Raw genomic sequence first — 72,089 nt, 5'->3', positions numbered from 1 at the left:
GAAGGCAAAGTCTTTTCATCCATATGGTTTTATTTGTGTTCTGCTGGCACCATTATAGTCATACAGTAACCAACATAAATTTTTAGTTTTATTATCACCTCTAAAAAGAGACAGAAATGTGAAAATTGAAGCCAGAAGGTTTGTATCACAGGATTAATTAGGCAGGGCCAAGTGGAGTCACACTCCTCCTGGCAGTGAGTGCCTCAAGAAGGTGCCTGCCTTCAATTATGGAGCACACAAAGCAATTAAAAACCCTGTTTCTTTTTCCTGAGGTGTTACTTGTTACTTGATAAATCTCTCTTTTTCTTTTCTTTTTTCTTTTTCTTTTCTTTAAATTCTCTGGAGATCTGAACTGGCTTGAGGTGTAATCTACTAGGGTAGATATTCATGAAAAATTGATTTAGCTGGAGCCTAAGTGCAATAGGTTTAAAATAAACCTGAAAGGAATGAACAGTGTATTTCTCAACTGACATTTTATTGGCTAGTTTTTTAATACACACACACACACACACACACACACACGACCAGATAATTAAGAACCCAGACATTATGGATCTCCAGGAAAGAATTTTGTCACTGGGATATATGAATCAAATCAGTCAGCCACTTTATGCATTTCCTTAAGCTGCACAGCACTCTTGATTAACCTGTGCTCTGCATGGAAGTTTTTGAATGGCAGAGTTGCATGTACACGCCAGTTTTAAACATACGTTTCAGACAGCTGTCCTCCCTGGCCCATTGGAAATTAGTACTGTGTTTCACCTATCTCTAGTTTATAGGATATGATAGCCTTCCTCTGGATTTATGAGCCTCTATCCTATCCTGGTATTACCAAGAGCCCTATCACCATCCCTGACTTTGACTCTTTGCACCAGGACTTGACATCTGATTTTGTGCAGCTGGACCCGCACGTTAATGCTTTTGCCACATTCATTTCAAGCACCGAGCTAACTCCTTCCTCTCCTGTTATTTCCCATGACAGATAAATAATTCAAAATATGATATAAAGTATGGTGTATATCTGGTTTGAATAGTGCTCTATCAAGAAGCGTTTGAGCTATAGCAATGACCTCATACTTCCTGTTGAGGAGGGAGAAGTAAAAGGGTATTTAAATCAATAGAGTAAGGGAACCATAGCTGTGGATAGTGCAGTGTGTGAGAGATTTCTTCACAGGTATGATGTGAAAAAACACACACACATACCATTTGACATTATAAGCATGTAAATAACGACCATTGCTTTATTATTGTTTCTAGTAGTGGAATGTCTATATTCCCAAGCTTCCTCATTAATGCTGCCTAAGAAGTAATTATGTTTTTGAAGAAAAGTAATAGAGAATGGAGATTTCTTTTCCTCCCATTGTGCACTTTATTTTATTATTCCCTAGGTTAAATATAACCCACAGAAGAATGAGATTTTTTTTTTTTCCTCCCCATAAAGGTCATTAAATAAATGCTGCTGGAACAAATCTTTAAACAGGATCATCACTGAAATGGGAAGTTATGCATATGGAACACTTTTACTTGTACTAGAGATTAAACAGTTGGCAAAATAAAGCTTTAGCTTGCCAGACATTATGTGTCACCAGAAATCAATTCTGACAGATTTTATTGAGCCTTTTACCCATATTATTGCTGCTATATACTTTTTTTTTTGTTCAGTTTAAAAAAAAAAAGTGGTGGGGGGAAGAGAATTGACTTTTCCATTGCAGGTCAGCCCACTTGGCAAAGACCCTCCTGTCACACGGCACGCTTTCACACAGATTTTAATTTAATGTGCATAGCATGTTTATCAGAGGTGGATGTCAAGATGACAATAGTTTCACAGTTCTGAGCCATTGCCTGAAGAACTCTTTGACACATTGTTTTATAATTATTTCAGGACATTAAAAAAGTTTCAGCAATTCCACTGTACACATAAACCAAAGTAAGGCAAAGCCATTTCTTCCCCCCCCCCCCCCACTTTCTTTTGGCATGAACCTTCACCAATTATTTCTTAAATTTAACTGGCAAGTGGGGTATATGTTCTTTCCCTCTATCTAGTATCTTGTCATGATACTAAAACCATTCAGTGTCAGTGGATTTTGGAGTTAGCCTCCCATATTATCTATATATTACCTTTTTTATAGCATCCTATGTATCGAGTTTTCACCGGTTAGGGGGTCATTGATCCAATTTGCTTATGTGGGTATATTTTTAAGGACAGCCACTGGAGTAGTATATAAAATAAAACACTGTATTCAGATTGCATATCTTATTCTGGTATTTAATGAACTAGTTAGAATTCAGTTACAGTGCAACACTTCTATAAATAATTAGGAAGGGTTATTATGATTTAGTGCATAGCTACCTTGGACCCTGCTACAAGATGTGTCTGAGGCCAGAAGATTTGTGGTCTACAGAAAGAGAGTAATACTGCTAGGAAAAATACTTATAATTGACTTGGGGGGGGGCGGGGGGGTAAGCCAGAAAGGATCAACAGCTTTACAAGTGTTTCAGGGTGTTCACCAGCAATAACAAGCTGGAAAATAGGCTGTGGAGCCTCTGGCAGTAATTTCATTCAGAACTGCAGCTGGGTCAAGACTGAGCTGAGTATGGTGTGATTTCCCCACTAGCACTGAATCTTGAGTTTAAAAAGAGTCCCAGCACTTAGAACTGCCACATAGTTTTGTGAAAATGATGTGTCCTTCTGCCTTTAGAAAATAAATTCCGTATTTTTTAGGCATCTTACTCACTTTTAACCCTCTCCCTAGGTTTTCTTAAGCTGGTTTTCAAGAATAAAGTTTAAAAAAGGCTCATTTGGTTAGGATAGGAATCACAAAGTTGTTAAATTCTGGTTTTGCTTGGTTTTTCTGGTGCCAGCACAGGGCTGAAGTCTTGAGTAACCAAATATCTTGCCAAACTTCTGTGATGCCTCATACTAAAGCGTTATTTGATTTACGTACCTAATAATATTTCATCTAAGAAACAGTTGAGTCTTTTGGAACTCAGTTCACATTTTCATGCTTATTTCTCATGATATGTCTGGATATTCAGATTATGAGAGTGCTGTTGCTGAGACTACAGACTACAGGAGCAATCAGACTGAAGACCTTGCTATGCTGGCTCAAGGGATCAACTTAAGACCTGCTGCAGCCAAACTCCTCTGTGAGAACCTTGAACAGGAGCAGAGGATGGATGCAGAGCTCAAGCCTTCCTGAGAGGCCATTACTATAAGACAGCAGAGGTATCCACTGTGACCCCAAAATAGAGGCCACCACTAGCAGATAAAGTGATCACATAGAACCACTTAGGGTAAATGCACCTTCTGCAGAATGTGAATACCTTCATTTTCCCTGTACTGCAGGAGAAATTGTGTCCTCACCACCACATACCTACCAACAGTAATAGTTGTTAGTTCTTCCTTTTGTGCCTAATTGTACAGTATTGCACTTCAGAAATATGCTCACCTATCAGTCTGAAGGGAAAGAGTTTGGGGTTTTTTTGAGCAACGTTCACAGAATTAGGCTTCCTGTAGTAATCTGTCCTATTTGCAAGCAGATGAACGCCATAGAGGTGTAATGTGAGACCAAATTTACTTTAAATTTGCTGGTTTTTTTTTTTTTTTCCCCTTAGGTAATGACAATGATGTTATCAGAGTTAGCAGCTGATATGTTATAAGAAGATGCTCTATGTGCATTTATGGGTAAGAAAGGGCTACAAAGAACAGAAAGAGGTTAGACATGCAAGACTGCTCACTGGGAGATCTTCCCAGGCTCCCTTATTCCAAATATATTGATAAGCTTTAACTGAACAATAGAGCCTTAATAAAAGAAAGATGCAAGCCTTGGGAACACAGAGCTAGAGATCGGTAGAGACTTACAGCAGGAAAAACTGCAAGGCATTCTGCTTTTAGTATTTTTGTGACCCTGGTCATTTTAGGAGCTCCTGTAGCATAAAAGCAGTTTTTTAGTTGTTTTACATTTTTTAAACTTTCTTATTCTTTCTAAATTTCAGTAGATAATTCTCATTATAATTGGTTTTTTGAGGATAAAACTCATTCTTGACTTGAGTGTCTGTCATCTGATTTAAAGGACATTATGAGTCATAATTACTTCCAGAAATATTTTTCAGGACTTCACTTGCTTAATAGCCCTTTCCCCCCACATTTGGTAAGAAAGCAGCACCTCAGCAGCAAAAAAGGCAGTTTTTAGACTGCACCTGTGTTTACACTAAGCTACAGAGTGACCTAACAAGGGATTTAATAAATTATACACCAGATAAAGAGCAGATTAGAGAATTTATTTCAAATAATTGGGGTATTTCAGTAAGTGCTGTTGTGTTTCAGAAATGTTTGTATCAAATCCATAAGGCATGACAGTTCTGTCTATCGGAAAAGTAGAGGAAGCTACACTCCATGGGCTTTAAGGACTTTCTCATCCATTTTACTGGGCTGGCCAGGAAGTTCTAGTAACAAATGTGCCAAAGCATAATGACTTTCACACTGTTGATTTGGACAATAATAGTTGCACATAAGTGCTGCCTTGTGCTAGCTCGTTCGCCGCTCTTAATATTAGTTGATTAATTAAAGAGGCTGGAGTAACACAGCTAATCGTGGAGGTTTTGGTACACATAATTATGTTTTAAGAGGTTCATTGAACTGTTGAACAAAATATCCAGAAAGCTAAATTCTGCATTACCTGGGTGGGAAAGCCAGCTATTGCCTTTATCAGACTCATAGACAGAACGTTTCAATTAGTGACAGTGTTTAATAGTGGTTTTAGCTACAAGACCTTAAACATATCTACTACATACTATAAATCTTATCCATTTGGCCTCCTTGTGAAGCTGTTTACATGTTCTTAGCTCTTTCTAAGGACAAAACTAGGCTTAGTCTGACCAGATTTTGAATCATCCTAAACCAGTCAATAGGATTCAAGGTAAATACAAGGATTATGCAGTTCGCTGATGGATGGGCCAAATATGTCTCAGGTTTTTCTGCTTTTCCTTTGCAAATAATGGAGTGAAATCAAGTTACTTGTTTAACATCCACCACTATGATATCTTACCACTTTAACGTGAATGCAAAATGTAGACATATCTTAATATCTGTAGAGACCAATCATTTCTTTCATCATCTACTCCAATGATCATTTAACAGTGCACTCAGAGGTGTTCACCTACTTCAGCCATAGCTCATGATGTTAAGTGGTGACTAATGTCCATTATCTGTTACCACCACTTTAAATTCTGGGAAAAGTTGCCTTATAGATGAGCATCCTTCCTTGGCTTTTATATAAAATACTACAGCTCTAATAAAAACCAAGTCCATCTTCTTTAATAAATTAAACAGGACCCCCATGCTCCTGTAATAGCAAGAAAGGAAGTCCAAACCTTATTCTTAAGCCCTTATAGTTAGGGGAACACTAAAGTAGATGCAGATTCTCAAACATAAGAGTGTTTCTGGTCAGCTACATAGAAAATTTTGCTAAAAGGCTGATATAGGAGACCACAGTTTCTCACTAGATTCAGATAGGTCAGCACGAGCTAATAAATTCTGATTGACTGATTGTTCTTTGGTGGGGAATGAACAAAGTGGAGGGCCATGAAAAAGACACATAAAATAAACTAACCCTGAATGGTTTATTCTCACGTAGTGACTACATGATGGATTAAAAAATAATAACAGCTTTCTTCAAGCTTCTCATCAGAAAAAATCAATTTGTTTGAGACACAAGGGGGTTTTATTACTATTTTTAAGCAGGAATTTGCTTTGTAGGAAGATAGCTTATAAAATTATATTCCACAAAATAAATATCACAACGTTAAGGTGAGTCTTTCATTACCTACACTTCTTAAAAAGCAATTACATGGTCAAGTCATGACATACCAAAAAAAAAAAGGCCAAGTGTTCTGGTTTCCAGAAATAAAATTTTGTTAAGAGACAATTTTTGAAGAGCCTAAATAATAATGATAATAAAAAAACCCCAACCAACCCCAAACAAACTACCAAAAAACTCATCTGATGCATAGCTCTCTGGGTTTTTGTGTTTTAAAAACCAGAAGAGACTTATGCAGAAAACCCTCACCACAGAACACAGAAGCTACAAGTTTTGGTTATCTTGTATGGCAGTGCCACATTTTCCAGTGGACACTAAATGTGTTCTGCATTGAAGACTAATTGAGTTATATATTTTCTTGTAGTTAGGAAAGTATGCTTATTATGAAGCCATTGCTAAATAATTATTGAGAGAAAAGAAATAGCCTTAGAAATTCTTTCCACAAGTTGACTTAGTTGGAGAAATGTAGCGTGTTTATCATTCTGAGGGTAAAATCATTACTTTAATGACATAGATAAAAGTATTACTACTGATTTGAAAAGAACAGAACATTGAAATAATATTCTATGAAATAAAGCAACTGTACACTTTACCAAAGAACATGAAAATGGAGAGAGAGAACAGAAATACATTTAGAGGAGTTTCAAAGGCAAAGCCCTGCTTCAACAGCACAGTGATTCCTTCCCTTTCCCATTACTGAGGATAATGATTTATAAAGCTAAATTTGACACCTTGAAAATCCATGTAATTAGAGCAAAATTACTCAGCAGATATCTACAACCTGACTATATAAACCCCTATGTTTTACCTCTTTGTTATCTATGTTATCTGCAATTGCAATAGTGTGATGGAGACGTCGAAAGCTGTGCTCATGAAGGCTTGCATCTTGCTGTCTGATGCCATTTTCTCTGACAATGCAACTGCAGTTGAAAGTATTAGGGATTTCTGTCTTACTCGATGTGGAGCAGCAAGGACTTGTTATAGAGTTTTGTTTCTTGTTCTTCAGCTGACTCTTGTCAGGGCTGAGCAATCTGCCTGGAGAAGTCTCAGCTTCAGTAAATTTTTCCCTCACTGGCAATATTTGCATTATCCTTTGAGCACACTTGAATGCCGGTGCCCTTTCTACCCGGCTACCTGGAAAGGCACTAGCTGTGCTGCAGGAAAAGATCACAGGGCAGGGGGCATGAGCCAGCTCTAACCCTTTCTCTTTTGACAACTGTACCCTCACTTCCAATGTGAATTGGGTGGTCTTTGATGATTCTGCCCAGCAAACTCCTCTCCTGACTTGTGGCAGCGTTTTGCAGATGTGAGGAAGACAAAAGAATCAGGATCCCTTTTACAGGGCTGTATAGCACAGGAATTACAGGGAAAGGAGCAACAGGTGCCTGTGCTGCTGCAGTAGTGACATACTCGACTTTAAGCACAGGCATAATGTCAGTTATTTGCAAATAAGTGAATAATAGGACATTAGTGTTGTTTACGGGCAACAGAGAAGGAGTTATTTTGTGTGTGTTGTGAAATAGTTCTGTTTTATTTCAGGATTTCTTTTTTTTTTTTCTCCATGACATTACATCACTTCTCATTTCCCTCAAAATTAGATTGTAAACTAAATTGTTCATTCTTTATTCCAGTCTCACAGAAAAGAAAGAGAAAAAAAAGCTAACCACCAACAAAAAAACCACACAAACCAACCCACCCCTGCAAAGTAAATATTGATAGTATCTGCATAATACATAGACTTCAATGTAGAGTTTATGCTTTTTAGTGCATAGTTATGATATATTGGTAGAAGTAAAGCCAGTAATGTTGACAAGAGAACAAAAATATTGTTTAATATGCAATCAGATAAAGCTGGGGATGAAGTTTCAATATTTTTTTCCCAGACAAAAATAGATTATCTCCTTAAGTTTAACTCAAATTGGGGAAAATATAGAAATAAAAAGTAGTGGAAGATGAAACATAAGCTTATGAATTGCTGAAATGATTTCATGCATGGATGTCTAGATGCTAATTGAGCCTAAGTTCCTAGTTTAACTACAAACACATTCCCAAACTTCTACTTGCTTCTCATATTTCTTTGCTTTTAAAGACAAGCCTATCCGTACACCTTAAGCCATTTCACACGTTATTGTGTTGTGTGACAAAGACATCACTGAAGGCTTCCAAAATGTTTGAAATTACTTCTGCTCTATAGACAATGGACAAGAAGTCTTTCTTAATCTCTGTGATAGTTACAGAACTGCTGAACTTTTGAGTAGCAGAAAAACATAAACCTTCATTTTATGTGAGCATATGTAAGCATTTTATCATGATGTTCTCAGCTAAGAACATTTTTTGCCCTCCTTTTAAGCTGCAAAGTTCCTCTTAGAATGACATAATGTCAATGCTTGTGTAGCAGAAGACCAGAATAAATGGCAAGATTCACTAGTAAATCACAGATAACCCCCCCAAAGAAATCAAAAAGTTAAAGTTATCAACATATGTAAATCCATATTTCTGAATGTTTTCTATTTTAAATATCACTAACCCCTGGAATATAATTGAAATTTATCTTAATTTGCCATATCAGTATCAGAAATGTCAGCCACAACTCGAGGAAAGTGACAGCAAAGGGACAGGAATATCGAGATGCAAAAAGAATGACACACACACACATACCTATATATATGCACATACATATATAAATAAGTTAAAAAATCCCTCTCATTTAGTTGTAGTCCAAACTAATTGTGATACTATCTGAACTCATTAACCCTGCCTTAGCTTTTTGTAGACTGTAAATACTAGAGGAATGTTAGAGTCAAAAGGCTATCTTACAACATGGATATTTAAAGAGAAATAGTAACATAATTTTTAGCTGAGAAAGCTCTCTTCTAGAGTGCTCTGCTGATTAACAAAGCTGTCTGTGAAATTCATGATGCCACCACAAGATCAGATCAGAAGAAGATAAAATGTCCATTTGGAGATCAGAAAATTTACTTTGCTGGCTAGAGGAATGCTTTCCTTTACTGAATAAATGTACTGTGAAATATATTAGAACTGAGTTATATTCTGCAGGCACAGTCTTTTTTTCTTCTTCTTTTTAAATATTAATTAGTATTTCATTTTAATTGCATGCTAGTATAACTCTTAGAGATTCTATATGAGTAGGCTTATGAGAAGTTGAAAGAGATACTGAAGACCACCACTTCTCTAGCAGACAGTGTTGTTCTTATTCAGGTGTTTTTTTATAACAGGGTCATACAAAAGGTCCCAACCAGCTTGGAGAGTATTAAGAGGAGCTGTCCTTTCTTCGCCAGTTACTGTGGCTGAGACAGTTATTAGAGATGGACAAAATGTTTCTTCTACTTATAATATGAATCACTTGGTAGTGACAGTTTTGCTCCCCTGGCTCACTTACTTCTCCATCATATCATCTCCTTGGCAGACTGTTGGAAAATTCTGGAGGTAAAACCTTGCCACAGGTTCACCAAAGCTAGATTGGAAAAGACCTTTAAGATCATCAAGTCCAATCACTAACCTAACCCTGACAAGTCCTCTGCTAAACCATATCTCCATTCCATATCTCTAGCCAGCATCAGTGAAGATTGACCATGAATAAACCTTGTAGATCAAAAAGCCACTCAGTAATCATATCTAGCACATATCTGTCTGTTACCTCTCTTCCTTGCAAGAAGCCAGCAAACTGTTTATGTGGAAACTCACTCCACAAGTTGGGCAAAGTTTAGGATCCACATAAGTTTTTAACCAGAAAAATAGCTACAGGTAGTCAACAGTCTGCTAAGAGTTATAGCTGAAATCACAACTTGTTTTATTAGGCCCTAATTAGTGTACTGCCTGAGATTAGAAAAAGATATTATTCAGTAAGGGTCCTTGTCATAACAGGTCTTGAAATGGGGCTGGAAAATCTAGAAACAGTACAGTGGAGATGGTACATGCAGATGTATGGTATTAATTCTGACACCATTTCGCATTATACAGTCAAACCTAGTCTGCCATGAGCAGGGGCCTGCATCACAGACCAGCTGTAACTCCGCGAGTCAAAACATGCCTCACCCCAGACCTCAGATGGGTGAGACTTATCTTTTGCTCCTTCCCTATTTAGCACAAGAAGAAACAAACTGTTGACAGAAAGCTGGTGACAGAGTGCTGATGAGGAGCAAGGATACTAGGCAGTCCTATGGCTCTGAAAATTAGTGCACCTGCTTTTTTTGTGATAAATGTTATTTCAATAACAGCAGCCAAACTACAAAGCTGCCTAAGCCTGTGTCTTCTCTGGCACTGTACTATGCTGCGTGCTTTTACAGTTTTTGGAGCCAATTATTTGTGATACTTTCCAAGTGACACTGACAAAACCTCTTTTTTTTTTTTTTTGCCACATAGTGGATGTTATAGAAGGCTCTCAATCCTCAAAAAGTGTCCTCATATAAATTAGGTATGTTACTGCCTTTGACAAAAGCCTTAAGAGAGGCCACTTTCTAACCATACAATCTAATTTCAGTTTGAAATACCACAGCATTTTGAATAGAGGCTCCTAGACAGGAAAATGGTGGAAGCTTGGACATAAATTTAAAGCTGCTGCTGCTGAGAGACCTGACTGATTTTGGCTGAACAGGAGTCAACTCGAGTATTTTTTGATTTGCTGCTTTTAGAGAAGAATAACTGCTCAGGGGTTAGTCAAAAATCCTTAACCAAGCTCAGGATAAGAGAAATTTGATCTAGCATGATCATAAGAAAGTACAGGTGACCCAGTACCCTTAAGGTTTGTTTGGAGTGCTTTTTTTTTCCTGGGCTAGTGGCACAACAATAATCTATTTTCTCTTAGAAAATGTATAAAATAATGAACACAAACTCTACAATATGCTGTAAAGCTCAAGAAAAATCTTAGAAGCAAACATAAAAAAGTAAAGCATTATTACTACCAAAGAAATAAATATATTTATCTGTGGCCTCTAAGAACTCTGCATAATAAACTAGCATTAAAATGAACTAGCTGTCAAACCCAATGGCTGATTCTTGGTTACACACATGCTGAGTTTTATGTAAATAAATCTGCAAGAATTTTAATGACAGTGTCTGTTCTGGAGAGTAGGGTTTTTTCAATTTGATTTGATCAATGTTGGGGAGCATAAAATGTCAGAACTATTATTTTCTATTAACTGTATCTGGCATTGTCATAAACAGTCAACTTTGCCAAACAATCAAGCGGGTAAAGAAGTAAGAAAAAGAGAAGAAAGCGTTCATCGAACTTAGTAAAAACTTCATAATCGTTGTGCAAAATAGCTCAGCTGCTTGCACTTTTTTGTTTAAAATGATTTTATAAAGCCCAAATCCTTTTGATACTGTTCATCTAAAAAAAAAAAAGAAAAAAAAAAGTAATAAAATCTCACACATGTAAGATTTTGAATGTCTGGCTCATCACAATTTTAATTGTAAATCCCAGGAAATGCAGAATATGAAAATTAAATTAGGAAGTGCTCAATGGATTGCAGAGTAGTAAATTTTATTAAATTTCTTTACAAAATAACATTTGGAAAATAATTTAATAAAAAGCTGTATGTGCCTTACTAAGAAACAATGAAAAAGGTTCAAGCAGGTTTTAGTATATCTGGAGTATTTTTACAATCTCTAAAGGCTTAAGCAAAATGCAGATCAAGTGAATGCGGATTGATCAGGATCTCTGTAGCTTTAATCTAATACATAATTGATGTATTGATTACTGAAAGTACAATCTATGACAGATAACAACATGATTCTTGAAAGCTATTTTACATGAAGAACCTTTATGGTAAGAGTGGCAATCGGCCGTTTGCCATGGACAACACATTCAATTTCAATTTCAAACAAAATCTGTAGTGTTCTGAAACTTGTATAGTGTACCCAACAGAAGTCAAAGCCTAGAAATCCACATTTCAAGAAATTAGCAGAATATAAGGTGCTAACATGCTGGGGTTTTACACTGAGATACATGGCTCTCTACATGAATGCTTATTTTTCAATAGTTTCCCTTTGGAAAGACAATTTGGAATCTTTTATTTCTGCTTCTGTAGTTGTACTATAAACTAGATATGAAAAAAAAGCTAGGAAAACACACATTCTTTATGTACCTTAGAATAACTTTACAATGTTAGATCTTGTTGCTGAGATATTCAGGACTTGTGCTATTTGGATATGTAAGATGAAGATGTCTGGTTTGAAGGGAAGGTAATATGAAACCTGAATTTATTCATGCAGGTTAAATCAATATTGCAGTATTGCCTTTCCTATTGTAGGTTAATGAAAGACACAACAATGACACCAATATGTCAATCTTCCTTTCAGGACAGCTACTATCCTCTAGGGCAGTTGCAATGCCCTCAGAGATAGATCTCCAAATCCTCCAATCCCCAAATCTCTTCCACTAGCAATCCGTGGCCATATTTTTCTAAGACACCTTGTTGTGTGAGCCTACTAAGCCAACAGCATGACTGCTTTTGACGAGAGTTAAAAATACACAAGATCTTTCCATCAAGTGAAAAGAAAATTCCAAAGTTAAATAGCAAAACCTCAGCTGTTGTCCACGAAACAGATGGAACACTGTTTAGTTTGATCTACTTCATTACTTTAATTAGCATGCCTAATAATATAGACAGAGAATTGACCAATACTTATTTGTAACATTGTCAATGTATACATCCACTTCATGAAATATTTATGAGAGGATAGGAGGGGGAAGAGAAAAACAAGGGAAAAAAAAGGGAAAGGTGGAAAAGGAGAAGGGGAAAGAAAGAAGAAAGGAAAAAGAGAAGAAAAATGATAAAAAAAACACGAAAAAAAAGCGCTTTCTTAATTCTTGTAAACCCTCTTACATTGACAAGAAGAAACACATCACAAGAGATGTCTTGTAGATATCACCATGAACTCGAGGGGAGTTCTGAGGACATTGATGTCATCAGCTCAAAAGAGTGTGTCACACAGAGGGCTCAGTACACACTGTCCTAGTGCCTTACTTAATGCCTGGATGCTTCTCTTTAATACAGCGAGTTGCCTTACATTCCTGAGGATCAGCAGAGAGTGCAGGAAAGCTTTTATTTCATGCCTCATTTCTTCCAATATCCTTGGAATGACTTACCTCACTCACTTTCTCTCTTGGCAGTTGTGGAAAAAGAGGAGAGGTGCAGATGAATTGCTATCTCCTGTAAGTGAGTGTATAGGTGTAAAAATCACAGCTCCTGGGATACAGCAGAGCTTTCTAACAACAAAATATCCCAGTGATGATTATGGCTGTCTTAGCTAATTAACAGGCATGTGGCTATCCCACTCAAGTGGACTGAGGGCTGGTAGAGGAGTAGTCAGTATTGATGTGCTTCAAAGAAAAATACTATTGATTTAATTAAGGTTAATTGATGGGTCATCAAGGAGTAAGGCTGCCTCTATTCTATGTCCCAGAGAGGCCAACTACAGGGACTTGTCTGAGACAGCACTGAATTGCTGATGTGTCACTCAGTCAATATCTATATGGCATTTAACATCCAAGTGTCAAGATGTTTAGAATGTAAGGTCTCCTCTCTCAAATGAGAAAAGGGAGCAAATGAGCCAATCACATTTGCATCATGGACCTGTCAAAATCAGTACTTTTTAATGAAAGCTAGAGAGGTTTTACAAGAGGATCACTTGTCAGCCAGTGCTTCTCCTTATATACTCACATACTAAGTCCTAATCATCTGGAATTGGATTTTGTTCTGTTTTCAGGATTTATTTTGGGATTTGTACCTGGAAAGCACCGCCACTGTCCATAATACAGGTAGACAGTAAAAAAGAAACCACACAAAAATCAATAAATTAAATCACTCTGTATCTCTTTAATAAAAAGTGTAGCATCGATCAGTCAGTAGGTATGAATAATACAGGCGCTGAAGAGTTCCAAATTGAGATTAAATTTAGTAACTCACAACTTGTAATTTCAAATAACTTTCAGCCATAGTTTATTCTTCCTTCTAGCAGTCCACCCCAGCTTTTCATAACAAATAATAGGCTGTTGGGATCCCAGATCACATCTTTTGCATAGTAAACATTCCTCCATTGCCAAAACTCCCCAATTGTTGAAGGGTTGCAGGTTCCACTGGAAAGCAACACTCCTGACAAGAGTTCTCTTCAACCCTTCTCAGTCCAAAAAGTGAAATATGTGGCACAAAAGAGCCAAAAGCTTTTATGTCTATCTAGTGCTGTTACCATCCCTAGGACAGGTAAGAGACTGGATACGGTAACTGCCTGTTGCCTCTTTTTGGGCAGATGTAAGCTCACTAAATACACACAAAGGTGAGCAGATGGGTAGCAGTTCTGTACACAAACCCATAAAGGTACAATTCATGTGAGGTTGCTTTTACACTGCACATTAAACTTGAACAGTTATATTACAGCAGTGTTAAATCCACAGGAATGGTGATAAACAAGGGAGATAGACCAAAATACATTTTCCCAGAACAGCATTGAGTGACACACATAAAGTTAACTATGGTGAGGAAACTCAACCTGTAGCTTTGACTTCAGATTCACAAATGCTGGAGAAGAACTTTTAAGGAAAGAAGATTTAAAAGCAAGCAGACAAAAAGACAAACAAAATGTAAACCAGAACCACCTCTGTTTTGTATCTTCTTCAACCTTCCACATCCTTTTGTATTCTGGGTTGAAATTAGAATCATCTATGCAGTATTTATAGTGATGTTACTCTGCTGATAAAGTATTACAGAGGCTGTGGCAACAATCTAGGGCTCAGCAGGGAAGCCGTAAGACAGCTATTTTTGCAATGTTTAAAATTATACTAAATTAATAAAAATAAAATCTCCTGCTGGGCTTCCAGTTTTAAATAGCACATTGTGGTGTAAATGATCAGAGCATCAGGGTTCTGCTTAAATGAGTACATATTATAACAGTGAAGACATTAAAAGATCATAGCATTTTTCATTTTAAAAACAACGCTGTGTGAACTGGCTGAATAATTTCAATAGTTTATGCTAGGAATTGCTAATATATGCTCAATGGGACAGAGGAAAATGGGAAACCTGCATATGATAACTTTTAGAGGTTTGAAAGTATAATTGTTTAGGACTCTGTCAGGAAGGACTCTGTTCCCCAGATTGCAACAGTCTAACTTACTAAATTACCACCTCCTAAAATTAGAACAGTACTTAAAAAATAATAACTATATTTAATCTTTTATTAAAGCAAGATGAAATATTTCCTAATAAAGAAAAAATATTTGATTGCTTTAGAATTAGGAACTTCCATCGTCTCATACCTGTCTGGAAAGCTTCAGCAAAGTGGCTTTAAAAACCCTACATGCCCCACTTATATATTAAAATAGATAGTCACTGTGAACATGGCTTTTAGAGTCAGGCAGAAAGCACCCACTAACTTAACTTATACAGTAGCAACGAGTTGAAAGCACTTAGTCAGATGTTGGACTGCATGAAGTGCTAACGTGTGTGTAAAACCAAGACCTAAGCAGAGTAAGAGAGGCAGTTGATGACATGATTTCATGTAAAGGATGATAAAATTGCAAATATTCACTTGACAACAAAACTATATACTGGTTCCTTAGATATTTTCTCCCTAATATTTGAAACCTCTACTTTCACTGTGACCATTCATCCCAGGTTTAAAAAAGGGATCAAAATAACAGCAGGCAAAATGTTCCACTGGCAATCAAACATCTGACAAGGCTAGACAGGTGGATAACAGTACTTGCTTTGCCACCACCCTTGGGTAGAATTATGCCCAGAATGATGACAACGGGACATTTATAGGGAAAAGGCAAACAAGATAATGTACACTGAGACATTTCTTCCTCATTCCAGTTGTTCTCACTCTGTTTTTAAAATGCCAGAAGCTGTGCTTGAAAGCGTGGAAGAGTTACGACTGTTTCTGCTAGCATTTGTGTTTTCTCATGCCAGACTACTTCTTTTCAAATGTACTGCTTGTTAAGTAAATAAATGACAATATAATTTTGGTAATTATTATGTTTACAGGGAGTTGGAGAAGGTGAAAGTCACTGGCAGTCTTGTTGAGCTAGCTGATATAATGTGATCTGAAATAACGTGTTACACTGAGACCATGTAATTCTTGTGAAGGAAGCAATATTCGTACTGCTCTGTGGCAGGCTATGTGTGTACCCTAAAATACTGAACAAGCAAATAGAAGCAATACAACTGCAACTTCTTGGGATGCATTTTAGACAGCACTTCATCAAAATGAACACTCCAAGCAGCCCTGAGTCTGGAATAAACACTTTACAAGCCTGATCAAGCACTTCTTTGTTGTCTGACTTGAGTTTTGATAAAGGGTAAGCTGATTTACCGCCCCATCAAATTCAATAAAAATAAGAACATTTAAATTAAGATTGCTGTGATACAGAAAACTGACCAAGGTCTTTACAACAATTTTAATGTATTGTTTTTACACCAGGAACTGCCACTTTTTCCAAGCTAGAATTTAAAATATAAATCTAATGTTCACATCAAAGCTTGGCTAATAGGGACTAATTAGCAGCAGATTCATATCCCCCCTATCTATGATCCTTGTAACGTCTTAGAGGCCTACTTAACACCTGGAAGAGCAGCAACTGAGATTTTGGTCTAAGAATTTGAATCTGGGTTTTCAATACGTCTGGATCATGATCATGAGCTACAACGGATCCAGAAACTGAGTGTGAATGCCACTGGATTGAAAATTACTGCAAATAAGACATGCTTCTGTGAGCATGAAGAAGGACAAGGTTGTGTGTTATTTTTTTAACCACAGATGCTCAAATAATTCCCAGTTCTAGCTGTGGAATTGCACAAATACATGGAGGAGGGAATGCATACTTTACCTCACACACTGGAATAACCTGTGTGATGATACATTTTTCTCTCTGTGAAATCCAGCACAGTCCTTGAAAGGCCTTTTGCTCAGATGTGTCCCCCAAAGCTTTGTGTTGGAGGCTTTTGTCCTTCTCACAGGCTGGTCATCTCAGTCTTCACTATTATTCTGAAGCACATTTTATTCTCTTTTCCAGCCCCTTTCCTTTGTGCTGGCATGCACTCATATGGATTTTTTTTTAAGCTGTTATTAATTACAGATGATGTTTCTTCTTCACACTTGACCGCAAAAACAGACTGAAATGGACATTTATTGAATAAAGATGCAATGCACTGCACTCCCAGTTCATGTGCTGCTCAGGCAAATTCTGTGGCCTTCCTTCCACTTCTACTATGCCCGTTTCCCCATGTCCATAATTTATTAAGCTCAGCAGCTCTGTCAAAGACCTGAAACTATAGCTCAGCAGCACTAATTGCCACTTCCATCATTAAAGCTGATCCACACTCCCTTGATGCAATGTAACCATGGAGCAGCAAGACAGACAAAGCAACATTACGCTCCCTCAGACAAATATCTACCGCTTCTACCAAGCTAACTCATTCAAAAGGTAAATAAACATGGAAACAACAGCAGAGCGCATTGGCATACCCTGGGGCAGGGAGACTACTTGTTTATTCAAAGGATGATAGAAATGCTGGGAGGAATACCAAAGCGGCCACAATTTACCTTTTAGAGAAGAGTATTTATTTGAGACAACAGTTTTGTTGCAAGGAGTCTGAGATCAGATGAGAGATGATAAGAAAACATACAGGAGTCTGGAGAAGCCCTTGTTCTGGAGAACAGCACGAGTAAGGTTACAAGTGAATCTTCAGATGTTTTGTAGGACTATGATCTCCATGGAGGCAGAATACATAGAATACATAGAATACATAGAATAAACCAGGTTGGAAGAGACCTTCAAGATCATCGCGTCCAACCCATCAACCAATCCAACTCCGCCCAAGCAACTAACCCACAGCACCAAGTACCCCGTCAAGTCTTCTCCTAAAAACCTCCAGTGATGGCGACTCCACCACCTCCCCAGGCAGCCCATTCCAATGTGCAATCACTCTTTCTGTATAGAACTTTTTTCTAACATCCAGCCTGTATCTCCCCTGGCGCAGCCTGAGACTGTGTCCTCTTGTTCTGGTACTGCTTGCCTGGGAGAAGAGACCAACATCTGTCTGTCTACAACCTCCCTTCAGGTAGTTGTAGAGAGTAATAAGGTCACCCCTCAGTCTCCTCTTCTCCAGGCTAAGCAACCCCAGCTCCCTCAGCCTCTCCTCGTAGGGCTTATGTTCCAAACCCCTCACCAACTTTGTTGCTCTTCTCTGGACTCGTTCCAGCAAGTCAACATCCTTCCTAAACTGAGGGGCCCAGAACTGGACACAGTACTCGAGGTGCGGCCTAACCAGTGCAGTGTACAGGGGCAGAATGACCTCCCTGCTCCTGCTGGCCACACTGTTCCTGATGCAGGCCAGGATGCCATTGGCCCTCTTAGCTGCCTGGGCACACTGCAGGCTCATGTTCAGTCTACCGTCGACCAGCACCCCCAGGTCCCTCTCAGCCTGACTGCTTTCCAGCCACTCTGACCCCAGCCTGTAGCTCTGCATGGGGTTGCTGTGGCCAATGTGCAGAACCCGGCACTTGGATGTGTTAAATCTCATGCCATTGGACTCTGCCCATCTGCCCAGCCTGTCGAGGTCCCTCTGCAGAGCCTCTCTACCCTCCAGCAGATCAACTCCTGCCCCCAGCTTGGTGTCGTCAGCAAATTTACTGATGATGGACTCGATGCCCTCGTCCAGATCATCAATAAAGATGTTAAAGAGCAAGGGGCCCAGTACTGATCCCTGGGGCACACCACTGGTGACTGGCTGCCAGCTGGATGTGGCACCATTCACTACCACTCTCTGGGCTCGGCCCTCCAGCCAGTTCCTAACCCATCTCAGTGTGCTCCCATCCAAGCCATGGGCTGACAGCTTGGCCAGGAGTTTGCTATGGGGAACGGTGTCAAAGGCCTTGCTGAGGTCCAGGTAGACTACATCCACAGGCCTCCCCACATCCACCAGGCGGGTCACCTGATCATAGAAGGAGATCAGGTTGGTCAGGCAGGACCTGCCCTTCCTAAACCCATGCTGGCTGGGCCTGATCCCTTGGCCATCCTCTAAGTGTTGCGTGATTGCACTCAGGATGACCTGCTCCATAATCTTTCCTGGCACTGAGGTCAGGCTGACAGGCCTGTAATTCCCTGGCTCATCCAACCGGCCCTTCTTGTGGATGGGTACCACGTTGGCCAGCTTCCAGTCAGCTGGGATCTCTCCAGTGAGCCAGGACTGATGAAAAATAATGGAGAGTGGCTTGGCCAGCTCATCTGCCAGCTCTCTCAGCACCTTAGGATGGATCCCATCTGGTCCCATGGACTTGTGGGGGTCCAAGCTGCTGAGGAGAGCTCCTATCACTTGCTCATGGAACACAGGGAAACCATGCAGCTCCCTGGCTCCCTCTGCCAGTTCTGCAGGCCAGCTGTCTGGTAGACGTTCTTTCCAGCTAGTAAAAACTGAGGTAAAGAAGGTGTTAAGTACCTCTGCCTTTTCCTCATCCTGTGTTACAACATTTCCTTCCATGTCAACCAAGGAGTGGAGGTTGTCCCTGCCCTTCCTCTTGCTATTAATATATTTATAGAAGGACTTTTTGTTGTCCTTCACATCAGAGGCCAGTTTAAGTTCCAAATATGCTTTTGCCTCCCTAATTTTCCTCCTACATGCCCTAGCAACCTCTTTAAACATTCCATGGGTTGCCTCACCTTTCTTCCAAAGATTATACACCCTCTTTTTTTCCCTTAGTTCAATTAAAAGTTCATTACACAGCCAGGCTGGCCGTCTGCCCCGGCGGCTCCTCTTCCGGCACATTGGCACAGCCTGCTCCTGAGCCTTCATCAGCTCTTTCTTGAAGCAGGTCCAGCCCTCCTGGACCCCTTTATTTTTAAGGGCTTTCTCCCAAGGAACCCTCTGAATTATTTCCTTGAGCAACCTGAAGTCCGCCCTCCGGAAGTCCAGAGTGGAGGTCTTCTTGCTGGCCCTCTTAGCTTGACTGAATACTGAAAATTCTATTATTTCATGGTCACTGGCCCCTAAACAGCCTCCGACCACCACATCACCCACCAGCCCTTCCCTGTTGGTGAAGAGGAGGTCAAGCATAGCCTTGCCCCTGGTAGGCTCACGCAGCACCTGGGATAAGAAGCTGTCCTCTATTCACACGAGATATTTTTGTGCATGAAAACAAAGCACAGCAAAACATTGTTTCCTTTGTTAAGTGAATATGAGACAGCTCAAGAACAAATATAGGGCTCATACAGGATTATTGCTGTTGATGAAATTAGAAGACCAAAACTTCAAGATAGAGCACAGGTAGTAAAATACTGTGGAAATCTGACCCAGACCAGGTACTGTGTGCTATCTTTAGAACCCGTTTCCAAATGATGGTGCATGTGTAGAGTTCTTACCAAGTCCCAGATGATCCCAAAACCCTTGGGTCATGGTGATAAAAATGAGCACTTGCTTTCTATATAGGCCTATATACAGGAGGGAAAATGTCCTATTCTCCAATGAGCTTTCAAAAACCAGGAAAAGAGCATGAAACAAATGTAGAAATACAAGGCTGCTTTTCACATTAGAGAGAGGTCATGTCTATAATTCCACAAAGATCTATTCAGTTCAAAATACTCACAGGTAGCACAATGAATGGAGACAAGACCATGTGTATTGGTAATGCAAAGCTATTATTACTACAAAAAAAGAGTGTATGAAGAATTGAGGAAGGACCTCATGACAGTAAATGATAGAAAGAAAGGATGACTTTCAGTGAAGATAAAGGTCCAACAAATAAGAGAGAACAGGAAAAATAAAACCTGTCAGTCATAGCTGGCTGGAAAATGAAGCAGTGCTTCTGACAATGCTCTTCCACAGCTCCTGTTGCCTCTTCTCAGCCCCAGAAGCAGCAGCAAGACCATGGCTTCAGTATGCTTCCCTTCAGCACAGGCCTCCACAGTTCCTTTCCTGTTCCAGACTCCAACTTCTGCTCCACAAGCAACAAAACACCATCTTGCTTATGTTAGGCAGCTTAGTTGCACTGTCAGTTTTGCATTCTTGGGTTGTGTTTCAGCCTGGATATTGCAATGTAAGAGTGTCATGGGAAGTCCACTCTCAGTGATGCTAATAATCTGAAAGGTCCTGAGTTTCATAAATGAAACTGAAGTTAAAATAGCAGATGACATAGTTGTGGTAGTACAATAATAGCCTATCTTTCTAAGGTGGCCAGTGACTGGGCTAAGCTAGCTTGCTTTTCCCAGCTGAGTTAACCCTTTCAGTAATTGAGGACTATGCAAATTGTAGAGATGAGTGGGATTTAACTGTCTGAGGCTTTGAAAGCCACAGTGGTCTTGTACTGTGATTCAGAGATAAAACACACACACATACGAAAAATATTAAAGAAGTTGAAATCAGAATTTGATGTAACAAAACTCTAGGATGTAGATATGAACTTGAGTGGGGCGACACACTTTTGACTTCTGACCATGGAGCTTTAAATCTACAAGAGCAAAAGTTGGAAGTGCAAGCATTGCAGAAGCAGGAATGATATTCCTGTGACTAGGTTATAAAAACAATAAATTGCAATACTCTCTTCACAGCATACACTCACGAAACAAATGCTTTGAAGTATCAGCTTTTCCCATGTGTTAGAAATGCATACACCCAAACAAAACCCTAAGTGTGTAACATGGATAAGACAGTAAAGTAAGATAATCTCATAGAATATCTTATGACATTCATAACCATTTCTCTGTTCAGCACAAGAGAAGAAACAGTATTCTTCTGGGAGAAAGGAATGTTAGGTAAACTAGCATAGTTACCTCAGTGTTATGAACAAAAAGTCAGTATCCTGGCAGGTAGGACAGTAGCTAGCTGGGGTGAAATGCTATTCCTTTTAATCTAATGACAAAGATAAAGTTTAGGGGACCAAATGTACACTGTTTGTTCTTCACAGAAAGAAGAAAAGATATTCATTACTTTGTAGGATGAATCATGTGATGGTAACCACATAGTGATTGCAGAAAGCTGAATATATAAATAACAAAAGAGAAAAACAAAAGGCATAGAAACAACTATAACATAAAATCCAAATGATTTTATTTCTTCATGAGGTATGGCCATTGTATTGGAGTTAGAGATAGAACTCTTTGAGTTGGAGCTGGGGACTTTTCCCTTATGGTGAGATCCCTAGAGAAGACCAGAAATGTGTTCAACTTATATATGTTTTCTGTTATCCAGATTTAAAAAAAAATAAAAATATTTAGATCTTGTCTTAATACAAGGGAGAAAACTTTTTCTGTGTGTGTGGTCAATATTATTTAAGTAATGGAAAACTCAAGCTGACTAGGAGATGCAGAAATAGCAAAAGTTTTAGAAATAAATCTCTGCCAAAATCTCTTCTTGATTATTTAATCCCTACATGGAAAGTCCTTTGCAGCTTGGCTTCTGTTTGCTTGGTGGCTTTTTGATTTTCAGCAAACTGCACAGCAGGCTATGATCCCTGGGAACTTATTGTTTCTGCCATCTCTGAAGCCAGAGCTATTTCTTCATTGCTTCTTTTAGCAGTCTCCAACTCGCTCCTCGAGATGCAAAGCCTGCCTCTGTGCTGTGACTCTCTTTTTTCTGCCACGTCCTTTAACCCAGAAATTTCTATCCTGAGCAGAGTCAGTACTCCTGAAGACAAGAAGATCTCTTCACCTAACAGATCATGGTTTGTCTTTCACCCCTATGACTTGCTCCTAATCAGTTTGCTTTTCTTTTCCCAGAGACCAGTCTCTGATGATGCCCTGGATCTGCCTTAGCTATCTGCCTCTTTAAGAACTTCCTGCTGAGTTTGACTGAGAGGTGCTGGACCTATAAACACAGCTGCATAAAGCTCAGGGAAGCTTCCAGACACTGGAGGTTGTGAAATTCCTGTGCAGGAAAAGGGTAATTGTGCCTTCAGAACACTAAGATAGAGACAAGGCTAGATAAATGGCTAGAAAATGAAAAAGGCAAGCCAAAATCATAGCTGTTTCAGTGGAGACACTAGTGAACACCCAAGTATTTACAAAAGTGCAAGAAAAGCAGTTTCATTAACTATGAATCATGGAGAGGAAAACAAAGTACATCAGATTTTGAAGTGTTAGACTTGGCTTTGAATAGTGCACAGTTCAGAACAAGCAGATGTAATTTTTGTTCAGCCAGTCCACAGTTGCCCTCTTAAGTAAGCAAGATTCTCACCACCTCCACTTACAGTTTTCCCTCATAAAACATGGAAGGAGCTTTATGTTCTCCTACTAAAATTTCCACAGAGGGTCCTTGGAATGGTTATCAGCATTAAAGTTCAAATAATGTAATATAACTAGACCAAATAAGGCTTAGGTAACAGATGCATATCCATCCAAAATGTTATGCAGTCACAAGTCATCTGAGACCACACAGAATGTCCTGCAGGTTACCCTTTTCTAGAAGCAAATTTCACACTGCAGTTTGCATTCTTTCCCTCTGCACCAGACTTGATGACCTCTGAGAGAATGCAAATATATGAAGATGAGCCATATTTGCACCAAAAGGATAATTAAAGAGAGGAAGGAAATTAAGTAAAGAAAAATACACTGCAAATTTCAGAAAATCTACCTAATAGTGGAATAAGTGGATTGAGGGATAAATGGTCTCCCAAGAGACACAACAGAAAGGCTATCTGCTTGGATTTGTACTAAACTGAATGAATAAAACACTAGAAATTACATTGCAAGGAACAATTTTGCACTGACAGGGGGAATGGTCAAGATAATCTAATAGTATTGTTCATCTCTAACCATAAAAACTACAGAAGAAAGTATCTTGAACACTTCTTCTCTGTCACTTTGGCACTCCTCTGTACTCAAAACTTCTTTTTATCCTGCCAAAAGCTCCTTATGATGTGATGTGAAGCTGGGTCCAGCACATAAGTGAAATATTTTGGGAGGAGCAAACGTTTACCATCCTTGGGGTATTTGGCAGATCTAGTATTTCAGCAGGTATGTCTTCTAGCAGGGTGGCTCTCTTTTCCTTCTTTGCTGTTCAATATCTTGAAGGGGTATTGGGGTGGGCTACAAAGCCTTTGGTGTTTTGAGGCAGCTGTTGTGGTTGCTCACCAACAGCTAGTCTTAGAGAATGTGCTGACAAAGAGAATGTAGGAGGCTCACATTAGTGGGTTTTGTTTCTGTTTTTCAAGGGAGCACGCCCCTTGGGAAACAGCTTTGTGACAGCAGGCCAGAGGGGTGACATACGTGTGAACATATGTCACTGCCCCCTGTGGTAACGCACATGCAAACATATGGCACTGCCCTCCTGGCGCACATTAGTTGTCAACAGACACAGGAAGGACCTTGCCCTGGTTATGTTTTTTATCATCCATATGGTTTTCTATTGCTCCTGATAGCAGATAAATTACAACTATTCCAATAGTTGTCTAATAATAGTTTCTGTTTATTCCAAATATAGATGCTTACTCTTTCCCTTTGGTACTTCCACAGAATTCATTGAGAACCAAGCAAGATCTTTTCATTGCACTGCAGGACTCTGATGAATTAAAAACAGAGGAAGGAAAAAAAGGAGTCAGCAAACAAGTTGCCAAGGAAGTATACACACTTCAACATGCACAGCAAAACCACACCCCAACCTGGAAGGGGCTCAGCCTTATGAGAAAGAAAGGCCTCACTTCTACATCACTGTGGCAAACAGAGGAAAACAAGGCAGTGACACAGTTTAGGGAGACAGTGTTTCCCTAAGGAGTTGTACAAAATGACATGATATATCAAAAGCTGACTTACAAGATAACAAAATGGATTCAGTCAACATAGGACTCCTCTTTTTCCAATTGAGAAAGTAATCTACTAGATATTATAGTGAAGGCTCTACTGACAACAGTGCAGACCATCTCTAGATGATGCTGAGGTTTGTATTTTCAAAGATTAATTACGTGAACTGTGCAGATAAGGAATCTGAGGAGCTGCTAGGAGTAGTTCTACATTTATTTACTACCTTGCTGTCTCATCTCAGAGGTAACACCAAACCTGTAGCCAGCCAGTTCAATTAGTCCAATAATCAGATTCCAAGTATATGGAATCAGTGTTTGTTTGAAAGCACTATTGTAACTGACATCCCAAAGTCTGAGATACAGGAATATCACCCAGCTATTGTGTCCCCATAACATCAACCTTCCTGTCTCTTCCCTATCACATCTTATGTTGTGGTTTAAACCTATTCAATAAAACAACCATGTAGCTCACTCACTCGTCTTCCACTCCAGTGGGATGCGGGGTGGGAACAATGAAAAGCTCAAGGTCCAAGACAAAACTCAGAGAGGGACTTATTCCTCTTTCTTCCTCACTGACTTCAGTATCCACATGGTTGTCTCTGTCAGATCCCACTCCTCTCCCAGACAAAGAAACCTCCAAAACAATCTAACTCACACAAAAGGTTTTTCCCCTCTGGCTCAGCCTTGCCCAGAGGAGGGTCTGGCTTGGAGTTGGGGAGCTTCTTGAAGCTTCTTACAGGACCAACTCCAGTAGCCTTGCCCTCTGCTACCAAAACCCCACCAGACACAAACTCAGCACACCCTAATAACTCAGCCACACTGCAGGAGCACAGGGAGCTTCCATTTATTAACAGCTTGCTTGATTCAGTGTTTCTGCTAAAAAAAATGAGAAGGCAACAGATGTATTGCACTGAACCAAGAAGCAACGTTATTCTTGAAATGCAAGACCTAGCATGTTGGCATACACAGAGATCTGATCCCCTCTTTGCCATTTAACAGAACACTTGTATGGTGGTGATGCAGATCAAGATGGCACAAATACAAAAGGACAAGCCAAATAAATCACACCACCACACATAACCCTCCCCCCAACTAAAACCAAACAACCCTCAAAAAACAAACAAAAAACCCAAACAACAAAGTAACCCAGTGGCTATGGGCTTAGACTACTTCACTTCAACTTAGTTGATCTTGTGGCAATGAGAAAAGCCTTTCAAATTCATGTCAGTGAAATTCCTATGCAGAAACTCTCAGAACAGTTTTTGATGGAGTGTTCACAATATGACTGCCACCAAATGACTCATCCTAACAAAACAGAGATGGGTCCTTAGGATGATTTGACAAGGACTCAGAATTAATTATTGTTAGCTGGATTTGGTACAGTAAATAAGAATGGGCAAAAGCTAAGTGGCAAATGCTACATGGACATACAGAATTTTCACTCGCTGCTGTGAGGGAGGTGAGTTGGCAAAGGCATGCTCAGTGACTGTTCTGACCTAACTAGATTTTTATATAGTTTAGCAACACTATTAAAGTTAACAAACAGCAAAAACTTTGGACTCACTGATGGGATCATCTTTTTCTTTCAGGTGGACATAACTTTATGACAGGAAACAATGATAGGCTAATGTAGACAACATATTTTGCCTACCTTTGTATTTCAATACAGTAGTTCAATACAACCACATTTCTCCAAAGACTCGTATTCTGTTATTGAAAGGTAATGGTGGGAACCAACTTAAGAACATGTAAAATGCAAGATTTTTTAATCAATGAGAAGCTATTAATTTAACCAAGCCTTCCTGTAATAATATTGAGACAGACTGTCTGCCTGTTTTTGCATTATAGCTAGCTTTGCAATCTGTATGGAATCTAATGAGGTGTGTACTTTTGTGAATTTATTGACTGAGAGTAGTCCTTAGGAGTGTAATGCTGCCAAAACCTTAGTGTTTCTCCCAATTCTTTAGGAGTTGTTTGCTTTCAGGGACTAAGTTCCTGTTTTAGTAAGAGCCATTGACTCTTGCCACTACACCTGGAAATCATTTAGCTGATCTTGCCTTGATCATGTTAAGCTCGGGCCTTATGAAGCTCAGACCTGACATGACCCAGTGCATCAATGATCTGGCTGACACCCATGTAAAACCACACTGGTGCATCACTTGATAGGACCATTAAAGCCATGCTGCACATGTGTGGCCCAGCAGCAGCACAATCCCTCAAGTAACCACAGTGATATTCTAAGAAGTTCTTGACCCTGTGTACTTGGAGTTGACTGAAAAGTCAAAGCAAAAAGTTGGGGTAGACAATGTATTTTTAAGACACACAAACCCCCAATAGATTTTCCTAATCTAAAAATATGATTTCGTTTAAGCATCTCTATCCCACCTGAATCACTGCTGACTTTGGTAGAATAGTCCACAGCTGAAATCCAACACAGAATTATGGTATTTTGCCAACTGTGGATTTATTACAGACAGATTCTATTAAAGATTGTCATTAGCTTAGGGAAATTTAACATGCATATGAAAGAAAATCTGTAGCTAAATATACTGAAATTACTGAAAAATTAAGAAGCTTTTTCCTTGTTGATTTCTTTAACTTAGTTTTATAATTATTTGATGCAATTTTCATTTGCACTGACTTTTTGGTGTCATATCTGAATATTTTCCATTAAGGCATGAAGTAATATGACTAATGTCTGAAATATGCTACATACTCTGGAAAAATTTTGCTTTGTGTATGGAAAAACAAAACAAATGTACTGGCATGTGGAAAAAAATAGAATCAGTGATACATCCCTCAGTGCTGAATAGAGCTGGCTGGAAAATGAGTATTCTGTTTTGTGAAAATGTCAGGGTTTTACAACTTGTGTTCATCCTGCATTAGAACAAGGCTAAAATATAAACAAAATCCACCTTGTAAGATAATTTTGCTTATTCTGTTGGAATTGGGAGGCACAGATGAAAGGATGTCCCTGCTCTCGGGGGTGGGGGGCATAGACTACATGATCTTTAAATGTCCCCTCCAACCCAAACCATTCTATGATTCTATGAAAATACTGCATGTTAACTACTAAAAGCACTTGATTTCTTGGTTGGGAAGAATATACGTGCTCATCCCATTAGTTTGCTGTTGCTTAAATTCCAGTCTGAGAAATGGGCTCTGGGAAAGTATAATGGAACTGGAACAACCTGTCCTGGGGCTGAGTCTGCTCCAGAGAAGCTCAGCTCCCTCCCCACATGGCAAGACAAACAGAGCTAGGAAGGAGCTGAGTCCTCAGTGTATATTTAGAAAGGTCAAGTGTTATACAGTTTAAAGACAGATTACATGTTAAATATCTGAATATATCATTACTAGGGGCACTTGGTTTTGCGGATTGTCTGGTCCATTTCTGTGTTCTACACATCAGCTAGCTAACTGAAGTATAGTACCTAAGAACTACAGTCTGATATTTAAATTCTCTGATGAAAATGTCAGTTATAAAGCAGTTCCTATTCTTAGAACATTTTTATTTCTAGTGAAAAACAAATTGTTCCTAAAAATATTGTGCTATTCCACATCAACAGTGAAGCTAATGTTAACATGAAATTATCTGAAAGTTGAAATATTTGAGCATAAGCTTTACTTGGAATGAAAGGAAAAATTGCATCAAAGTCAAAGGCAGTTTTATTGACATCTTTGTGGCCAGAAGTTTACATTTTGATTTGAATGGGACAGCTTGGCTGTTTGAAGTTTGTGCTTTTCAAACTGATTAATCAGCACCCAGGTAGCTCATTTAATGTCTCTCTCTAATCAGAAAGGTAAAATATTTTTTAAAAAGTCAGAATAAGCTGATCTATATTCTGTTACCTGTATATACCTATACCCATTACTTGCAATCAATTTAAAAATGAGGAAATAAATCTGTCTGATAGTGATTTTCAGTCAACAGCTGGTGAAATCCCAAATCCTCTGAATGTCTTATAAGGATACTCTAAAGCTTTTTTGGTTCCAAAGAGCAATGAAGAAAATCAAGTGTGTTGCCACGTTAGACTACAGTTCAACATAAAACTCTTCACTTCTACTGTACAAAGTGTAAGGACCTGCAAATTCATTAAGATGCAGACCTTAAATCTGCATATTTGCTCCAGCAAATTAATATATATATATATATGATCTGATTCTAAGGAACAAAAATATTAATTCAGGGGACTTCCTGTTTTCTATTCTGAACCATCATTTTCAAACACTTCTAAGAGAACATAAATACCTATGTTCAGAAGAATTTGCTAATTTTAAATGTTTGACAAACGTGGCAGACTATAAAGACCTCTATTGCAAACTTTCAGTTAAAATGAGAAAGAAAACAAAACAATCATGAGATGCCAATAATCACAACAGAAATAAATACCAAATAAGGATACAGAAAACATAACCTAAGATAGTGCTTCATGGGGAAAGGAGACCTAAGGTGACTGGATATGGATATCTACCCACTAGCTAACAGTGTATGACAAATGAAACATATTTAAGTAGTCTAATTTTCTTTCTGATTTAATAGGATCCAATAAATGGAAAGTGTATGGCCAGAATAATGAAAAGAGCACAAAATTTATCTCATTCTGTTGCGTCCTCTCTGTGTTCTTTTGTCCTTTGATTGCACTGGTGGATAATATTATTTTGTTCCCAAGGAAATATGTCCCTTTGATTAGGTTGCAGATATTCTCTCATTTGTCACTGTTCTATCAAGCTATGCCATGTAACAGCAGGAACCCTTGATTATTTAATTGCTTGTAAGAACTCATTAAATCTTGCTATCAATCATTGGACATATGGCAAATATCACCCAATGGCATGAGAGGTTTTAACAGTGATCTGTCACTGGGGCATACCCTTCCTTTAGTAGCACAGGCCCTTTGTTTAGTTCTCTGATCATAATAATTTTTAATTAATATTGATTTGCAAAAGCGTGTTCATGCAGTGGCCTTAATCTACGGGTACAAGGATAACCTTCTAACATGGACATTTGTAATTCCACATAAATATCCAGAAACCTCATCTAAGAGAGTTTAACCTTTTTATAGTGTTTTGTAGATGGTGTTAGTCTGATGATAATCTAATTTAAGTGGGTATGGCTCATTAAGAAAAACATACAATAAGAAGTCGCACAATAGGCTTTACGTCTACACCTGTATGGGATCCTATGAAGTATCTGTGATAATATGAAGGAAAAGGACGTTTTTCAAAATATAGAATATTAGCTGTAGCTAATACACATAAGTGATCTATGCAGTTACTTATTATAACAACTTTTTGCTATACTTTGTTCATTAGTATTATTTGGAAGTTGCAGGAAGCACAACCCCCCCCGACTCATTCACAAAACACTGCTTTGATTAATATTATCAACAAAATGCTTGCCTTCACCTTTCTCAGTGTTGATACACTGTTACTTGCAGAGAAGTCCATGAGGTCTAAGCTATTATTTTGTCACAGCTTTGTAAAAAAATCCTTTTTCTTTTGACTATTGTGTGCAGAAAGTATGAGAATAATTGATAAACAGAGACACCCAGAAACTGGAAGAATTCCTTCTTTGAGTCAGGCTTCTATTCCTATACCCTGCCTGTGACGTGTTATGCTCTTTATTCGGTCTGTGGCTCTGTATCTTTTTAAGATGACATATGGGCTTTGCCATAGCAACAGTTTAGGTTTGGGAAGGGTGAGTTAAATTCTTAAATGATATTTGTAGGTTATTGGAACAAATGTGGATATGGATCACAGCTGGTCTCAATTTGGTTTGCGGTTTTGGTTCAGTGGGTGAGCTCTACAAAAGAAGCGGGGATTTGAGTATCCATAAATAGTAAAGAGCCACAGACTCTTTGCTTTAAAATAGAGTGGAAGGAAGTTATGAGAAGCAAGAAAAAGCAGCAGGACCTAATTACCTGAGATATGTATCTGCTTTTAGGTATGGAAAGGATGAAGAAAAGAAGCAGAAAAGGAAAAGGGATTTTGGAGTTTGCTTTTAGTGTGTGTGCATGTGCTAGTATTTCAGGCTATGTTTTCTTGGTTTATGAACTACTGTCTCTGTATGTTTCTATATGTTCATCCCTGTCCTGTTAATAGCAGTCTTGTACCAGACTAGTGTCTATCCTTTGTCCTATGGTGTGCTGTTTAGGGATTATATCATAGGTTTTAAAACAAACAAACAAACAAATCAGATTTACGTTTTTCATGTGGACTTATGTTAAGATTCCCTCATTTTCAAGCAACTATATTGATTTAAAATTACATAATACATATTTTTAATCTTAATTTCTTAGCTTTTGATTCTCAACCAAAGAGGATTCATTTATGTCTAAATGACTGTATGCACTTACAGAATCCAAGGACAGATCTTTCAGGTGTTTTGCATTCTCTCTTAAAGTAAACTCAAATTAATTCTTGTGGAGGCAGAACTCAGCCCCATAAGAAGGGGAAAAACCTTTGTGATAGATATTCAGCTGCATCTAATATGTGCTTAACATTATTAGAGTAGTATAAGGGACATAAAGAGTCATTTTCCTTTCCTGGAAAATGCCATAAGACTGTCTTAAGATTCCTCTAAGCAGTGCTAACCTATGAAAAACTATCCCAAGGAGCAAACCAGATTCCATGGCACATGAGAGAGTTGTTTGGGAAATGTTTCAATGAATATATTCAATTTAATTACTGTTTTGGTCGGTAATTCACATAAACACATGGAGAAAAAGTTACAGGTAGATAAAGCACAAATTGTAGTGCCTTCATAAGCATTCCACTGCTAATTTTGGTCCTGATTATTCCCAGTTTTCCGTGTTGTGATATTGGTGAAGTCTTTATTGTGCTTTTTGCTTCCCTCTTGCTCAAGTTTAAGTGCACAGTGATTAACAAATTCAGGTGTACTATTTGAAATTCTGAGCATGCTCAGGCTACTTCGCATTTTTTGTCAGAATTCAGAGGAACTATGGATTTTCAGTGTGTCCCCAAATCCACGCCATTATGCTCTTTCTGCGCTTTCTACAGAGTTGTTTCAGTCAACTGCATGTTCTGAATATCAAAGATGGGCAAATAATAGCTGATATTGTCACAGAAACAGCCATAAATGAACTCTGGTTTGAGCTGAAAAATACCAGCACTACAAGCCACAGGTCTGGACTTGTCATCTCAAGATACTTGTTCATTGTCTCTCAACACAACTAACTGCAGGGTTCTGCACTTTGGCCATAACAACCCCATGCACTGCTACAGGCTGGAGTCAGAGTGACTGGAGAGTGGCCAGGTGGAAAGGGACCCGGGGGTGCTGATTGACAGTGAGCTGAACATGAGCCAGCGGTGTGCCCAGGTGGCCAAGAAGGCCAATAGCATCCTGGCTTGTATCAGGATTAGTGTAGCCAGCAGGAGAAGGGAAGGCATTCTGCCCCTGTACTCAGCACTAGTTAGGCCACACCTTGAGTACTGTGTCCAGTTCTGGGCCCCTCAGTTTAGGAAAAATGTTAGGTTGCTCAAATGTGTCCAGAGAAGGGCAACAAAGGGGTTGGGAGCACAAGCCCTATGAGGAGAGGCTGAGGGAGCTGGGGTTGTTTAGCCTGGAGAAGAGGAGGCTTGGGGGAGACCTTATTTCTGTCTGCAACTGCCTGAAGGGAGGTTGTAGCCAGGAGGGGGTTGGTCTCTTCTCCCAGGCAACCAGTAGCAGAACAAGAAGACAGACGCAAGCTGTGCCTGGGGAGGTTTAGGCTGGATGTTAGGAAGAAATTCATCACAGAAAGAGTGACTGGCCATTGGAATGGGCTGCCCAGGGAGGTGGTGGAGTCACCATCACTGGAAGTGTTTAAAAAAAGACTGGATGAGGCACTTAGTGCCATGGTTTAGTTGATTAGATGGTGTTGGGTGATAGGCTGGACTCAATGATTTCAAAGGTCTTTTCCAACCTGGTTAATTCTGTATTTCTGTATGAAGAATGGGTACTCACTTGTCACAACGTCCCTTTCTCAGTGACTCTTTCTGTAGAGAAGTGTGACTGCATTTCCAAGCCAGCTTGAACTTTTCTTTCTTTCTGCGTTTACCACCATGAAACATAACCACAATGGAGAAGATGCAGTCTTCTCCTGTCTGCTCTTTATGAAATTTGTCTTGTGATTCATAAGAAATGATTCTCACTTCCCAACCTGCCCCACTTCCTGAAGGCTTCCTGTTTAGAGTTGATTGATAAGTGAATGCATTTTCCCAGATATGCTTTATTGCTTTTTTCCTCCTTTCCTTTCTTATTTCTGAAAAGAAGCAGTGAGGGGGAAGAAATGGTCTGTAAATGAGGCACAAAAGCAGAGATTTATTGAATGATGAGAGCAGACTCAAGGGGCCTCCAGTTAAAAATAGTGTAATTAGCATAATACCATATGACTAAACAACTCCTGCTCCACCACCACCATTTTTGCAGCCATCCCAGAGCTGGGGGCAAGACCCTTAACCAGCCAAGATACCACACAGAGGAGCTCAGCCCCAGCAAGGAGACCCAGCCAGCACCTGTGGAGGATATTGGAGTGGTCATCAATTGTCTTCCTAGCTAACCGGGGGGCCACCAGGCCCCCCGGCCTTTGTTGTCACCACCACCATCACCCAGTGTGCACCATGGGCACTCACCAGTGATGAGAGGAGGATCCCTCAGCCCAGAAGGGCTCAGCTTAGGGTTTCTGCCTTTCCTGGGGGGAATTAAAAAGGGGAGTGGGTGGGGAGGGCCAAGTGGCCACACCTGGGGTGGGAGGAGACTCCAGCTGAGGTCAGGTGCTCTGGGATTTGAGGGGAAAAAGGGGTGGGTGAGGGACTTCTGGCATGTTGGGTAATGGTGGGACTAGGTGGAATGGAAAACAAAATAGAAATGGGTAGATTCAGATTGGATGTTGGGAGGGGGTTCTTCACCATGAGGGTGGTGAGACAGTGGGATGGTTTGCCCAGGGAGGTGGTAGAAGCCCTATCCCTGGGAGTTTTTAAGGCCAGGCTGGATGTGGCTCTGGGCAACCTGATCTAGTGTGAGGTGTCCCTTCCCATGGTAGGGTAGTTGGAACTGGATGATCCTTGAGGTCCCCTCCAACCCCAACAATTCTATGATTCTAAAACAATTTTGCAGTTTAGGCTGGATGTTAGGAAGAAGTTCTTCACAGAAAGAGTAACTGGCCTCTGGAATGGGCTGCCCAGGGAGGTAGTGGAGTCACCATCCCTGGAAGTGTTTAAAATAAGACTGGATGAGGCACTTAGTGCCATGGTTTAGTTGATTAGATAGTGTTGGGTGATAGGTTGGATTTGATGATCTTGAAGGTCATTTCCAACCTGGTTAATTCTCTGATTCTGTTATTACAGTAATTTCATTGCTTCCAAGGTAAGCTTCAACCAAGCATGTCACCTCAGGAGTAATGAATGATGTTTTAGGGTAACAAACAGCATTATTATTTTTCTCCATAGTAATACATTGATGTAAGTGTACCAAAGACATTGCAAGATTATGCCACAAAGTACGGAAAGTCTTCCAGGAAGCAAATGAATAAGCTTTGCTATGTGACCATAGAATAAAACCCATTAAAACCCATTAAAGGTACCCAAACTGTAGACAGAAGGTAAAGGAGGATTGATTTGATGTAGCTGTAAAGGCAATAGAATATCAATTTATTAATTAAAAGTACATTTTATGTATTGTGATGTGATAAATAGTTAGACTGTTTAGGTTAATTCCCTCAGAAATGCACATAAAGCTATTAACACTGATAAATTATGCACTACTACTTTTAAAATTTCTGATAGACAGTCTTCACAAGTCTGCTCCACTTTATTTTCAATTTTAAGCAGCAGTTTTGTGTAATCATATTCGACATTAAACTATTGCCACTAAAAGCTTCTTAGCCAGGGGAAAAAAAAAAAAAAAGAAAAGGAGCCAAGCTTTCACAAACAGTTTTAACTCTGCTCTTTTTCTTTCTTTTCTTGTCAAATACACATGCAACAGAAAGTTTCCTGTTTTGAAGGACTCTGATGGAAAGAAATAATGTACACTTAACAGTATACACTATTGACTTTATACTCTTTTTAAGTTGGGAGTGATAAACTAGGTAACCTCTGCATTTAAAAAGTGTTTAAAGTGGAATGGAATGGAATGGAATGGAATGGAGCAGACCAGGTTGGAAGAGACCTTCAAGATCATCGTGTCCAAACCATCATTCAACACCATCTTATCAACTAAACCATGGCACCAAGCACCCCATCAAGTCTCCTCCTAAACACCCCTGATGATGGTGACCACCACCTCCCTGGGCAGCCCATTCCAATAGGCAATCACTCTCTCTATGAAGAATTTCTTCCTAACATCCAGTCTAAGTATAACATTTTTGGATAGAAGTAAACACAAAGAGAATACTGAAGGTGTATATGCATAAATAAATCTGTGTATCCACATATTTCAAAGTCCTGAGAACATACATTAATCTCTTTTTCTTCTAGAAAAGCATCAATTGCATCAGCTATCAGTGAAAAATACAAAGGAATTTTCATGAAATTCCTATGTCTTTGAATACAAAATGGTTTAGCATTTATATTTTGTACTGAGGTACTTAAAAACTTTATATATATATATGTGTGTGTGTGTGTGCTCTTCTGTAGACTTGAATGTGTGACTATGCATATACACCAGTGAGTGCATATGTTTCTGTATGTGTGTGTGTGTTTGCTCTGAAAAACAGGATTTTTTGTCACTCTGATGCTGGTGATGGAGTGAAACAAAGGCCTGTTCCCCACTATAACTTCTAACGGCATTTAAAGGGTTCATTGTTTCAAATCAAAGAGCTATTCATAATAAATTCCAATAAAATGCAATCCATCACAATTTTACAGGAGCAGAAGCTTTCAGCATGTGCATATTTTGTCAGGAAAGCAATTTAAAGCTTATAAACACAAATCACATCTCAAGGTTTTAACCACAAAACATTTTACTCAGTACTGACTTACCACCTACAGCATCTTGTTGCACAGCCAAGTAGTACAGCACTCCAGCTGCAATAGAAGACAGGACCATGAAGCAGGGACCTGGAGACACCATTTTCTTTTAGGGTACACCAGGTGTCGAGGCCTCAATTTAGGGATTCTTTAAAGACAGAGAGAAAAAGACAGAGAGAAAAAGACATTTGTTTTGTTAAATGCTTGTATACCTTATCAAAGTGTTTCTTTGATACAACCATTAAAAAATCATTGTGTCATGATGAAACAATCATCATGATGCAATCATCATTTGGATCACAGATGTATCTGAAACAGGTTTCTATATCCAGTAATAAGGTCTCTGGGACCACCTCTTCCCCCTCTGTGTCTTGTATAAGGATGTTTGTGATATGGTGACCAGGTGCACAAGTGCCCCTGTTATAGTATCACTGACCACCAGCTGATTTGACTCAGCCTGAAAAAAAACAACAAAAACCCCCCAGTCTTAATGCATAAAAGTGAATTACTCCAAGGAGGAAAAAAAAAAGTGGAGAAATATGATTCATTCTATTTCACTGGAGGAGAATTGAAGCACAGAGATTCTCTATTGTTTGCCCAAGGTTAAAATGGGTTAAGTGACTTACTCAAAAGAGACTGAGTCAACCATTTCTGAGGGCTAGTCTGTCTTAATGTGCAAACATTACTCTCTTTCTTCTGTTTTTTGGTGTTGTTTTTTTGGTTGTTGGTTTGGGTTTTTTTTTCTTAGTATTTCCTGTTCTGGGAATCCTGAAAGAACAGCAAAGATTCATCTTTCTAGGGAACTGGAATTCATAGAAGCATGAATCATAGGATAATCTTAGCTGGACTGGACCTGTGTAGGTTATCCGGTCCCCCCCTCTATCCAAATCAGAGCTAACTCAGAAGTTAGATCAGGTTAACTAAAGCACAGACCAGTCAAAGTCAAGATTTATTGAAAGTCTACAGCCTTTCTTGACAGCCTGTTCAGCACTTAAAGGTTCTCACTGTGAAGAATATTTTCCTTAGGTCCATTTGCAAGGTCTCATGCTGCAACTTTTTATCATTGCCCTCATTCATTTCATTTCCTGTATTTCTCCATAACCAGCTGTTATGCACTTAAAGACAGAAAATATTTCACCATTTAGCTTTCTTTTTGTCTGCCTGGTTAAATAACTATGTTCCTCCAGGATGTTGTGTGCCCCAGCCTCTGTCTGTGTCAAAAACACTTCTCTGGCTTTGCTGCAGTTTGTTGGTACCTCTCTTGTAGTGGGGAGATCAACACTGACCATGGCACTCCAGATGTGAGTGCACACACAAATTCTCCCTTCAAGTGGCTTGCTGGCTGTGCTCTTGCTAATGCAGCCCAATATTGACTTTGTTTACCTATTGTGCACACTGCTGACTCACTTTCAACTAGGTGCCCACCAGAATCCCACTGTCCTCTGCAGAGTTAGCTGCTTTTCAGCCAGTTGGCCCTCAACTTATATAGATACAAACCCAGCACTTCCCCGCCCCCAGAATAAGGTAACTGAGGGTTATATGAGATACAGTTAATTATATTTTAGGAGAAATAAATTATTCAATACCATCAAATCGTGGGACTACAGTTTGATGATTACTAAATATCCTGTATTTCCTATTAACATTAAGGGAACTTTCACATTCCAAACCCTTTTATATCTTAGAAATAACAGAAAGCAATAGAAAATAAAATTCATGCTGTAAGTAAAAAAGTTCATAAATGGTTAGTCATTGTAATGTATAGTGGTGTATCCTTTAGCAGTAACATTGTTTTAGTCCAAATAAGCAGAAGTCAGCAAATTGTTTTAAAAATGATGCATTTACTGCTACCTATATTTTGATTGTTATTGAGTCTCTGATTTACAACTCTCCCATTGGATTTTTACTCCTTTCCTACTGTTAAACTGTTATCCACCCTCCTACTTTAATTTTTGTCTGTGTGTGTGTGTCATTTTGGGTCCATGTACTTTCATCATTCTTAAATGGCTGCATATTGATTCTGGAACAGTTAGCTGTTACTGGCTTGTTTGCACAATTGAATCATGGTCCCAGATGATTATTTTGTGTTATAAAATGCTTTTCAGGAGCCAAAAAAAAAAAAAAGGAAGAAAGAAAAAAAAAAAGGGGGCTTTTCAGAAACAGTTCTCTTATTTAATGTTAGCAGATTTTTCCAAATATTCACGTCTTCCTTCTTTTCTGTACACAAACTGACCATAAAAATGAGTGTGGCGCCACTCGTCTTTTTGAAGCAGCTACAAGTCTAACATTTCTTAATCACATCTACATTTTAAACAAATATTGTGACTTCAATTCATGATGATCCTGCCATAGAAATATAGGAGGACAATGTTTATAATAATAGTAATTCTCTCCTCTTTCAGACAGCCAAACATAGAAGAGAAGAGTTCAGACTGGGGAGAAAAAAGAAAATAGGCCTGGACTCACTGATTTTGTTGCTAAAGTAGAGCCACATACAGAATCAGCATATTCACAGTAGAAGTTTTGGAATGAGCACAGATGGCCTGATAAATACAGGAAAGAAAGTATTGAGAGAAAAATCAAGCTACTTCCACGTTGTAGAATGTAGCTGTGGAGGGAGGAGATGAAGAGTCAGAGCCATTAAAAACTGGAGCAGAGAACTGTTGCCATGGGAGTGGGGGATAAGGATAGCTGGTACCCTGGAGGCAGCAACTGGGGGGACAAGAACAAAAAGGAGAGGGATGAAAACTTGGACGCTGTATGTACAGGGGAGAGACTTTGCCCTTGTTGTTTGCCTTATTCCTAACCTATGTAATGACATGTAAGGGGCCAAGGCTGGAAATGCAAAACTTTTCAAAGTGAATATTAAGAACCCGTTACAGAATTTCCACGCCCCTCACCAATTGGAATTCATTGTTTTCTCTTCCCTTTGAGCTCATTAAAAATATACATAGTATGTGAGAGATGCAGTGAACATCCATGCTCACAGGCTGATATCTTGTGGATCACTAAGGAAAAGACAGAGACATTTATCCGTGGGAAGAGAAGATTGACAGTGTCATCTAATAAGACATAGAGTAGCTCATAGAAGTGCAGCAACAATTCTAATGCCATAAGGGCTTGGTACTTAAGTGAGAGATATTTTTTAGAAACCTTACTAAATATTCCTACTCATACTTTTTGGTAAACTATAGTACACCACCTCAGGTAATCTCCTGATGTCATAGGGCATAGCCATGGTTCAACAGGGATAAAATTTACACTTGGGTTTTTTAGTTTTAAAGTAAGTTACTTTAAAATAGGTTGCCATTTCCTGTACGCAAATAATATTTGCAGTCTCCCATTTTCCCAAAGAGCAGACATTGTAAATAGCAAAAGAATTTATTTTCCACCCCTATTTTCCAGGTACAGAGGATGCTAAATGATGCATTTTTGTAGCATAGTTAAACTTCCAAGTTTGGCCCCTTTGCCCCGTATTTTACCTGCAAGAATTGCAGGTAAATTGCAAGACTGCAAGTTTATCTCGCACTCTTCATCTTTTATTCTACAGTATGATTTGATTGTTTTAACTCTGTGACCGAAGATCTCACTTTGAACCCTTTGAAAATGTATATGAATAAACACAAGCAGGACTTGTCGGTGCAGCAAAAAAATAAAACTGCCTGTTATATGCAAAGTACATCTTTAATGATGTTTAAAAAGGAGCTAAACATCTCTATGGGAATTCTTAAAACACTTATCTCTTAGGCTCTTATTTAGTTTTGCGAGGCTTTGTTGTTTAACAAGCTGGAGAAATGGGTCATCTAATGTTATATTAATCAGAAAATTAATATTTTAATTTGATTTTCTTTATAGTTGAGATGCTTGCGGCATCTCCAGTGTTTTCTCTCTTCGTACACTGATGTTAAGCAGTATCATTATCATATTGTACCTTGGGGTTGTGAGATAACAGGGTCCAGTGATAGCTCTATTCTTAGGAGAGTGGGAGGTTTATGATGACACTTATTCATTTTAAATGGCAAATGGAGGCTCTCATGTAATGAAATGTCTTACAGCTGAGTCATAGGCTTTGCTACATTGGGCTCTACAGTTTGCATGCTTGAAATCACAGCTTCCAGGTTTAAGCAGGTGATGGTTTAGCCATTTTGTTCATACAATCTTTACAGTGAGCTGGAGTAAAAATCATACTCATTTGGTTTTTCATGAACATTCCTTTTTCAAAGGTTTTTTGATACAACAGATATGGCTATCAATAAAAGAAAAGGAGAGAAAGGAAAAATTAATAATTGGAAGGTTAAGTTCCAGTTTAGCATAATTTTTCAAATATTAAGTAAATCAAATGCAGAACTTTTATTCAGTATTATGAACTCTAATTATTGTTTTGAAATCAGCTTGGAAAATCAGAATTTGTGATTACATCAGGCCACACTGTCCCTGTTCTTTGTGGATCTATACAACAACTGACAAAGAAAGATTTCTCCTTTTCGCTCTCTTATGCATGACAGGTCAAAACAGTGCTAAGACAGAAATGGTTCACAGGTCACTGTTAGGTGAGCACAAAGGAAAAAACAGTCTGTTCCTTTTACCTCTTAGACACAATCTGACCTTCTTACTTTCTCCTCTCTCTCCAGACTCCATAACCGAGGATATTTACTGCATCAAAGGTCCCATGCCTACTACATGCCCCCTCCCCCTGTTACAAGTACACAAATCACACATCCTAGAGCATGTTCGCTCTGGTCCAATGCTAAGTTACATGTCTGAGTGAAAATATATTCTTGGAGATACCCTTACATACCAAGGTCAAAGCAAATCACATTCACACATTCCACAGCACAGCCAGTTTACTGGCCATAGTTCAGCACATGCACGGTAACCACGTATGACTGCAAAATAGTTAATATTTTATTGTTTCTTAGGCTTCACTGGCTTTGTAACATAGTCATTCACAAAAATGCACTCAAATGCAGGTTCCACTTACGCTTGCTATTATGCAAGCGCAAAACTGACCTAGCAGGAATGTGCTCTCTCTATCTTCCTTCCTCTTTCCCACCTGCCTCTCTCCTTCTCTTATTTTGTTGTTGTTGTTGGGTTTTGCTTGTTTGTGGTTTTATTTGTTTGTTCGGGTTTGTTTTCTTTTTAATTTGTAAACCAGCTGAAAGCTTGGGATGTGAAATGGTTATTTAAACATGACATAGTGTCAGATTCTAGATTTGGGGACTGAGTCATCTCTGGCAACACTTAGGTGCAGTCAGAATCTTTATTTCCCATCTCAGAATAGTGGTATCAGCTTTCCAAAAGATAAATCTACCTGGATTTATTCAACCTTGAGGCGAAAAATGATGTGTGGGACATTGGCTGGATTACAGCAGCACGATATTTTGAACTTAAAATGAATGGATGAATCTAAATGAACGTGCTTGCTGTCTGGGCAGAGAACAGATTAGAGAGCAATCCTGAAGAGAAGGACTTGGGGGTCCCAGTTGATGACAGGCTCAACATGAGGCAGCAATGTGTCTTTGCAGTTCAGAAAGCAAGCAGAATCCCAGGCTCCATCAAAAGAAGTGTGGATAGCACATCAAGGAAGGCTATTCTGTCCCTCTGCTCCACTGTTTTGAGACCCAACTGGAGTCCTGTGTCCAACACTGAAGCCACCAACACAAGGATGTGGAACTGCCAGAGCTGGTCCAAAAGAGGGACACAAAGATAATCAGAAGACTTGAGTACCTCTCCTTTGAAGACAGACTGAGCATGCTGGGGTTGTTTAGCCGAGAGAAGAGAAGCTACAGGATAGCTGGAGAAGGATAGCTGGAACAAGTTGTCCTGAGAAGTTATGGAGGATCCAAGCCTGGAAGCATTCAAAGCTAAGTTAGATGGCGTTTTGAGAAACCTGTCCAGCAGCAGGTGCACATGCACACAGCAGGGGGTTGAAACGAGAAGATCTTTAAAGTCCCTTCCAACCCAAACCATTCTAGTATTATATGATCTTAGCACAGTAACAACAGACTTAATAAGTAATCTTATATTATGGGATCCATAATAAGTTTTGTAATGGTTCATCAAAAGCTTGTGTGATTATTCCCATTGGGTCTGACTGGCACAAGGTAGTGCCAGTCAGACCCAATGGGAATAATCACACAAGCTTCCTTTGGGGGAAGCACTGTATGGCACCCATTTGTGTTTGTGGTGTGTATTTTTTTGGGGTGTGGGGTGTGTACAAAAGCTTATAAATAGGATAACAAACCTTTGCATGGTTTTTGAAGTAGGATGAAGTTCTGAGCCTAATTCAATATCAAAATTCATTTGAATTCATAAGTAGCTTTACCCCAGTTCTCAGATGAAAGGCTTTTAGAAAACTCTGAAACTTCCAAGGTGTTTAGCTTCATTGTGAACATTTCACTCTAGCTGTCATGTTGTTAAAGTCAGCAATTGCCATCATCAACAGAATGAGCTTGTGCTCTCAGCTACTCTTTGTTGAAAGCTGCAGGGACAAGTTTGACTGTCTTTATGATTTTGAAGCCTTATCTTGTGGAGTCTCTACCCACAACAAACAATATCTGTCTTCAAGGACAGTTTCATCAACTCCAGAAGGTGCAAGTCAATAAGCTCAATTAAGCAGGGATAGAAGGTGTCTTGAAAAGGTGAGTGCTCCAGAAGTGAACATGCATTAAAAAAGGGCAGTCTGCTTAAATTAAACCAAATAACCTAAAGGGCCTGGCTACATTTTTACAACACATGCCAAAAGAAGTTAGGAAGAAATTGTTTTAGCTGCTTAAAAAATAGATTGAAATTCCAATCCTTCTGTCCCAAAAGCACTGCAACATTTTTTCCCTTTTTATTGATTATCAGTCCATTTCTGTTGAAACAATCCTGACTAAGATCAAAATCCCTTTAAAGAGATGACCTTAAACCTGATGAAACACCAGCAGCACTGCTTCATACTATCAGATGGGTATTTTTGGAAAATGAAAGTAAATCAATATTAATAATATAAACCAGAAATTGATTGATTTTGCCATTAAAATATGTAATGGTGAAGGACCCTATATCTAATGATTTTTTGTTAAAGTCTGTAAGTAACATATTAATTAAACTGGATACGTGAAAATACTTCAAGACATTTGTAAGACTTATTTGGGTCAACCAATTTTTAAAAGCAAATGTTCTACTATTAATTGGGGAAGGATCACAGTTATTAAACAGTAAGGATGAAAGTCACATGAAGGGATGATTATGAGACATTTGAAATAAAAAAAAAAAACCAACAGAATTTGCAGTCTCCATCATTCTCTGTCTCACACAGTCCAATAAGTTAACTTGTACTGACTGGTGAGAGAGGCGATAAAAACTGATAATTCTTTAAATGACACTAATTCCAGGATGTATGCAAAGCCTCACCAATGCCTTAGCATCTATCAAGGACATATTAAATAACTCAAGATAGCAGATTAATATTGTGTAACCATCCTCAGAAATTCTAAACCATCCATTCCAACATCCTTACTAGCATTGATTATGAACCATTGAATCAGTACTTTATGTTCATTTCCTTTCATTTGCTTTATTTTACACTGGGGAATATTTGCATTTGTACTGCATTCCTGCTTCAAGTCAAACACACTTTAAAATTCATACCTGCCCTAATGCAATGATAACTTTACTAGCCTGTTATTGTTTTTGACAACTATGTCTATCCTCTCCTCTATCAAGCAGGGGAGAATGAAAAAGGGGAAAGATTATATAAAGGGAAATAAAAAAACCTCAAAGGTCAGTGATCTGCTAACAAAACCAACATAGAAATAACTGATTGGGAGATCTGGAAATTAACAGCTAATATATGTCTATAAAGCTCTAGTAATGATTAAAAAAAAATAAAAAGTTAACAAAAAACACCAACAATGAAATGAGGAGCTAGAAAGCACATTATAAGAATCAGTAAATCATTTGGAAAAAGAATCCAAATCGCTACTCAGAACTGAAAACCACTAAGTCAATCCTTATTGTCGAGCCTAATGTGATCCAATGTACTGTAGTGAGGGAATGGGAAGGAAGTGTCTACACCACATGTTGAATTAAAGGGAATCAACCAGCCATTTACTTTCATTTATTTAGTAACCTTTGTGATGAGATCATCAAGTATATTGTCTCTTCAGGAATCATAGAAAGCTACTACCTTGCTCTCTTGTTTCTAGACCACCCTTTCAAGTCTCATTTTTCTGTCAGACTATTTGAACTATTACATTCATGGGTTATTTTAGGGGGAGGGTGGTATTAGCTCTGTGCTAGGAAAAAAAGATACAAAGAGAATATTCTAGAAGATTAGTTTGTAAATTGTTGTGCTCACCACAGATTATGTTCACAGAGATCAATAGGAAATAATTTTACTACAAGGGTTAAATAAAGAGAAAAATATTTCCTGTTCTGAAAAATCAAACACAAAAAACATGGATTTTGCCACCTTACCTACAAATCTGAAGATAACTGTGTTAAACAGAGGGCTTCTCTTGTCCCTTTGGTAGGCACATCACCTGCCTTTGAAGTAATTCGCTGTTGAGGGCAGGTCAGATGAACAGTCTTCACATTTCTTCTATCCTGTTTCCACAATACCAACCTGATGCAATAGCCCCCACTATAAGTATTTATTCTGTAGGTACATAAAGAAAGGAAGGTAAAATATATCTCAGAATGAGTGAGAAGACTTCTGCTACCAAAAGCAGTTAGCATAACTGAAAAATCATAGGATACAAATACCTGAATGTCTCAATGGCTCACTGCAGTTCAGGATCAAATATCTGAGCTATCAACAAGTTGGTAAAACTTCCCTGAAGTTTGCAAGAACATCCACAATACTTTCTTGGTCACTGTAGTCCCCTTAGTACAGTTCTACAGTTCTAGGCAACTCACTCTGCCTAGCTCAAAACTAATCTGAATATTGCTGTGAGGGCTTTGCATTGAGTCCTATTTAAAGCCATTTATGGTATTTCGGAAGTAACAAATTAAGCAAGTGCTTTTAGATTTGGATTTTCTTTCATCTACTTTGATTCTGCAGGAGTTCTTGAGAATTCAAAAATCTGGCATTGTTTTTCCCAGCTGTGGCAGTTGGTCCAATAGTAGATGCTAACTCACCTTGCAAATCTTGACTCAATTATGTTACAATATCATGGCAGGGAGGTCTCTAAGAGTTTCTCTGCTTGGGTGTGTGCACAGCACTCTATGTTGCTGCTAATACTCCTACTGTCACATTAAGATGATCTATGTGTACTGAAATATGAAAGAGAATATGGAATCTCTACATAGAAGGATTTTTTTATTCAAGAAGCGTGGTCAAATTGCATCTGTTTTAACAGGGGTAAGCTGGTCGTATATGTCCTGTTCTTTACCTGCTTCCATGATAACAGTCATAAAGTCTCAAAGTTAAAATACAATAAAGACAAAACCAGACAGAGATGCACCATAATATTGTTGGAAACCAAACTTTGTACAGGAAGGAAGTCACAGGTTAAGCTCTTTGATGCTTCTTGGAATAATTTCAGAGACTTATTTTTCTCTCTTAAATAACCTGCACAATTCCTTCTGGTTTTTGCTTGGCAGTGGTGCTGATTGTACACCTTCAACAGAGCTGAATTTAAAAAAAAATAAACTGTTCCTAGACATGTCAATCTTTCATCAAACAAAATCAAAGTAGTATTATTTTTTAAAGGAGAAAACTTCCAATTAGTGATAGCTGAATTTTGCATAATGCATAAATTATCTAAACCAGCATATTATTTTATTCTGTTCCAGATTGTCTGGTAAAGAATTTGTGTTCCTATGAATTTATTCATTGTTTTCATTAGATCTGTGAACAGTTTATGTACTGAACTTCAGTACATAGGGTGATTTGCTGACAATTTACTTTGACTATTCACAGTTTGTTGAGCTTAACTGTAAGCTAAATCATGTGGGTTTATTTCTGCTTTCTAAATAAATGAATATTTTTAAACTGTGAAAATAACAAATAATGCTTAGCCAGTAACAAATAAAAAGTAATGAATACTCTTTGAGTGATTTTTGATTCCCTTCTTCCTCCCATATTTGTGCAACTAAAGCTGCTCAAGTAAATGTTGAAAAATACCAAAATGAAAGACATGGGCACACAGGAAGAATGGCTTTTCAATTGGTTACTTAGAAGTCTTCCATTAGGTGTCAGCTGCTTGCATTTCCAAACATTACATCCCACAATAATGAATAAAAGACTTCCTAATAAAAGGAAGGCATTTTAGAAAAAGCATTATGAGTACCTACTCAGGACTAAGGTTAATTTTGTGCCTTGCCTGAGCACTTTGGCTTGCAGATACAGAGCTTGATTTAGGAATGGGTCACACTCCTGAGACATGAAATACTCATCTGTTGTGCGAACAGTCATACTCAAGAATGACTGAAATTTCTCTGACCAGATCAGAAGAAAGTAACTGAGCATTCTGTGATAGCTGATCTCTCCCCCAGCTGTGGAAAACTATTGAAGCAGCTCTACTTATAATACATTTGTCAGAATGCTAATTGGAAAAATGACTTCATTGTGTGAGTCATACAGTCACCTTTGTGGACCTCATTAGACTTAAATGAGCAGACTGAAGGCCAGAGCAATCATTCTGAGCACAGCCATATGTTGGTGAAGAAGCTCTCTCAGAAACAGGCTCATGGCCAACTTTGGATGTTTACAAATGGCTAGATGGAAGATGGAGGTCTTGTTGGCAGGAAATACACTGGAAACTCTCACACATGTAGTGTGTTCCCTTTCACAACAGAGGACAATTTCAAAACAAATCTTCTTTTAAAGTAGCAGATTCACTATCTGGTAAAGTTTTAAATAGCTTGCAACATTTTCAGTTAAGACAGTTAGTTCTGTTAGTTTCAGGTGGCAGTAGAGCAGGCTTTCACGTAGCTGTGTGGTTCTTTGCAGCACGGGCCATAGCATTGATTGGAAATAAAATCTTCTTGTTGGACAATGAAGTCACTCCAGTCTGACTTAAAATTAGCATGGATAATTAAAATAAGTTATTGTCTGAGACTGTGACATTCCTTGAGAAGCTGAGATATATTCAGGGAGCTGCTGCTTATGTACATTTGAGAATTAGGTAGATCTGGATGAGGTAATATTCAGTAAGAGAACTAGTACAAGAGAGAGATATAATCTACTGTTTCATTTAATTTTATTTAGTTTTGTTTAACCTGAAAGATTCTGCTAATAGGATAGCCAGATTCAGAAGAGCTGAGGAAAATAACATTTAAAGAAATCTCATACTAAATAAATCTTGATAGAGCAAGCTAATTGGAAGCAACATGGGAATAGTGATCTCCTTCTGATGTAATCAAAATAATTTTATATAAATTTAATAGAAATTTGGAATCAGGTATAGGGTGACTTACAAAACCTGATTATTATACAAGGAATTAAATTCCATATATTTTTTTTCAGAGACGTAGTTAATAATATAGTCAGTAAGGTTTATGGAATAACTTCAGCCCAAACAGAACTATTGGGACATGGCACTTTAATGATTACAGATACCTTACCTTAAATGTATTTGTTTTGAAGCTCTAGATTAAGATACTTACATGGCTGTGAATTCTCAACAGTATGACCTTGTTGAATTTTATGTCAACTGCTCACACATGTCTGGACTTCAGAAAAGTACCCATTTTGCCTCATTGTCTCGCTTGCCGTGCACACAATCCTCCTTCTATCTGACCCTGAAATAAACAAGAATGAAGAAAACATTTTCAAAACCTGACAGCTCACTACAAGTAAGCAGAAATAAAATAGGAGGCTTTTAAAAACCTACATTGTTACTATAACGTTTAAACTAGCAAGAGAGCTTCAGAAGGCTATTTTAAGGAAAGCTGCCAACAAGAAGATGGAAAATCTTGACATTCCCATCATCGCTTGAGAGACAGAGTTGTAGCTACTCAACTCCGCCTTCCTACATGATGAAAAATAAATCTGAGGCATGGCCCTTGAAGTATCAACCCCCAAAACACTCTGCTCATCTGAGTTATGTTCTTCCCACAGTCATGTTTCCATTATGCTTCTTAGTGTCATAATTGGTAACACAGAGGGAAAAACCATTTCACAAAAATGGCCTTAAATTCCTAAGTTCACTTATAAAAAGCAATCAAAGTCACAACCGGTAGGCGGCAAAACAAAATGATAAAAACTAGGAAATAAAACACATTGGCCGTTTTGAGAGCCTTCATACCCAAGCAACACATGATGCTTTTCCCATTTACTTACCTGAAAGACAGAAAAAATTGCCCCTAAAGCACAGAATTAAAAAAAAAATAAAGAAAGAATTTAAAATAAACCACAAACTCACTGGAACACATGCAGTGACCTGGGTATCTGCCACAAAATGCCTAAAATTCAGAGGTTCCTGCCCAAGCTTTATGCAATGATTTGGGATTCATGGAGTTTACCTATTTTTATTTTTAGAAAAGCTCTATTGTAAAATGCTAAGCATCTATAATTTGCATACTACTCTTGAAGATGCTTCTTAGAGCAATTTGTTGCTTTTGTGGCTGGCTGTGGACTTGGATATTGCTATGGCACTAAATATGAGTAATCATCATTACCCAGGCAGGCACACCTTTTTATTCTTCAAGTCTATAGAAGTTTCACAATCAAATTTTTCAAGCCAAAATGCTGACATGTAAAACATTACAGAATCACAGAATCACCAAGGTTGGAAGAGACCACAAAGATCATCAAGTCCAACCTGTAACCCAAGACCTTAACTAAACCATGGCACCAAGTGTCACGTCCAATCCCCTCTTGAACACCTCCAGGGATGGTGATTCCACCACCTCCCTGGGCAGCCCATTCCAATGGCTAATGACTCTCTCAGTGAAGAACTTTCTCCTCACCTTGAGCCTAAACTTCCCCTGGCACAGCTTGAGACTGTTCTGGTGCTGGTTGCTTGGGAGAAGAGACTAACCCCTTCCTGGCTACAAACACCTTTCAGGTAGTTGTAGATAGCAAGAAAATCTCCCCTGAGCCTCTTCTTCTCCAGGCTAAACAATCCCAGCTCCCTCAGCCTCTCCTCATAGGGCTTGTGCTCAAGACCTCTCCCCAGCCTTGTCGGCCTTCTCTGGACATTTTCCAGCAACTCAACATCTTTCCCAAACTGAGGGGCCCAAAACTGGACACAGGACTCAAGGTGTGGCCTGACCAGTGCTGAGCACAGGGCAGAATGACTTCCCTGATCCTGCTGGCCACACTATTCTTGATGCAGGGCAGGAGGTCATTGGCCTTCTTGGCCACCTGTGCACACTGCTGGCTCATGTTTAGGTGGCTGTCAATCAGCACCCCCAGGTCCCTTTCTGTTTGGCAGCTCTCCAGCCACTCCGACCCCAGCCTTCCTATCTTTGAAATCCCTTTGCCCTTAAAGGTGCTGCCTACAGAATAAAATCTGGTATACTCTCTTACTTTCACCCTCAGTTTTTCCAACTTTGAGCTTTTTCTAGAAAGCCAGCCATTGGATGAACAGAACTAAAGTTTATGTAAAAGAGTTATTATTTTTGTCAGCATTACAGTGACAGTCCAGCAAATCCTTCTGGATAAAGAAATTCTTTGTCCTTTGTGTACCAACAAATTCCTTTTTTCATCCTTCGAGTGACTGACTTCATGGCTACCCTTAAATTATTAACTCCTGCAACAATGTTGAGTGCTATCGTAGTAAAAAAAATGCATTTTTCATAATGACATTAAAGAAAAATATAAATATCAGCACAGTAAAACTCTGCTATTTCTAATGGAACACTTTGACTCACAACCAGAAGTGTCATTTCTTGAAGCGAATGTTCATGTTTAATTCTAACACTTAAACATTTCTTCTAGTAATCAGCAGAACTCATGGTAAAACTTGTGCTGTTGTCTGCACCAGATTTGTCACTAGTATTGTGCAGTTCTATGAAATGGAACTATGGATTGAATATTTTAAAAGAGGTTCAAGCATGTTCAGTGCTTTGTTCAGTTACACTATTTGCCAGTATTTCATCCAATGACAATAACACATTCAAACTGCCTTTTCATGAAGCCTTCTTTCACATTTATCTTTTTTTTCTCTTGGTAAGAAATATCCATAAGGATGACTGTTTCCCTCACCTTTCATTATCAGGCAGGATAAATGGGAACGTCAAATAAATGCTCCTCTGAGGTATAGTTTAAGACTATTTGTTCCCTGTATTGTATAACAGATTACAGTGAAGAAGGTATTTCTCTTTTGAGTGGTTTACTACTTGTAAATTTATATTTTTGTGAAGTTGCCTGCTTTTTCCTTTGATCACAGAGTCATTTGGGTTGGAAAAGACCTTAATGATCATCTGGTTCCAATTTGTCTACCATGGGCAGGGATATCTTCTACAACACAATGTTACTCAAGGCCCCATCCAGTCTGACTCGGGACACTCCCAGGGCTGGAGCCTCTGCAGCTTCTCTAGGCCACTTGTTCCAGTGCCTCACCACCCTTACAGGGAAGAACTTCTTCCCAATGTTTACTTTAAATCTATCTTTTTCCAGTTCAAAGCCATTACTCCACATCCCATCATAACATGACTTTTTATGAAGTCGCTCTTCAACTGTCTTGTAGCTCCCTTCAAACACTGAAGGGCTGCTCTAAGGTCTCCCTGGAGCCTTCTGTTCTTCAGGATGAACAGCCTCAACTCTCTCAGCCCTACATAGGAGAGGTCTCATCGTCTTGGCATACTGCAGAATTCACATTAGGAAATAGCAGAGAGAATTTAGATCTCCTGCTACAGACACATAAGCTTCTGCTCAGTGCAGTGCATGTGTATTCTCAGTTGTCCACACTTCTGACACTCCACTCCTAGCATTGCTCAAAGCTCTTGAAAACTTCCATTTCATGGAGCAATAATTTTGCCCACAGAGTGGATCAACTGTTAGAGACTAGACTTCACAAATATTTGGGCAAGTTTTACTTTGCATCAAAGAGAACAGTGAACTCTGATTCTGATTTGAAGTTTTCTTCAGCCTGATCTCTGTTTCTACCAAATGCAAATTTAAACAAACAAGGAAATGGAATGCAAGAAGCTAAAAAGTCACGCACCATTAAGAAAATGAAATAGTTCTTTCAGAAATGCTAATTATTTTTTTCCACATAGCATATGCCATGGGTTTAATTTATTATTAGTTATGCTGTTAAATTGACTGAAAATGTAACATTATACCTTAATAACCCTACTGTAAATGCAAAGCACATCCTTAACTAGGAACCCACAAGTGTTGCTACCATAATGTAATACAGATAGTCTACAGAATTAATGTATTCATAATAATGTATTCATAAAACTTCTAAATATGGGAAAATTAAGAATTGCTAAGATATGATTCCGATAAACAAAAATCTAACCCTTTTCAAAGTTTCACAGATTCCACCATATGTCAGAGTTCCTCTGAATAACCCTGGCCACATGCTTTCAAGTTTAATGCAGTTAATTTTCCCCACTCAAAAACTAATTTTAGTCTGGTAGTTCAACTTACTTCCCAAATTGTGAAATTCATCGTGTAACCATGGCACACAGATTCTAGAGCTAGGATGATGTATATTTTTTCCCCTTCTATCTACCTATTACCTACAGAAGAGCCATACAGCAAGCACACAAATTAATCAATGTGAGATAAACCCATTCCCTCAGTTCACTCACTTTACCATATGGAAATAAAGATCTTCAGAACTGAAAGCTTCCTTGCCCTAGGGCCTAGGGAGCATTGCCATATGACATATGTTTCTGCATGTATTGTTTAACTGTTGTTTTGAACTAATTTTTAGTAAGGTTTAATTGCATAATAATGATAATTGTATTTATATATCAATATAGACTTCTAAAGCCTTGGAAATACTTGCTGTAATTACAAAAAAGTATTTTGCAACATTTCCTTTCTCTTTTTTTATTGTTTGCACATTAGAGCACTGCACTAAATCCATATCCACTTTCCTTAGCTAATGTCAGTTGGTGTAGGTCCAGGCCTGCGGTGGAGGTGGTTTGGTCCTGTTCCCCAACTGGCTGCTAAAACCTGCTCCTTGCAAGCTTCACTCCCCACAGCACACTCCTTCCCCATGGCTGCTGCACCCTTCCGGAGGACTGCACAGATTTTCCTCTGCCTTCAGACACCAACTCGAGCCTGGCCCCAGAAGCTGACACCCTGGCACCTGCCCTCACCCCCCCCAGAGGTTGTGAATATTCAGCTTGCTGAGCTCTGTGGACCTGGAACAACAGTACAGGGCTCTGGGTTGGCCTTCTCAGGCTGTGAAATTTCAGTGAAATCAAGGAGATTTCTTCTGCTGAGTGGAAAGCATGCAGAAGAACTGTCAGGATGGAGGTCTTGCACACTATATGAGTGGAAGAAGAGAAGTGGAACTCTTTCAACAAGCCTGTTTGCTTCATAGTATAAAACCATATAATGAAAGCACTTTCACATCATTGTAATTTTGTAATGTTTTATACTTTAGTCTTATTTTTCATAGCAGTTTCTCTGATTTATCCATTCCAGGTTTTTTTATGTTATTTCTTTTGTTGTTGTTGTTGTTGCTGTTGCCTGTTTATTATTGGCATATATTTTTAGTATTTTTCCTTTGGATTTTTTTTTTCTTTAAATTGACAAGATTTCATTTCTGTTTGTTAAAGAGAACCAGCTGTTTTCTTCAAAGATAATTTTCTGAAGCTGTTGTGTGCCATAATTACACTGCAATTACACAGCAATATCCATAAAAGCAGATGAGGATTCTACGTGTCCTTCTGACTCATTAGAAGTTGCAAAAATGATGGATGCAGTCTTTCCTAGCTTGACTATTGCCCTCTGTTGGCAAAGCCAAGTCTTGTCAAATTGAGAAAGAACTAAAGCAAAGAATATGGGAAAACCTTTGAAAGAAGATTAATTTCAGTTTTGGTAGTGGAAATAGTGAAATAATATTGAAGCTGAAAAGTATTTTCTACATGCATTTTATGGAGAACACTTCGAGTGCTTTAGCTAATGTTTGCAATAAATCATCATTATATACATTTTGTGTTCCATTTTCTGAGAAATCCTTTTTTCATACAGTCAAATTACTTGAGCAATTATTCTCTTTTCAGTTCAAATTCACATTCATGTAAATTCCTTACAAAAACCTTCATACAATTTCTTCTTTTTAAAGATATGATCAGACTCTGTTCAGTTCTGTTTTGTTCTGTTGCTCTGTCACGAATTAGTTGAAAAAAGTCCAAACATGCTCCCGTGGAATACCTTAGATCTTCGTGTTCTAACTATGGAAATGAATAAAAGCAGAGAGCTTCTTTCTTTAAGCAGGCCAAACCAAATTCTTTCTGAATCAACAGACCAAAAATAATTTCATTTAGGAATAAGTTCTCAAATATTTGAGATTACAGAAGAGAGTAATTTGGATATGGAGATGAGGCTTTGGGAGTTGGAAAGGGTGAGTTGCGTGTCGGTTTATTTCATTAAATATTGTCTCATATGAGCTATTTAATTTTGTTGTTAGTCTGTAGCTTGGTGACTTCTGAAGATTCTGCGTGATGAGTGTGAGCCAAAGCCAAGAGACAGCTTGCACTGACTTTCAATGGACTCTTGTTCACTCATGTCAGAGCAGCCACTGGACTGTCTCTGATCTTGATTTGTAAAAGTATTATGGATGGGGTAGACTTTCAGAAAACAAATGAGTTTCATTAATATCCTGCAAAGTTTACTGTGAGCTGCAAGTCAGAAGAGACCTATCAAGTCAGATGAGACCTATCAGCACATTAGTTTCTCCTGACATTTTTCAATTTCAACCAGAGCTGGATCCTGATACAGTTTCAAAACATTTACTTTGGCATGGGCAACAGGGAGTGTTCTGCTTTTGTAGCCAACTCGTCAACCAAAGCGCACGAGGTGATTATTAGTCCTCTAGTGACCTGCAGCAAACAGACCTTGTTTAAACAGTAAAGTTAAACAAAACTCAGTTTAGAGAGTCTATTTGGAAAAAAAAAAATGGAATTGGGAAATAAATGTGCATTATTTTCAGTTGTCCTTCTAGCTGTCATAGCATCTACAATGAGTTTCCTAAACTGTAGAATTTTTAGTTGCTCAGTGTTTCCCTTAATTAGAGGCAAGGATCAGATTTTGCCAAGGCTTACACAAACACAAGAATAAATTTTCTTATGCTCACACTATTTCAGCATTGATAGCTAAGGCTATGAGCAAAGCTTCATAGGTCAATTATTTCTTGTCTAGCATCACAGAGTTGACCTGAAATTGCTTTATTTTGTCCCTTCCCTCTCTTTTCATCAACACTCAATATTTCTGAGATTTTTTTTCCTGTGAAATTAGACTTGTACACCAAGATACCATGAAATGTAGTAAGAAACCTACACCAGGAAAAATGAAAATGTGGAAAGACACTACACTGTCATTGTCCAGCGAGAACACACTGACAATTTTTTGTTTGTGTAGGGCAGTAGTTCTTTCAGTCTATAAGATGATTGCATAATTGCAAGACTTTCAGCATTTCTTCCATCTAGTCATTTTTGACTGAACTGTGTTGATTAGCTTTCAGTACAATGCCTGACAATGGTTCTGCAGTTGTTCTGCACAGCTCATGCCAATGATCATCATACCTGATGAAGTGTATTGTTGGAGTCAACAGCTTTTAATCTGCTGCTCCTGTGGAAGGCACCACTTCCAATGTTGAGTGTAAATTTTCCACAAGTCCTTTGCATTTTGCTTCTAGAATTACATTTTATTCAATATGTAGGGGTTATTTTTTTTTTTAGCTTAATTACTTACAGCAATAAAATAATCCTGGTTTTTTAAAAGTCATTTTAAGCCAATACAATTAACAATTCTATCACATCTCCGCTACTGAAATGATAAGAGTTACTTCACAAGCTCAGTTTGAATATTTTTGCTACTGTATATACTTAAAACACCACAGTATCACCAAGGTTGGAAGAGACCTCAAAGATCATCAAGTCCAACCTGTCACCACAGATCTCATGACTAGACCATGGCACCAAGTGCCACATCCAATCCCCTCTTGAACACCTCCAGGGATGGTGACTCCACCACCTCCCTGGGCAGCCCATTCCAATGATGAATGACTCTCCTCACCTTGAGCCTAAACTTCCCCTGGCACAGCTTAAGACTGTGTCCCCTTGTTCTGGTGCTGGTTGCTAGAGAGAAGAGACCAACCCCTTCCTGGCTACAACCACCTTTCAGGTAGTTGTAGAGAGCAATGAGGTCACCCCTGAGCCTCCTCTTCTCCAGGCTAAACAATCCCAGCTCCCTCAGCCTCTCCTCATAGGGCTTGTGCTCAAGGCCTCTCACCAGCCTTATTGCCCTTCTCTGGAGATGTTCAAGAGTCTCGATGTCCTTCTTAAACTGAGGGGCCCAGAACTGGACACAGGACTCAACGTGTGACCTAACCAGTGCTGAGCACAGGGGCACAATGACTTCTCTGCTCCTGCTGGCCACACTATTCTTGATGCAGGCCAGGATGCCATTGGCCTTCTTGGCCACCTGGGCACACTCCTGGCTCATGTTTAGGTGGCTGTCAATCAGCACCCCCAGGTCCCTTTCTGTTTGGCAGCTCTCCAGCCACTCCGACCCCAGCCTGTAGCTCTGCATGGGGTTGCCGTGGCCAAAGTGCAGCACCCGGCACTGGGACTTGTTGAATGCCATCCTGTTGGACTCTGCCCATCTGTCCAGTCGGTCGAGGTCCCTCTGCAGAGCCCTGCTATCCTCTAACTAACTAACATCTGCTCCCAACTTGGTGTCATCTGTAAATTTGCTGATGACTGTCTCAATCCCCTCATCCAGATCATCAATGAAGAGGATGGGACCCAGGTGAAGGCACATTTAAAAACACTGCAGAAAGCATGAACACAAAAATGACACACACACAAATGTGTGCCTATGTAACCAAGACAAACCATGAGCAGTTAAAACTCATACTTTACACTTTTCTCCACTTTTACTGTATCTGTGCCTTTTTTTCAGGGCACACAGTTCTGGTGGCACAATTGTGACTGCATGAACTGTGTAAAATTGAAACATGACTATTTTCTATCTATATTCATTAAAATGTAGAGATGAAAGGAGGTAGGCCCTAAAGTCCATTTAATCTTTAACCTCTGGAAAGTGTGATGTCACAGTTAAATTCAGTCATTTTAAAAGAAAGAAATCTGAAATCTGTTGACTGGATTCTATACTTTCCTAAATGCTTATTGTATTTGTGTTGTCAGGTCAAAGTTTGCACATGTCCTATTAAAAGAAATAGAAGAAAAAGAGACTAGGAGATATATACACCAGTTATTGTATGCAGGAACTGCAAAGGCCTTGTCTTGCTGTAAATGTAATGGCTATCAGGGAGTAAAATCCTCTGCATTGCAATATTTCTGTCAAAACATTTGCATAAAATGCATACTGCTACTTAAATATTGCAAAATCATCTTGAAAAAGGCTGTCTTGTTTTCCTGTACCTGAAGTCCTCACTGGAAATGGTTTGAGGATGGCAGTGGTAAAATGAAGGTGCCAGATACTTAGCCAAACTATGCCACTAAGTCAATTGACTTGGAACAAGCAAGTGTCAGTTTTCACTACATGAAATTGCAGTGAAGACCTTCCCAGATAGTTTTATATTTAAAATGTCATTTATATCTACAGATTATTTTACTGAAGAGGAAAAAATGAAAGATACCTTTTAGCCCTTTTGAAAAATGTTATTTTACTGGGACTGGCAATGACACTTCCAGATGTACAACAGTCTGGATGCCATTGAGCAGTTCAAGGTATTCTCTTTTAAAGGTTTTAATTTTACCTCTGGGAGTATATAAATCATACCAAATCTCCTACTGACCTCTGTCACTAGATTATTTTCATTTTATTTTTTAAACTCTCTGTTGCACTCTGATGTTATGTATTCAGTGATGCTGTATGTATGTGCAGTACATTATTCACAAACACTATTAGTTTCATTATTTCTGATTTAGGATCAAGATCTGTCTTTCACATTCACAGTTCCTGTCAACTGCAATCATTTTCTGCCTGCCTTTACACATAAGATCAATGTTCTTAGAGTTCAGGTGTCTGTGAATGTCATCCTGAAGTTGATGGTATTTCTGGTTCTTTATTGCTTTCTGACATATCAGTACACTTAAGTACAATTTTTCTCCAGTGCCTGAGGCTGAGTTGACTGAAGTGGTCCTTCAGTTGCATTCTGTCATCTGTGTGTTGACCATGACCTTCATGGTTTATTTATGATTTAGGAGGTTATGTCTTTCCTATCCTCTAGCAATGGCATTTTAGTGTAATTCTTTACAAAATTTCTTAGTTCTGCAAATAACTTGCAAATATTCAGGGTCCCTTTTTACAATGTTCTGCACTAAATAATGGCAATCTGGCCTGGAATTTTAGAGAAACATTTCTAGATGTATTTCCAGTGTCTTCTTACATTGTTTCTTACATCATCTGCTGTCCTTCAGATTCAAAACAATAATGAACAATCTTTGCCATCTTTGGACCGTATCAGTCTACTATGAGTTCTTAGATGAGGCCTTACTGTGAGGTCTTTAATGATCTGGTAAGGAATCTGCTCAATTATGCATCATCTGCCTGGGAATGAATGTGTCTGGTAGACACTGAAAAGGATTAAGCATGAAGAGTTTATGGCAAGATGAGACCATTAAGAGCCTTGAATTTAAACAGCTGATAAAATATGAACTAGACATCATTAGGGTTTCAGACTATGTATAGTGTTAATTGCATTTGGAGTTTCATATGGGATTTTTGCTACTGGCTAAACTTACACTATAAACTGAGGAATGATACTTCCTTGAGCAAAACCACTCAATTAAATTAATGACATGATTCATGTCAGTAAACATAATATGATGAGCTTACATTCTAGCTTATTAGTCAGAACAGGACTGTTGTACCAACATCAGAGAAAAAAGGATATGAGTCTTCCATTACTAGATGAAAGTTACCTATCTGCAGAAGTAAATAAGCCCAAGTAGCTTCTCACACTTGAATTTTCACAGAGAAATGTGGATTAAGAAGAAAACCTGTATAGAATAAATTGATGTTGCTACCCTAGAAACACAGTTTTCCTTCCTGGTAATATTTGTAAAGCTGGTGGATCATATAATTCTTAGAGTCACTTCCAAATTCTTGCCTTTAGGGGTGTTTAGCAAACACTAGTGCTAAGATCTTCATCTAGGCATTTTTCACATGCCGCTTTTATTGTCACAATAGCCTTTATTCCATGCTTCTTATAAACACTCTGGACTTCTTTCAGCAATTTTGAAAGCAGATCAGTCTTCTAGGTGAACTAAAGAAGCTGTTGGCATCACTGCTATGCTTTAGTCTGTGCACTGCTTCCAACTTCATCAGTGCAATGACATCTAAATTTTGCACCTCCACATATAAAGCATTTCATATCACATCCTCTGCAGTGTCCCTGCTCATAGACTTAAATACTTTGCTGAAGTCCTCAGCTACTATCAGTCCTATTTTGCTACTATGGTCCAGTCCAACTGAGAATCAGTTAAACCCCATATTTTGAAGTAGGTTGAAGAGAACAAGGCTTCTTAAAGGCAAGAGTACACATTGAGGACATGGTCTGTCAGTCTGCACGTATTTATCAAAGCACATAAGCCCACGATGTTACTTTTGATAAGTATGAAAATCCTACTAAATGAGGCTTAAGCACTTGTTTAAAGAAAAATAAAGCTGCAAATGAAAATGCCATGTAGAAGTAACCCACCATGACCTCCACCACCAGTTCTGGAAAGAACATTTATATTCCTAACTGTAAAGTTATCTTCTCCTCCTCATCCTCCTTTGCCATCCTCTAAAGCTCAGCAGTAAGAAAGATCACTGCCAACCCTTTTAGACAACACGTGGGTGTGAATATGCTTTTCTAAGCATGAAGGTCATATCTCCTTTTGGAGAAGCATCTTCCACACGACATGGATACCCTTACAGGAGTTCCAGACGCAGATATGTTTACCCCAGCTCAGATGCTTTACAATTCATCTGAATAAACTCATCACTGGTCAAGTGTCTGAAATGAGTATTAGGATCTGCTCATCTACATGGTGGATGCAATTAGTACTGCTGACTTAATCTCTTCTATCATGCACAATGAAGATACAAAAATACACCAAACAATAAGCCACCAAAAATGCAGAATCAGTTGATCCAGACACTTTTGTCACAGATGAATGCAAATAACAGGACTCAAGTCCAGTAATGAGTGTCATAGTCCAAAGCACAAAATCACAGCTAATTTGTAAAGCTGTTAACACACATAACATTTACACTCCTATTTAAAAATCTGAAGTATTCAAAGGTTTAAGGGGAGAAGAAGCCAATAATACTTGATGATTCATTAGTTTGAGAGGCATGCATGCTCTTGTTGAGACAATTAAGGCTTTGGTCACAAATCCTTTGGTTTTATTGATCTGCCAGAAATCATAACTCTGGCTTATTTTATACTTAACACTGAAGTGGTCTGAACAAGGGGGAAGATAGGTTGAGCAATTACTCTGTGATATTTGCATTGAATTGATCCTGCAGTTTCAAAACACAGATCAGTGACCAAATGCTGTATTATGATATAATGTGGCCTCAGCAAGTGCCATTCATCCTGCACAGAAAGCAAACAGAAGGCTTCTGTGTTAACATCTTGAAAATTGGATAGGATAAAATGTCAAATAATGTTCGTGCAAGTTCTTCAGGAAAGAGCCTTGTAGGTATGCATAGATGTTCTGACTTGTTAGCCATCAAAATAGCACCTTTTGATAGAATGAAAATTATTACTTACAGAGGGTGCAACTTTACTTCCTTTATAAACCCCACTACAAATAAACAGTTGAAAACTGCCATGCAGACATTACACTTTCCTTATAAAAGAGTTCTGTGTTTTGTCTTCTTTAAGCCATCTACTCTGTATTATGCACACAAGAGCTCACAATAGAGGCTTAACACTCAGTAGAGAGATGCCAGAACCATCATGGACAGTTCTCTAAAATCATTGGCTCAAAATCCAACAGCTGCCAAAAAGAGAAAACAACAATATAGTGCTGGGTATCGTCAAGAATATGACTGAGAATGGACCAAGAACATAATCCAGATACTACATAACTGTGTGCAGTACTGGTCTCCGTACCTGCAGGACATAATGGAATCTGAAAATGTACAGAGAAGAATGAATAAGATAAGTAACTCCATTGTGTGGATGGCGTGATAGAGAGACAGCCTAAAAAGTTAGAATTAGAGTTACCTGCTGCAGCTTGTAGCAGTTTGGGTAAAAACAAGAAACTATTTGTTTATACAAAGGGTGAGGATTGTGTAACTTGGTGTCAGAGCTGGAGCAAATGACACATTCAAGAAGAGATTAAACAAACTGATGGACAAGGAGGGTCCAAAGCAGATACTATAGGGAGTAGGTGGGGATGTATCCTTTATCGTCCTTCATCTGAGGATATTAGGAGAGAATACCACAGTTAGCAACCATGTTTGTGGGGCTTCTCCTACTGCCAGTGCCGAACAGGTGAGTTCTTTGAGCTCTTCTACAGATAAAGAGTGAGACATGTTCTTGTCATAGAGTCTCCTTAATTATAGAAAAGTTTTATATAAATATTTCTTTGCTGTTCAAAAAAATGATATATTCCCTTCAGGATTTTCAGTAAAGATGAATTTAAACCACAAGTAAGCAGACTTTATGGATGTTATTTTCTACCATTAAAATGCCCATAAATTAGACAAATACTGAAATATGTGTAAAAATATACTACAAAATTTCATTGTATACTATTTTTGAGTATTATTTACCCATTTCATATTAATCTTCCATCTTTTTTTTTCACAATACTCTAAAATATGATTGCCAATCTATGATACTTTAGGCAAGCACAGTAGACTATATCAGGAAATTTATCTCAAATTCATAACCACAAATTTTTGCTCCAGAAGATTGCTTCTAAATGTTATATTCAAAAGTACTAAAAAACAGAGGTGTTGCCTAGGCAAGAAAATCTCAATGTTTAAAGTTAATTTGAAATGTTTTTAAACAATCCATGTTCCTGTTATTTATAGAATACATTTGGCTAAAACCAGACAACAATATTCAGGAGACAGACACAATTCAAAAGCTGTAAACACTGCCATTGTGTCTCCCAATTTATTTGCCACAGATTATGAAACTAGTTCTAAATTTCCTCTGTCAAGAGTTTTGAACAGAGGAAAGTAACATTATCCAAAATGTTTGTCATTAAATGTAGGACCTATCTAATTTTAATTCACTGGTAAAACAGTCTTTACCAACTTCCAAGGCTGTGTAACCCCAACATTTTAAAACAACAAAATAATTTGTCAAAAGAAGGTGGGATGCTGCAAAATGCAAGGCAAAAAATGTGAGAAAAAGGCACTCCCCCGCTTCTCTATAATGTGACTGCAAGTCTAGCTTGATTTGTACATACTTAATTCTTGCTGCAGTATGCACCAATCCTTTGATGCTCTCAGATAATCCTACTTAGTAAGCCTAGCTAGAACCCTTGCACAAAAATGTCCACAGAAAAAGGCCTGACTAAGTAATCAGCTTGATGTTTAAAGTGGTAGCATCTCATGGGATGCTGCAGTGATCAGTAACAAGTTCAGATTAGCTCATGTTCTGCAAGAAAAGACAAAATGCATGCTTGTAAGTTTCACAGATAACAGTAATTTGTGAAGATGTGATCATGGCCAGCAATAGAGAAATGATGTCAAGTTTAGAAACCTTGTAGAGAAATTAGATAACTGAAAACTAAATCTTACAGAGACAAAAATAATTCTAATCATGGCATTAAACATTTTTTATACTGTGTTAGAGATTTACTCATGTGATAATTTTCTTCCAAACACGCATTTTACAGGAATGATTTTACAGACAGCATTAGCATATGGCAAACTGACCAACAACTGGGAGATGTGCCTGTGGCTGAAAGAATTAGTCTTCATATTTGATAATACCTTGGGGTTTACTTTTTCTCATGCTGCAAAAGGATGAAGTCACAACCTTTCTGAAATTTCCCATGTGTACATAAAAACACATGCAAAAAGGCTGAGGTTCCAGCGTTGCCACTCTGTCACTCCTGCAGTAAGGTAAGATCGCTGTTTAGAAATAAGACCTTCTTGGTCTCCTGCAAGAGATCTGCAGGACAAAGTTTTCAATTATTGCCAGTACTTAGCCCACCCTGGGTCTTTCTAAGATTGCATGAAATACTAAATCACTTGGATAGAGAACAGGTTCTCATCTTAGCTTTACATACATGCTAAAACTCTCTAACAGGTGCAACTGAAGGGGTCTCAGAAGAGCCATCAGTCAAGGTACTTTGCTTGAAGAATCACAAACACAGGTTGACAAATTAACCTATATTGGTCAGTGCAAGGACTTGTGCTATTTGTATACATATTGGAGTCTGTTTCCAGAAATATTCAAAACCTGCCTGGGTGCATTCCTGCGTGATCTGGTATAGGTGATCCTGCTCTGGCAGGGGGGGCGGACTAGATGATCTTTCAAGGTCCCTTCAAGCTCCTAACATTCTGTGATTCTGTGATTGTTCCCACTGGCTACCAGTTTAATGTGGGTGTGGGAGGCAAAAAATGTCAGCATCAAAGTTTTGCAGCGTCACCATTTTTTAAAACTTAGAAGATTTCATCTGTTTCAAGAATAGACTGGAAAAAGGGGTACAAAACCTGCACACATCTGGTGTCACTTAACGCAAGAACAGGGTTATTCAGCAAAATTAGGAAAAGGTCTTATGGTCAAGAGAATTCAACAAGGTAAGCAGGTAACAAATGAACACAAAAGGCTTTGGGGGAGGTACTTTTAACATAGGGGTTTTGTGTGCACTTTGGAGGAAGCAGTGCTGCTTGTTAAAATGTTCTCTTTGGGTTAGCCGTATCTCAGGAGTTAATAGGGAATTAATCATCTGTACACTAGGGGAGAGTGGTTTGATCGATACTCAAACTATAATCTTCACTAAGGCAACACATCTAATAAGCACATCTTGAATAAAATTCCTTCATGCACTGACTCATTTTTCTTGAAACATTAAACCAATAAGCATTAGAATCCTTTTGGAGTGAGGGTGATCTCAGCAACACTTCTGACTGGTCTAACCAAAGTGTACCCATCTATACATCCCCAGATATGCAATAAGCACATCTAATGCATTATTAACACAGAGTAAAGATAATAATGGATCAAGAATTAATCTTTCATGAGCAATATGAAGGTCTGGTGTTGTGTCTATTAAAAAAAAAAAAAAAAGAGAAAAACTCAAACCCTACATTTATCTAAATTATCAGAGAGTTGAAGATTTCCTTCTCAAGCAAATATACAATTTGAAGTTAGAGTGAATGCAGTAAACAGAACAGAGTAGTTATAATTTTTACAGAATTAAATTCATTGAAGCATTCTAAAAAGTGAGCTATTTGATCTAAAAATTATGATGTCCAAAGATTATTTTTTTGATTAATTTTCCTATTTTTTTTTCTTTTATTTTTAATAGCTGAACAGGGTCTTAAGTTGGAGTAAAAGACTGGCAGTAAAAACCCTGTGCTTTATTGAGTGTATCCAAATGAACCTTACAAAGGTATAGGTTATTCTTGTAGTTACCTATCCAGTAGTCAGAGAAGTTACCCCATTGGTCTAGTTACCCTGGGAACTAAAACTTGCTGTAATAAACTGATACAACTTCTGATGCACCTTCAGTGTTCTGCAGCAGAGGAAAAGAAATTTAAACATTTGGTTTTTCTTAGAGGTTTACAAATCAGAAAAACAATAAAAATGTATGATTTTTCAGCAACTCCTACTTTCCCACCTTGTGAAACTATTTTAAGTTGCGCAGATTGCTTTGATGGGACTGTTTTAGTATAGGCAGGTGGTTTGTTCCTTTTTTTTTCATGGAATAAGTAGAGGAACAGAGATAACTAAAAAGCAACCAGTTTGGAAGTTCTGAGCTGATATGCTTCTACCTGCCTCATCAAGACTGAAACACTCTGTGTTGCTTCCACAGAAGTAATTATCACTTTATATCTACTTGGTTTGTTGTACCAATGATACAGTTTAGAAATACCACATAGAAACAATCTATTACTGCTTTCAGTGCCTTTTGGATCTCCTGCAGTTCCCCTCCAAACTGTTCCAATGGAAACTCACCATTTCTGCCAGACCTCTGGCCCTGACCAGCAGTCAACACTTTCCAAAGGCTTACCAAGAAATTCTGCTCTGGATTTCTATACAACTTAATTCCCTCACTAATTCCTGTATTTGTTCATCCTTGGCACATACTATATACTGCTAAAAAAATACAAACAACATATGTGTAGGTAGCAGTATGAAGACTTGAAAATAATATAGACATAAAATGGCCAGGAGATTTGCCCATGCCTTGAGATGTTTAAGAAAAAAAACACAACAGGAAGCAGTCTTGGAGACTGAAATTGTGTTCCATCACTGGGAGTAACTACGTTGGAACAACTGCTTTGGAACAACTGCAATTCTTGCCCCTCTCTATTCACCCTGTCTGCTATGCAAGGACAGGTAAAGTGCTCATCAAGCTACCAGTGAAACAGCAGAGAGTGTGAGCTGTGTCTTAAACAATTAAATTGTTAGTTTAACTGAATGAACTGAATTGTAAATTGTGGTGATTTATCTGCCTCTACATTAAGAGCTAAGACAAGACAGGAAGCTCTGAAGATAGGGCAGAGTGCAGTCAAAGGAAGGAACCACTATGGCTATCTGAAAAGGAAAATTATTCACAGTCATAAATCAATGCTTATAGTTAGTGGAGACAAAGACATTGTCCTCATGACACTCCTGGCAAGTCAGATTTGCTATACAAAAGGAAAGAGCTTTATGCAGAGGAAAAGTATAGATGTTTGGAGATGTGGGGTGGGAAGACTCTTGCTGAAGCTTAATGAAAATATCCTTTTAACAAAATATAATGAACTTGAAAACCAAGTTGTTCTAAGGTTCAGTTTACCATTCCAGAGAAGTACATTCATCAGAATCAAATAGCTTCAACATCTTACTGTATTTTATTGAATGTTTTTACATAATATTCATATGATCCCTATGATAGTGCTGTTTGCGAAATGAGTGAGCAGAGATTTTGCAAAGAAACTCACAGTATTTGTAAACTGAGAAGATGACTATAAGCATATAAGCACCACTCCTTGAGTGAATGATTTATTCCCACAAGAGAAACACCACTATACCATTTGTGCTTCACTTCTTCAAACATTTATATTCATGATTTAAACATTTATACTCATCAACTTACACTAGTTCTTAACTGTTCAGCTGTCCCAAATAAGTTTCTGTAGTGCACTCTTAAGAAGGGCTGGGGCTGAGCTGCACAGTTAGATGCCCAGCCAGTGGGTCAAGCCAGCTGCAGCTCATGAGCAATGCTGACCACTTTAGTCCTGTGATTCTGTTATGGAACAGACAGGTGCTGGCTAAATTGGATCACCCAGAAAGAAGAGAGCAATTCCATTGACTTGTTCATGTACACAGGCCTGGGAAGAGCAGAGCCTTGTACAATAAGGAAGACTAACAGCCCCTGCTATTATTAGGGTGGGATTTGTTGCTTGCAATGATGTCAGAAAGCATCTGTTTGTACTGCAGGTAGGGCAAGGTAGGTAAGGGAGCAAAGGGATGTTTTAAGAGTGATCCATTACAGAAAGAAAATGCACAAGCTACAGCAAACAAACATAAAGCGCAATGCTGAGATATGGCTGTACATTACAGAGCATTATATGTGTCTGTTTGGAGACAGTTACAGTCTCACACAGTCTCCAAACCTTGAGTGAAGCTTGCTGAATAGAGCAATGTTAATCTCCTACATAAGTAAAAAAGTAGAAACTGAAACATTAAATCTACAGAAATAGATAAGAGTGGTCCAAATTATTTTGTTTCAAAAAGAATTAAACTCTAACTAGTGACAAAGAGGAAAACTAAATGTCACAGATCATTATCTTGCAGTGACCCACCTAATAGTGTTTTAAAGCCCACAATCGGCTTTGCTGTGCTGTGCTGTGCTATGAAGAGCTTGGCTTGCCAAGTTGAGGTTAGTAAGTGCAGTAGGTGATGCAATGCCCTCACTGCTCCTGTTTTCTCAGCAAACAGATGATAAACAGCAATTAGCATTCACTGACATCTCTGAGTGGGTCTCTTTTTAGATCCTGTATCCTCCAAAACCTGATTTTGTGATTAAACCAGAATCTGTCTGTAAACATAATATGGTCTTGTTCTTGCGTTTCTTATTGACTACCCAAATTTCCTGCCTATTTTAGACAAAGACTGAATTATGCAAGTAATGTCATCTTTATGCTTAATAAGGAGCTAGGTACACAGGGACTTAACCTCTGTTGGAAGGCAAACAACACTGAAAATTCAAAATCACTTTTTGGAAAGCTACATAAACTCCTAACTCTTTTAAAAATGAGGCTGAAGTAATTTATTGATTGTCATACAACAAAAACAAGAATATATATATATATATATATCACTAACTCTTTGTTTCAATGTTGTCTGTGAGCCATTCTTTCTCACATTTATGGCAAAAATTATCTTAATGTAAATGTAGTCAGGTACAACTTTCTATCTAAAAATAGCAAATGATGACGTCCAGGGCTTGACTTTCACTTTGGCCTTATCAAAAGCAAATGTCACTCAGAAGTCAGAAGACTGCAACAGGAGGAAAGGATGAAGAGTTTCAGCAATTGCCAGAAGCATGTGCACAGTAGGAGAGACCAAGGCCCTGACCAAGTGTACACTGTACATTTAAATCTCAGCAGTTTTGAGACTGCTTAGACCATGTTTCTCTCCTCCTCTTGAGGAATAAAATAAATACCCTCTTGCTACTTAGAAGGATAAGAGTGTCGAAAAACCTGTTTATTTACACTCCAAAACCATCCTTTTTCTTTCTTTTTTTCATCCCCAAGTTCAAAAATTCCTCTTCCTTGCAACTACTGCTTGCAAATCTTTGAAGCTTGACAATGAAGTCAATGCACTCAAAGAAAATACTAAAATGTTAAACGTGCTGTTTGAAAGAGGGTCATTTCCATGCTGATTAGAGTTCCTTTAAATACAAGTCCCAAACTTGGGGAAAATTAAACAACATTATTCACTGACAGAAACCAGTTGGGACCCCCCTCAATGCCAGCATCACAACCTTAATTTATTCAACCACAACCTTTAATCAGATGTCTCAAGACATCTGTCTGAAACTTACTCTCCTCATTCTGCAAAATCTGTATGCCTGAATACATTGAAGCTATGCGCTAAACATGATCAAAACCCCATTCCAAAAGTGTATGCTTGCACCAACAAAATACTTGAGTGGAATCAAAGATCATCTCCCCTTCCCAGTCAAATCTCCCCTTAGTAATTGGTTAACATTTAATTCAGGTTTACACTTGAGTCCACGCAACAGAAAAGTTGGAGCGGTCACTTGTTACAGACCTTCTAGTAAAACATCCTCCTTTGCTCACAGATTTAAACTCAAATCTCCCTGAAGTGTCCTATGTATCCCACTTTCTGATAGCCCTGAAGACAGCTTTTTCACCTTGTAGGTGAACACCTATGAAGGTATTCACTGCCTTTTCTCCTGAAGCTGTGTTACCATGAAGAATGAAGTGAACAGTGATTCAGTACAGTGATTTACAGAGAATGCTTAACTTTCATGGTTGTGAACCAATGACAAGATGGTATGAAAGACTGAAACACAAGTCTGGGAAAGGACTCAATGCTTCTTTAAGCCTAACTCTCTGAATACCGGGTTATATGTTCAGGCATGCTTCTTATCCATTCCTATGGCATAACACATCATCGATTATTTTCTGCAGAGAAGAGAATTAAACAGATGATCCAATCTCTAGAACTTTCTTTTAAAAGAGAATGACACCACCATGTTATCAGTCTTTGATTGTACGTTAGAAGAATAGTATGAACCTTACTTCATTTCCAAGAGCAAAGCATAGATAGCCCCTTTCAAGAGAAGGTTTGTGACATTTCTGGTCTTCAGACAACATTGTCTCAGAAAGGCAGAATTTGCCATGCAAAGCTGCCAAACTGACATTTGCCAAGCAACTTGGTGAATGGTTGGGTCAATTTTGGGATGCTGGTTAATGTTAATTACTCACTGCCTTCTATACCCACCCATTCCCCTCCCAAATGGTTAGGGCCCCTGACAGCAGCTTCCTCATTCTTAGAGCCAGGTGCCTATAGATCTCACACTACAGTGCCTGGTGCAGCTTGTACCTCATTCACACTGAAGGATGACATGGCAGTAGGAATTCTTCATACTACTCACCTATAAACTGACACACTTGTATGCATAATACTCCTGAAAACGTTTTAGTGGCTCACCTTAGTTCAGTTCACCCATCTTCAGTCATCTGTGTCCAGACTTACAAGCGATGCTCTCCAGAACCATGCAAATCCTGAGACTAAGAATTATCAGGTTCTGTCTTTGTACATTATTATAGCATTATTATATGGTATGGAATCAGAGCCTGACTTTATTAAATTCTGTCCTTCGCCTCCCACTCCTCCTTCAAAGCAGGAGGGGGAGAGAGCAAGACAGTAATTAAAAAACTCCTAGAAATCAAAACCATAACATTTCCCTTGGTTAACTTTATGAATTTAGACTTTACCAAGCAGAAAAATACCTCTTGAAATATAGCCAACATTTGTAATCTTAATTCATGTTCTAACTTAATTTTGCTTGAAGGCTCTAACTGCAGGTGTCTGTTGTTTTTTTCCTCTCCATCTCAGAGAAGTCATCTGCTGTGTGCTTGCTGCATCAGACTAACTTTGCTGAGCTACTGAGTTCCATTACACACACACACAAAAGTACAGTATCACCTCATAAAACACTTCCAAGCTTCATCATCTGAGTAAAGATATGACAAGGCTGTTTATCAGTAGGTAATAAGACAGATAATTTAACTGTACAAGCTCTAATTGGTCTAATTCACTAACTGACCTCTCACCACTTGATTCACTAGTACAATTGAGCTCTGATAAAGCCTTTAATTGTAAATTGCACACAGCTGTGAGCTGCTTCTCACGCTGGCACAAAAACACTATCATCGACTGTTTCATCTCTGCGACCTGCTAATTTGGAGCATATGTAACTGTTTTTAATGCTGAAGGCTTGACATACCACAAACAGCAGATGTTGCAGCTGCCCCTGAGACGCTTTATTTAATTCAATTATGTCTTTTGGAGATATGTAAAAAAGCTAGGCGAGATGAGAGAGGGCAGGAGAATGTTAAAAATGGAGCCCCTGGTTGAGGCCCAGGTGGCTCGATAGGCAAATGATTGGGTGAATGTCTAAATGATCTTTTTAATTGAGTAGACTGACGGCTAATCAGGGTCATGAAGTGTTATCACACTGATGAGCTGAGTGGAGCCCTGGGCTGCTCTGCAATTAATGCTGCTTTTGTGAAAGGAGAAAAAAAGGAAGATAATGTATACCATCTGGCAATTGTTTATGATAAAAGCAGCAGTTTGCTACAAATTCAAGTTAAATGCTATTCATAACATTATTTCTTCTGCTGCCGCGGAGGGCAAGGACACAGAGCCCAGGCCTTTGTCTGACTTTTGATTCTCTTTCAACAAGCAAAACATTCATTTGCTTCCACGTGTGTTGTTATTAATTATTTGCCTGCTTGCTAATGTATGGCCCAAATGATGCTCTCTTTGAAATGCCATGAACAAGTCCAGCAATCCACATTTTGGATGCCTCATGCCAAGGCAACCTATGGGGTAAAAACAAAGCAGGGGTCTCAACTTGTAGTTAAAAGCCAGAGAAAATAAGTCAGGTGTTGGTGTGTCCCCATTCCATCCTGTCCCATTCCCTTCCATTCTGTTTCATTTTAAAGAGCTTAACTCTTGGAAAGAGACATTTAAACGTTCAGAAAAGAGCTTGTGTTTGAGAAGGAGGGGAGAAATTGAAGGCTGTCAACATCTACGGAGAAAGTTTTTGCTTGGCTTAGGAAGGCTGGGTTTTACAACAGAGAAAAACAGCCAACCAGTAAGCCAGGGATGTTCTTGGGACTCGACTCTCTAGCAAGGTATAGAGAAGCAGATAAATACTAATGACAGCATAACACTGAACTGAAAACTAGCAGCCCTGTAAGTACAATACCCATCTGCTAACAGGTAGAAGGACATGACAAGTGCAAACCCCCCTAATTCTACCAATTGTTCTTTGATATTTAAATAAGTTGCAAGCTTGAAATTGTACTGCTGGGAGCCTGCCTAAAAAGGATACCCAGCAGTCAAGTTAGGGAAAATTTAACACTATATGGTGTCACTTCATACAAATACCCAGAGACAAGAAGATGAAGCCTTGTCTTAGCTGTTAAGAGAACAGGAAAAGAAAATTACAGCAGGAAGACATAATTACACCAGGAATTTTTCTGTACCACAGAAGAGATCTTCAGTTATAGCTGACCTGACTGATGTGGTACACAGTATGGTGTCACTACCCAAATTAATGCAGGTAGGAAAGAGAGTGGCAGAGCTGGTAATTCACCATACCGCAGGTCTTAGCACAGGTAAATTGTGTAGGTCCAGCAGCAGAATGACACAATCATACTGCTTGCAAGTTTTGATTAGACTGTGCTACTCTGTAGGCTGGTAGTGCCATGCTGCACTCTACATGTGGACATGCAAAGAGCCTCTCTGTATTATCCAGTATTATCTGAATAGACAGAAGTTGAAATGGTTCTACAATACTTTAGTGAAATTAAGTTACATTATATCCTGATCTGTCCCAAAACTCAGGTTATGGATTTAAACATCCTGAAAGAGCCAGCTAAATAGTGGGTTAGTGCATCTGTCTGTTTCTTCTTCATCAGTAATTGTTGCCCTATTAAAATGAATATATACAATCAAAAAAGAAAAAAGTTTAACTTTCAGCAAAGCAATGTATTCTGAGAAAAACATTCTTAAGGAAATTCCCAACTTCATCTGCTCCACAACAGTTGCGTACAAGGCTACTGGATCACCAATACAGGGTAAGTAAAATAGCTTTCGATGTACTGGACAGTTGAATGCTGCCCTACTTTATTTTTCAGTAAGGGCAGAAAAAGAAGATACTATGAAAAAATGCTGTAATAATAGTATGTAGTGAGTTGTGTTGAAAAGAAGTGCCTGCTGACAGTGTTTTGACAGTACAGGCAGGTATTCTTGTTAAGACTATGAGTCAGAGAGAAACGTTACTACTAACACCATGCTTTAGAAGATAGCTCAAAATGATACTTAAGATAGTCCTTGCAGCACTTTGAAATCGTTGCATTAAGCTCAGAATTATGGATGAATGCTGCTTTATTTTAATTTAATAAAGGTATCCCACTCTTTCTTACAGACTAGTATTAGACACAATAAAAGTGAAACGTTCTTTCCAAGACTTAGTATGCTATTTGAGTTCTCTTCTGTAATCACATTTTTCTATTCCCTTTCTGATTTTTCAGATACAGAATAATGTAAAATCTCCACACATACAAACGAATTTGTGGTAACACTTCTACTCATTTCTGGAAAAGCTGAGGAATCCTCTATTTCATAGACATATAATGAGACTGCATATGAGTTCTGCTATTTTAATATAATTGTGGTGTGACAGAACTTTTTTTTCCAGGGTGACTGGGACTGCATAAATAACTGAATTTTCATTTTGATGACTAGATCTAAAAAAATATTTCATCTTTAGTGAACCACATAATTTATTTAATCTTAGAGAAAAACAGTATAACTGTGTAGCACTCTGAGAAGTCCTCTAGAATAGAGAACCTGAATTCCAGGTCTTGCATCCAGCAGTATTTGAATGCTTTGTGCAACTATTACGGTAGAAGAGATTATGACAGAACTATCATGAAATATTCTCTTTCTAAAACTGTTCAAAGACCAGTCTTTGTCCGAAAGAAGTGTTGTTACTCCTCATTCCTTCATCTCATCTGAATGGTAAATATTTTGAACATTGGGCTAAAAAGCATAACATGAAAAATTATCTACTTTTCACTTAATTTATTCTCAGGTCCTCATTTATGGCATTGCTATTTTAAAAACGAGCCTAAGATGTTCTTCTAACATGATATAGATGCACCTTTGCCATCCCACAAATATGTCTGTTGGAGAGGGATGCAAAATTCTCATCCAGGCCATTAAATCACTGTACACACATCAGTAAAAACATGAACACAGATTTACAGGTTTTTAGGATTTGATTGAAACATCGCTAACTATTCAAGAAGCTATTAACGTTGTTTCTTTGAAGGCAAGTACCTCAAACCTTAAATCTCACAGGCACAATGATTTACACACTCATTGAAGGAAAAGGATGCTGCTAAATACAGTATCTTCCCTAGGCAAAAGCACAGGTAAGGAAATGGTAGGTAGACTTACACCGATAGCCACCCGAACGCGATAATAAAAGACAAGCTTTTTGCCATGT

This window comes from Dryobates pubescens, chromosome 4 (assembly GCF_014839835.1).
Source record: "Dryobates pubescens isolate bDryPub1 chromosome 4, bDryPub1.pri, whole genome shotgun sequence".
In the NCBI taxonomy this organism is placed as follows: Eukaryota; Metazoa; Chordata; class Aves; order Piciformes; family Picidae; genus Dryobates; species Dryobates pubescens.
Note: the sequence above shows the minus strand (reverse complement) of the source record.